At 34.5% G+C, this 71,759-nt stretch overlaps 5 protein-coding genes across 18 annotated transcripts in view; 4 read left to right on the top strand and 1 right to left on the bottom strand.

Moving 5' to 3' along the window:
* The window catches only part of LOC112703495 (receptor-like serine/threonine-protein kinase At1g78530), a 3,027-nt gene extending 689 nt beyond the window's left edge, over positions 1 to 2,338 (bottom strand). Inside the window, exons 1-5 of one of the 3 annotated variants that reach the window (XM_025754961.3) lie at positions 1,763 to 2,286; positions 1,428 to 1,592; positions 1,002 to 1,340; positions 202 to 456; positions 1 to 124 (exon numbers count right to left, since the gene is read on the bottom strand). The exon at positions 1 to 124 is cut by the window's left edge and continues 10 nt beyond it. In XM_025754961.3, the coding sequence (XP_025610746.1) occupies positions 1 to 124; positions 202 to 456; positions 1,002 to 1,340; positions 1,428 to 1,554 (845 nt within the window). In that variant the 5' untranslated portion in view covers positions 1,555 to 1,592; positions 1,763 to 2,286. Of the gene's footprint in view, positions 125 to 201; positions 457 to 1,001; positions 1,341 to 1,427; positions 1,593 to 1,762 lie in introns of all 3 variants that reach the window. The other 2 variants (XM_025754962.3, XM_025754963.3) reach the window with 2 other exon arrangements.
* A 31,018-nt stretch (positions 2,339 to 33,356) lies between these two features.
* Positions 33,357 to 33,878, top strand: LOC112701613 (uncharacterized). Its single transcript, XM_025752353.1, has one exon. The coding sequence runs from the start codon at positions 33,357 to 33,359 to the stop codon at positions 33,876 to 33,878; it is 522 nt and encodes a 173-aa protein (XP_025608138.1).
* Positions 33,879 to 38,235: 4,357 nt separating this feature from the next.
* On the top strand, positions 38,236 to 53,052 carry LOC112703497 (uncharacterized). Of its 8 annotated transcripts, none has more exons than XR_011864157.1 (10): positions 38,299 to 38,730; positions 38,817 to 38,928; positions 39,078 to 39,122; positions 39,270 to 39,315; positions 39,757 to 39,823; positions 40,627 to 40,738; positions 40,850 to 40,931; positions 41,028 to 41,098; positions 46,095 to 46,233; positions 52,386 to 53,052. XR_011864157.1 is itself a non-coding variant. In XM_072199649.1 (9 exons), the coding sequence occupies exons 1-8, from the start codon at positions 38,657 to 38,659 to the stop codon at positions 41,063 to 41,065; spliced, it is 576 nt and encodes a 191-aa protein (XP_072055750.1). In that variant the 5' UTR covers positions 38,299 to 38,656; the 3' UTR covers positions 41,066 to 41,098; positions 52,386 to 53,052. The 8 variants fall into 8 exon arrangements, 5 of the variants coding, with proteins under 5 accessions (XP_072055751.1, XP_072055752.1, XP_025610754.1 ...); XR_011864158.1 differs by lacking the exon at positions 46,095 to 46,233 and having other exon boundaries at positions 52,386 to 52,507; positions 52,601 to 53,052; XR_011864159.1 differs by lacking the exon at positions 39,078 to 39,122 and having other exon boundaries at positions 38,236 to 38,730.
* LOC140174410 (uncharacterized) lies at positions 43,678 to 48,796 on the top strand. Its single transcript, XM_072198861.1, has 4 exons — positions 43,678 to 45,238; positions 46,109 to 46,233; positions 47,357 to 47,478; positions 48,652 to 48,796. Exons 1-4 carry the CDS (start codon positions 43,678 to 43,680, stop codon positions 48,794 to 48,796), a joined length of 1,953 nt encoding a protein of 650 aa, XP_072054962.1.
* Positions 53,053 to 66,325: 13,273 nt separating the features above from the next.
* LOC112703498 (mediator of RNA polymerase II transcription subunit 15a) lies at positions 66,326 to 69,912 on the top strand. 5 transcript variants are annotated; one of them, XM_025754972.3, is made up of 9 exons: positions 66,326 to 66,473; positions 66,646 to 66,742; positions 66,832 to 66,943; positions 67,023 to 67,068; positions 67,730 to 67,796; positions 68,827 to 68,938; positions 69,057 to 69,171; positions 69,444 to 69,538; positions 69,820 to 69,912. In XM_025754972.3, exons 2-8 carry the CDS (start codon positions 66,669 to 66,671, stop codon positions 69,518 to 69,520), a joined length of 603 nt encoding a protein of 200 aa, XP_025610757.1. In that variant the 5' UTR covers positions 66,326 to 66,473; positions 66,646 to 66,668; the 3' UTR covers positions 69,521 to 69,538; positions 69,820 to 69,912. The 5 variants fall into 5 exon arrangements, with proteins under 5 accessions (XP_025610757.1, XP_025610756.1, XP_025610759.1 ...); XM_025754971.3 differs by having other exon boundaries at positions 66,335 to 66,473; positions 69,444 to 69,553; XM_025754974.3 differs by having other exon boundaries at positions 66,335 to 66,473; positions 69,444 to 69,534.
* Positions 69,913 to 71,759: the final 1,847 nt, after the last annotated feature.

The following is a 71,759-nucleotide window of genomic DNA, read 5'->3' on the forward strand; positions in this document are numbered from 1 at the left end:
AGCTTGGTTCCTTCTTCTACAAATGCTTCATCACTGGGTTTCTTCCCAGTTAAGAGCTCTAGTAATACCACTCCAAAGCTGTAAACATCACCTTTAACAGTTGCTCTTCCAGTATCGAAATATTCTGCATAAAAACATTTTGCAATTAGAACTAAAGTGTTGTGGAAGCTAAAATTGTGCTTAGCACATTTATGTCTGTACCAGGTGCCAAGTATCCAAAGGTTCCTGCCACCATTGTCGAAACATGAGTCTTATTCGGCTCCATCAACGTGGCTAATCCGAAGTCAGAAACTCGCGCCCCCATGTTTTGATCCAGCAATATGTTGCTTGATTTGATATCTCTATGGATAATGTGAGGGATGCAATCATGGTGAAGATATGATATTCCTCTAGCAGCACCTACAGCTACTCTATATCTTGTTGGCCAATCCAAATGCTTCTTCTCCTTTGATCTCCCTGCCATTGTATTCAACTTTGTAATTAATTAGAAAAACAAAATTCAGTAATCAATTGACTAGCTAAAAATTCTACAAAACCTTGGATGTAGCTGAAGAACATTCCATTTCTATCATTGGATCACATATTTTGATTGTTTTGTATAAGAAAATATGTTCATTACATCATCCAAATCTTAAAATTTTCACTTGGTCAAAAGAAAAAGCTACAAAAGGCACCCTAGTGCATGAGGCTACAACACTTGCTACCCTTATGACTTATAAGATCTAATATGAAAAACCAACAAATGTTTGCTCATATATAATCATTCATGTGCTTCCTCCTATCAGCTTAAATTTTTGAAAAACTAGTTCTATAACATAATATCAAAACTTCTATGATCGAAAAGTGTAGAGTTTGATCCTCGTTATCCCCCAAAAGAGAAAACAAAAATAGCATAAGGCAAAGAAAAATAGAAAAGGCGGCTTATACAAAAATTCAAACAAATCTAGAAGAAGCTCTTGCTCGAAGGAGCGTGTTAGAAATATAACCATTCATACACTTACCATGCAAAATGGAATCCAAACTTCCATTTGGCATTAGCTCAAATATAAGAAGATTGTAATGTGGTGCAATGTAATATCCATGAAGAGTTACAATATTCCGATGCTTTATGTCCGCCATCGCCTCCAACTCTCTCTCAAAACCATTGTCCCTCTCTTCTGATCCCCGGTTCAGCCTCTTCACGGCGAAGGCTACAGATTCATTTAGTCTTAGTTCATAAACCACTCCATAGCCACCAGATCCAATGATGTCTTTATTGCTCAGTTTTCGTGTCTTCTGTAAGACTGCATCGGATTTAAGAGATTGCAGCAATGAAGATCTAAAGATTACCATCTTTCCTTCTGTATTATCCAATCAATGTATGTTAGAAAGTCTTGTTTTCTCTCTAATTAACAAAGTAGGGGAAAAAGCACATTTTTTTTTCTAACCATTTTCATAAATTATGTGCTTTCTTTTCCATCTTTTGTAGAGAAGAACAGAGATCAAGATCTTGGATATCACGAAAGCGATGAAGCATATTGTTGTAGATAAGGCTATAACCAGGAACTTCCTCATTTTGTTGATACAAAAAATGATGCTGAAAATTGAAGATTCTGGAAACAAAGTTTGGTATTATGGTCTCAAAAAATTTGACAGAAAAATAAGAATTGAGAACATTTTGAAAGATTGCTACATGAAATGTGCAAAGTAGCATTTTTTTTCGCCTTTAGTTTCTTCTTAACTGAAGCAAAATCTCAAACAAGAAAAGAAGAAGAAAACTCACAGTAATTCTCTGTGGATTACTTTTTATAGATGATAACATTGTCCCTCGCTTTCTGCATCTATAAATTCTCTTCACATCTTGATGAATTGGACAAAAGTTCTTAAAACTTGTTCTGATCTCTTTTTCATGTTGGCTCTCTCATGAACTCTGAATTTTAGTTACCCTTTGAAGAATCTGCATCTTTGTCCACAATGGCCAGTGAAGAGAAAAGAGACATGGAAAGTTCATAACCACTTTCTCACTTATGAACCAGAAGAAGAAAGATCACAGAAGCTGATCATGAGGATAAGAATAAGAAAAATGTATAGTGAACGTTTTGAAAACTAAGGTACATTATTATTATTATGAAGAACAGTTTTGAAATGATTGAAGGTTTGAAATTAGAGGCCTAACTTTCTGGTTTTTTTTGTTGCGTATATTACATTGCTTGTTTGTGTAATCAAAACCATTATGGAGGTAAAGCATGTGTCATGCCACCCCAGTTAGCAATGTCCTTTATTGAAAAGAATAGATTGGTGTGTGTTGAATTGATTGAACATGGAACCTACCTGTCAAAAAGAACGTCTGTGTTACTATTCTCAGTGTGAACACACTTGGACTACTTCATCACCAATGCCACCAATGCCAGTGTAGTGATGGAAAAATTTCTCTCTTTTTTACCACCAAATTGGTCTCTTAACAATTTTTAATTGGATAATTTAATTTTCAACTAATTTTAATCACCAAATTAGTCAGTAATCTTCTCTTTTGTTAAATAAATAAATTCTTACAATAATTTTGGTAAAAAAAAATAGATAAATTAATTTCTGTCATTATTTAATAAAACATAAAACAAAACTTAATGAAAATTTTTAGATTAGTCTCTCTGTAAAGACAAACAATATGATGTAAAAATTGATTTGTCTAACAAAATAAAAGTTAAAACATTAATTTAATAATTAAAATTTATTGAGAAACTAAAATTTTTTATTAAAAATTTTTTAAGATCTAATTTGGAGTGTTACTTATAATTTAAATTGAAGACATGGGATAGAAAAATTTTACTAATCTATTAGAAGGGATAATAAAAGTGTTTTCAGTTTTTCGAACAGAATTAGTTAACTTTCTAAAATGTGAGAAAGAAAAAAAAGATTGTATGCTAATTAAAGTTGAATAATAAATAAATATGCTTTTTAAATATTTTGATTTCTACCCATAAGGATGAAAAAAGATTTACTTTAGTCTACTAGGAAAATCAATAACAATTTTAAGTTATATTAGTTTAATTTCTAGTAATCAAATGTGAATACAAGTTCAAAAAAATTGTCACGCATTGTCAAAAAAATTGTCATGCATCTGTCAAAGTTTGAAATTAAAATTTCATTTTCTTCTCCAGTATGAATGGATTTTGTTGTCATACCCGTGCTATGTTTATATGGGAATGTTCCTGACTTCATGGCTATTAAAGTAATAAAAACTCAAGAAAAGAGAGGACAGGGACAAAATAAAGTAGGGGTGGTTGGTCAGCTAGAACCTAGAAAAGTAGAAAACTGGCAAAATTTTTATTTTATTTTATATGTAATGATCTTGTGAATGCCTTTTCTGTCACCATATGTTATTCACCACTTGTCCTCTTTCCAGTTTATTTGGAGGATGGGAATTCATTTAAGCCAACGAGATACAGACTAAGTTAAAAACTTTCTAATTTTATTATTGGAAGAGAGATTGCGTTTTAATAAAACCACATGAATTTTTACATACAAATTCACATTCTTAAAAATTAAAAAGAAAATTAATTATTATAATATATTTTAATCCCTGAAATTCACGCGATTACTTATTTTGGTCTCTAAAATTCAAAATTACCTATAATGAATTCAAGTTTAGGCACCAATGTGGTCTCTCGACTCTTTTCGGTGATGACTAGGCAAACGGAGTGCTCAAATGACACCCTTCCTATCACGTTGGATGATGGGTAAACAACGTCGTTTATCCTTAACATCTAAACAAGCCAGAAATGTTGTCATTTTGTATATGAAGGGAGAAGAAATGATGGAGACCTAAAATGAAGTATTCGTCTTCTTCTCTACTTCTACTATTCTTCATTTCTAACTTGTTTGGACACCAAAGGTAAACGATGTCGTTTACTCATCATCCAGCATGGCAGGGAGAGTACAATCTCAACACTTCGTTTGTCTAGTCATCGTTGGAAAGAATTGAAGGACCATATTGATACCCGGACTTGAATCTGAAGGACCAACATAGGTTAACGGACTGCTGCTGGTGTTTAACGCCAGAAATGGCATTAAACGCCCTGGAGGGAGAGTTCACGTTCCTAGCCTGTGTCCCCTGCTAGCGTGAAACACTGGTTGGGATTTTAAATTTTAAAAAAAATGAGAAAAAATTGGTGAAGGGACTAGTTTGGTGCACGACATTTAATTTTAGGGACTAAAATGAGTCACTTAATATAAAATGGGGGACTAATTTGGTGCATATACAACGATGACATAATGGATGACACGTGGACGAATACTGTTGCGACACATGGCACAAACGGACACGTGGCCAAATAACATTGTGACACGTGGCACAACCATTCACGTCAGCATGCCACGTGTCACTGGTCACCACATCATCATACCATTATACGTGGCCAAATCTTGAAGTGACACGTGTCACTTATAGTCTATGTCATCATGCCATGTCATCACATCGTTAATGGAAAATAGGTCAAAGACTAATAAGATGCATTTTTTTCAATCTCAGAGATATAATTGATGCAATTAGAATCTCGGAAATGATTTTAGTGCATGACACTAATCTTAGGGACCATTTTAAAATTTAAATATGTGTTTAGTTGTTATCTCGTTGTCCAAGAAAAAAAAATTTTATGCCTAATTCTCTTTTAGGAGTCACAATAACATTCGGTGTGTGCTTATCAAACCAAATAGATTTGTCTGAGGTATATGCGCCTAAGTGGAAATCATCAGCATTCACTAAACTGCGGCTTTTATTTTATAGCTGTTGCTTCTAACATTTTATATGTATTTTCCCCTAACAACAAAAATTAAGATACAATTTATTTTATCGATTTTTAGTAAATTGATAGTGGTTTAATATCTAATAGTTTGGAAGCGAAATCTACTCTTCTTTACAGGTATCAATTTTTTAGAAGTGCATCAAAGTATCTTCGATTAGATTGGATTTAAAAATAAAGATAAATTAAACTTTATAAATTAAAGATGAAATAAAGGAAATAAAGTTTTTGAAAGAGAAATGGATTAAATGAAAAAAGGTTTGCGTTAAAATTAAAAGAAAGCAATAAAATGCCTTCGACAAGATCAAAGGACTTTGACTTGGAAATTAACAATGCAGGAATGTGAATTGGACAATGAAGATAAATAATACTTGGAATATAAATTTACTTGAAATGTAAAGTTTACAGAAAGATAACTTGAAAGAATGAAAAGATGGAAAGAACCCTACAGAAAAGTTACTCGATTGCAGATTCAGGAATTTCCTGGGATGTAAGTGTGCTTGAGTATTTTCTAAGTAAAAGTTCCAACCTTTATTCCCTAATACTTCCTAATATTTATAATCCACTTTAGGCAACTGCCAATTAATTACAAGATTACAACTTTGAATGCATTCTGTAAAACCCGGTCTAACCGTAATTAATTAAATAATAAATTAAATAGGAGCGAATATGGTTCAAAAATTTAGCAATCGGAATTTAATAATTTAAATATGATATTTGGATTCAGTGAATTTTTCTGATTCGAAAAACATAGTTTTCTGCGTAAAAACGCGCATTAGAATTTTGACCGGCAGTACCGACTGAAATTTGTCTGGTACTGCAGTTGAGAAATTAGTAAATGAGTTTAAGAAATTAGGAATTTTAATTAGGGAGGGTAGAAATATTTAAAGTGCGATTTAGAGTGCTAATCTTAAGGATTTTGACCCAAAATTGGGTAAACGGACAAAAATAAGTGAACCGGGTCTAAGTAGGCCCAAGACCCAACATATATAAACATTAGTTATGAACATTTCAGCTCATTTGCCCTAAAGAATGGGGTTTGGGGCGCTGAGTTGAGAAGAGAGAAGAGAGAAACCCTAACTCTCTTTGATCTTCAAATCATCATAACTTGAGCTACGGAGCTCCGATTGACGAGTCGTTTGCGGCCACGCATCGCTCTTCTCCTCCTTTACAATTATGTTTAAGTTCTATGATAAATAATCCTCTGTTCTCTTGTAAGACCCAAAACATTTGAAAAGTCTTTTTATAAGTAAGTCTCAAATCATATAGTTATTTATAGCCTTAATTTCAGAAATTATTTTATTAGAGATAATTATGGCAATTTTTGATTTATTGAATTTGAGACGAGTTATGATTATTATCCAATTTTATAATTATTGGGTTATTTTCTATATTTAAATTATAAAGTTGATAGTTATGAAATAATAAGGATTTTTATATGATATGGACTAAATAATCAATATTTTAATATATTGATATTGCTATTTTGGAAAATAGAGAAATTAATTATATTATTTCTAAATTTTGGATTTGGACATTTTATTGAAAATAAAGTGTGAAATTGATGAGCAAATAGTATTTTTATACACTATTATTGTTGAATTAGAATTTATTTCTAATTACTACATTATACCTATTTTTAAGTAAAATTACTAAACTGCCCCTAACCCTAATTTTCAAAATAAGGAAACCCTAACCCAGTAACCTGTTACCATGACCCGGTTCCCTTCCCACTCAACCAAGCAGCAGCACATGATTTTCCTTTCCTTTTTCCCTTTTCATGTGAGAGAGAGAGAGAGAGAGAGAGAGAGAGAGAGAGAGAGAGAGAGAGAGAGAGAGAGAGAGAGAGAGAGAGAGAGAGAGAGAGAGAGAGAGAGAGAGAGAGAGAGAGAGAGAGAGAGAGAGAGAGAGAGAGGGGCTGAGCTGCGACAGAGGAGAGTGAGGACGTCGCCACTCAGCTGGTCACCGCCGTCCATCCTCACTGCTGCCAGCTGCGTGTCCCCACCAAGCCGCCGAACCTGCCACGCATCGCCGCCGCCAATCTCGCGCCGCCACGGTCCCATCGAGCTTCTGCCAATACAGCACGAGACAGAGAGAGACCGATGGAGAAGAGGGCCGCGGAGGGGGAAAGAGCCGCCAATTGCAGTCGCCATTGGGTCCTTGTTCCTCGCCGTTGAAGGAGCTGCTCCCAGCCACGATGGTCGCCGATGTTTGCGCCGCTATTGTCGGAGAACCCGAGGAGGTGGAGGCGACACAACGGGAGAGAGGGAGTCGCCGTGGAGCAACGAGCTGCGTCCAGTCGCCGCCGACGCGCCACTGACCACCGCCGTTCCGCCGCGCCGAGGAATCTTTTCCTGCTAGGTCTGCCGCCGTCAAGAATGAAGGGAGGAGGAAATGGCATCGCGAGTCGGGGTTGATCCTTTTACGGCCGTTGGATCTGACTGGAGAAAGGAGCTGCATCTCTGTGATTCTGGCCGCCGGAGTGGTTGTGGCTGTCGAAACCACACCGGAGCTACTGCCGTTCACCGCTGCTGATGTCCGTCGCCGTTGCTGGTGATGGTTAGTTGAACCGCGGTCAGGAGAGGGTTTAGATCCACCCCTGCCGGAGTTTTGAGGCCACCGGAACCACCGCCGGAGCTTCTGGCTACTTCTGCCGTCGCCGGAAAAGTTGCCGGTAAGGGTTTCATTTGAGGTTTCTGCCTTTTTAGTTTTTGAGATGGTTTTAATGCTGTACGGTTCTTCCAGTTGATCCGCCGGAGCTTCTGGCCGCCGCCGGAGCTGTTGCCGGGCCGGTTCGAAATCGCAGTTGCCTCATTGTGTTGTTTCGGTAAGAAATTATGTTTCGAATGATCTCGTGTTAGTATTCTGTTGTGTTTGGTTAATGAATATGAGTTTTGATAACGTGAAAATCGAGTCCTGATTGTTGTATGTTGCGATTAGTGTTGCTATGGTTATTGCGAAAGTGACTGGGAGCTGAGGTTTTGATTGTCGTCAGTTCGGGTTGAGGCGGAAAGGACTCTGTAAGACGTTTGGATTATGGATTTACGTTTTGAGGTAGGGGCGCTTTCCAAAAACTATATTTTTATGTATTGGAATTATTACATATGGATACTGATGTGAGATATTGTGTATTTGGTGATTGTAATTGCCTTATGTATTATTTGATTGACTCGAATGATTATGGATGTTGGTTTGGCTGAATTGTTGTGCGGCTTTGTGAAATGTAATGTTTTAAAGTTGATTCTTTAAAGATTTGAAATCTGAGTTTAAACCGTTGAGGATTGGTTTGAATTGAGTCAATTATTTCAATGATGTGAAAAGTCAAATGCACTTTTGAATTTAGCATGGTTTATTTTAATTGACTTGGTTCTGGACAAATGATTTATTGCCGAAATGATTCTTTAAAGCTTTGGAAATGAGTTAAATCGATTAATATTGAGTTGATTTTGAAATGGTATCCTTGAGATACGCCACTAAGGCGATTGTTGGATTTAGCCTGCTTTGAATTGATTTCTGGTTTTGTGTTGTTGAAAAGGAATGAGGAACGATTTAGTTGGGATCCGAACCGGGTGGTAAAAGTCCAAGTTTTACGGGAGGTGCTACCGAAATTTTTACAAAATCCTAGTCTTGTTTGAAAAGTTATTTAAAAAGGGTTGGATTTGAGATTTTGTATTATTTGATTTATTAAGAGAATATTGATGTTTTCAAGCTTAATTTATTTAGTGAACTTTATGCCTTGAGTTTGACTTATTTAGAAATGAACTATTTTTACCGTTTGAATCACTGAAGGAAAGAATGATGCTCTAGTATTGATTTCAATATAAAAAGGAGCTTTTAGTGATTTTAAAGGAATCTAGACTTTTGATTGAGTAATTAAGTTTGAGGCATTTTGGAAGAGTTAGAAAAATGGGTTCCAAAAAGAAACCTGAAAGTGGTTTGATTCAAATGAACCGGTTCCGTTTCAAATGAGTTGATTTTTGGACCGGGTTGGAACTTGTGATTTTGTATGGCCGGTTTTATAGTAAATTCAGTTTTATTTACATGAATCGAGAATCTATGATTTTAAGAGTTTCAATGAATTTTAAGGAATTGATATAGGTTGACCTTCCCTAAAGACTTGGGACTCTGCCGAGAAACTTTTGTTATAAAATTCCATTGTTGGATGGATGATTTTGAATACTTTGAAATAAATCCTTAACTTGCCATGGTTTTGGAAGTTTTGGAAAGAGAATGCCGAGAGTGGCTTTGTTTTAAAAAGGGAACTCACTTTGAGTAAATTTGGCTTATGAGCCTGGGATGATTTGAGAAATGAGATCTTTAAAGCCAAGGTTGAAAAGAGTTGAAATTTGATTTCAAAGTGAAATAGCTTGAGAAAAGTGAGTTATGGCTTAAATGCCGGTTTTATGAATTTGATGATGTTGAATGGTGGAATTACTGTTTTGTTATGGGCCGGAATGGCTGTGTATGATTATGAATATTGGCTGGTTCTGGATTGAACCGTGAGCCAGAATGGCTGTGTGTGATATTGATTTATGGCTGATTGCCGAATGAGTTGTGGGCCGTATGGCTAATTATGAATTATGAATTTAAGCCGAAGGGCTGTATTTGTTGATAAATTGGCTAGTTCTGGATTGAATCGTGAGTCGGATGGCTGAGATGGATGGTGATCCATGGTTGAGTACAAATGCATGTATGCAATTGAATGAATTGTGAATTTAAGCCGGATGGCTGAGATGAATGTTGTATGCGAGTATGCTTGTGTTTTCTCTCTGGTTGTAAGGGTGACAGGGCACCGATACCCTCTAATGACGACAGGGCGCATATACCCTCTAATGGCGACAGGGCACAGATACCCTCTAATGGCAACAGGGCGCAGATACCCTCTAATGATAATAATGCGCAACAGAGAGACTGTGCCCGGGTTAGCTACCGGACACGTCGGGTTGGCTTGGTAACCGACAGATGATATCATCAGCCACTAGGGACAGGCATGCATCATATGCATCTATGTGACATTGTTTGGGTGTGCATATTGTACTTGGTTTGCCTTTGTGATTAACTGCTAATTGTTCTACTTGCTGTAACTGTTTGTTTATGCTTGAACTTCCTATCTGTGTTTGCAATTGGGACTCTGTTGGATCGTGGTGATTTGGTTGATGGTTGGATTGTTTGGGCCTAGGGCCATGGTTGAAATGATATGGACCGATGGTTGATTTCGGTTTTGTGTTTCTGATTTGGAAAAGTATGAAAGGCTATTTTGATTCAGCATAGATAAACCATTTTGAAAGGCTTTTGAGCTTTTGAGAATTGAATGGTTCCTCTTTTAGAAAAGGTTTCCGGCTTTACTTTTATTGAAAACCGTTGTTTTTGAAAAGAGGCATAAGATGGTTATTAATCACTGGTACGGTTTATCTTCATGTATCCTATTACAGTAATTCCCAAAAACTCTCTATTGAGAACCCTTTCGAGGATGATGTTCTCACCCCTTACACTTTTCCCCTTTCAGGGTTTGGGCGCAGAAGTTACGAAGAATTTATTTAGTTATTGTTGTGATGCTCTGTATGGCCTTAGTTATTATTTATTGTACCCTCGCCTTTATCTTGATATATTATATAAGGGGGATAGGAATTGTATTGGTTAATGTTTGTAATATTATTTAAATATATGTATGTATATATATGGATGTATCTTTTAAGAGTTTTTGTAAGTTATATGGTATATATGGACGTACATTGTCGAACGAAAGTATTTTGGAGTAGTATTGCGGTTTAAAGTTTTAAACAGGCTCATATTTTAGTATTAAATAGTATAAGTGTCGTCGTAATGTCCGAGCTATCAGAGTTACGCAGCCGGAAGCGTGAGCTTTGGTAGTTAGGGTATTACATCTCTGCCTAGTTTTCGTTCTCCTCTTTAAATTCAAATTTGGTTTGGGTTTTGAGAAAACCTTATGATTTTGGTTGTTTAGGAGTGCTCTGGTATGAGCCATGGGTGGTACTCATCATAAACTTCAGTGGGTTAAGTGTATTTGGTAATTTTGGTGCACAATTAGGAGATTGGTGTTGCTTGAGGAGCTTTGGTAAGGCTTGGAGCTAAGGTTGGTGGAGACTTCCAAAGAAGAGGCTCAATTGGTTTGGCTACAAGAGGTACGGTTTAAATTTTATTTAAGTACCGTGTGGTGTGATGAGAATTTCTAGCATAGATGCCCCTAGGATTAAGTTTGGATTGTGTAAATGGTTGGTACTAATATGCATAGTTGATATGTAATGTGAATTTAATGATTGGATTGAGTATTGTGTTGATTTGTATGATTCGGTGTGTTGAGAATATGATGGATTGGATAATGAATATTGGTTTGTGGAATATGTATTTAAATTGTGAATTTGGGCCGGAGGCCGGAAGGGGGTAAGGAAAGTAAGTTGATGTGTGTATTGTGTGATGACATAAGAGATTGGATGGATTTTAGATATTCAATGTGTGAATAATTGGTTTGATTATTGAATAATAAGGTTTGAGGAATTGAAGTGTAGCATTCGGTAGTTTTGGGTGAAATTGTGTAGATGAGGTAGGTTTGATTTTGGTTGAGTGTAATTATGTGAATATGGTTGGGTTGTAGTCATTTAGATGAGTGAAAATAAATTTGGCTTGTGAACATTGAAAAAATTGGTGATTTCTAGTTTTGAGTAAAAACTAATTTTTGACTAAATTTGGCAGTCGTAACTCGGTCCATGGAGTTTGGAATTCTTTAAAATTAGATCGAATCAAAACCTAATTGAAGAGAAAATTTGAGGCATTGGAATTCTATAATTTGGAGTTGATTTAATCTAATTTCATAAATTAATTATGTTAATAGTCAATTAAGATTCTTAGGTGTATATTGGAGTGTCATTTAACACGTTACATTAGCAAATTTTGACACCATCAACAAATAAAGTGATGTAAGGACTAACATAACTAATTTAAAATCTTTAAAGGACGAATTTAATTAAAAAAATTTTCAAAAACCAATTTATAAAATGAATAATCTTTTTAGGAACTAATTTGATAATTTGACTATTCACTCGTATGTTAACTAAGATAAAATTACAAGCAACAACTTAGCTTAGTTGCAAAGCCACTACTCTCAAAGCTTCGCTATTTTGGAGTTTGAGTCTTCGGCTTTTTTGCTTTCTTCTAAGTTCTACATTGGGCGACTTATGTTGGAAAGCAGTGAGCCTGCAGCACATGCAATATTCTTCCTTCCAGCCCTTTAGTAGATTTGATTGTTATTGACCGGTTTTATTTAATTAAAAATATTATTTATACACTAAAATTAGTCACTAAAATCAGTTATCAATATATTTGTATATAAATATATATATAATTTAATTTATTTTTAATATGTATTTATATTCTAGCATATATTTTATATTAATGATTGATTTTGATATACATATAGCATAACTTTTTATTAATCATATATATTTCTTTTGTCAACACAACATATACTCCCATGATTTACACACATTAGGGCTATATTTATTTACAAGCATAAGCATAAGACACATTGGGACAAGAACTCATGACATACGTATAATTATATATGTTAAATAAAATATAAATATAAATACAATACAGATATTGTATATAAAGACGGCGAATTAGTATATATGTGTTATTTTTGACCAAAAAAATATAAAAATATTAGCAAAAAATATAATTTCTTTTTAATATTTCTAACATTTTTTATAATTATATTCTAAATTATTATATTTTTATTTTTAATTTTTTGTATAAAAAAATAAATTAAACTTTAATAATTTATTTTTTATATGTAATTTAATTATCATCAAATAAAATATAAAAATATTAATTTTATATTTTATTCTTAATATCATGTCATATCTTGCTTAAAATTAAAACTAGTATTTTTTTTAAATAAGAGAGACTTAAACATGTGTGACACTCTAAAAGACAGGTACATTAAATACTTTATTTTGTACCAAGAGGAATTCAAACCTATATGACACCTTTTGGAAGCAAATGTATTTGCTATTAGGACAAGACTCAACCACGCACTGTATGGTGTCCTTGACAATGGTATTTTATTGTGGTGATAATAGTTAATAAGCAGGCTTGTCAAAATGTGTGTTTTTTTTTTTTTTTTGACAGACTTGATTTCTTAATCCAATCTACCATTTCTGGTGGATTAGTCAAGCTGGCCGTATAGACCTGTTTTGTCACATTAATATAAACCAACAAAGAAATTGAAAATACTAAAGCTGTCTTTTTTTTTTATTATTCTATAGGTTAGATGTAATCATTAAAATTCACATTATCTTGAATGTTGCATGAATCAGTATGGATACTAAAGATGTTTCTTATATCAAAGATTGATTAAATTTGAAAATAAATCATACTATCAAAGATAAAACCATTACAATGATATTTGAAAACATGGTTACAATAATATAAGAGCAATGCTAGGGAGCCAGCAATTTTTGTGATTGTTAGCCATCAACTAATCATCAATGATGATTTGATGGTGTGAGATTGGTGTGAGATTTCATCCAATGACTCATCTTCCTCTGCTGGTTATATGCTGGCCAAAATTCAATAAAACTGATGGCCCTAGACTTTTCCATAATTATAATTGAGTACATAACGAAATCACACGAATGAAACTTGAAACTAACTATACCATGAATAAAACTAAACCAAATAATAATAATAATAATACCAGAAAGTGCCACCAAAGTTGATAAATAACCGTAGCAGTAGACAGAACATACACAACAAAGAGAACTACTTCAAGATCAACATTAATCCATTATTTATATAGTAGTAGCAACTAGCTAGTGGTCCATTACCGCATTCGCCACGTTCTGCCTTGACTGAATGGTTTATTATTGGTCAGATTGCTGGTGTGTCCTGCTGCTTGCACTCCACAACTTACTATAAAGAAAGGGTCCCAAAATGGTCAATACAAAGAAGAAGAAGGAGATAAATTTTCCCCATCTAGCACTCACGGCGTCAGGTTGTATGGCAGCCACGTTAAAGCCATATGTAAATGACAAGGCATATAGGGAAGCCAGTATTGCGTAATTCTTGGAGGACTCCAATAATATGTAAATCATGGACAACAAGCTAGAATAAAAGCATATGCTGTTGCCAATTACAAAGATAACAAATGCTCTTGGCTGGTGGGAACCCATTATAGATTCTCCTGCCCGATGCAGAGCACTATCATCCTGCCATACTCCACCTGGTGGGGTGATCACAGCCTGATAGGTTGCTGTTGCTATTAATGCAACTATGGTCATGTACAGACCATTTTTAACTTCATCATTTTTTATCCCCACACTTGTGTGTGAATGTGATTGCTCAAAATGATGATATCTGTTGTTGATGTTGTTAGGGGTGGTGATGTCCATGTTCACTATTACTTGTGTATTAGTGGGTGGTATGTAATGAGGTTTGGCTGAATAATGAACTTGATTCTTCTTGGCGTTAATGAAATTCATTTGTCTAAATATATAGACCAAAAAATCTTGACCAGATCTGCTAGTTCCTAACGCAGTCCATTGACTCCATTTAAGTCTTCTAATAATCCGAGGACGTTCTACGTACCCAACATGCGGACTAGTGCCTTACAGCTTACAGGTAATGGGTAAATAGTATGTCAGGATCCACCATTATTCATCTCCTATAGTTGGTGACGTTGATTTTTTTTATTATTTTTAATAAAAAATTTATTAATAAATGTTATATTAAAATAAAAAATTCTATTAAAAAAATAATAATTTTATATAATATCATCCATAATTAAAAATATTTAAAAAAGACTCATATATCATTCATCTATCATTTATTATTATAAAAACATAACATAAATAATATAGATAATTTATTCTAATACTTTTGATATATACATTTAAAATAAATTAGTACCTAAGATATATAAAATATTTATATTTATAATAATTTATTTAATATGTTATTATTTTAATCATGAAAAATAAATAAATGTTAAAATAATTTATTTTTTATGTATATATTTTTCTATTATATTATTCAATAAGGCTTTGTGATAAAAATTAAAGTATTTATTTTATATGATAATTGAGGTAAGAATTAAGAAATAATTATAAAAATAGAAAGAACAATAAAAAATTCATTGAAAAATGATTTGCCCAAATAAATATATCACACTAATAAAGTTAAAAATACAAAAATAGAATTTGAATCCAGATTTAGAAGAGCAGTTCATAAGATATTAAGAAGTTGAAATCAAAAATAATAAATACATTGTTAATTGTCATAAGCCATAAAAGAAAGTATGAGGAGCCAATAGAATATTTGTACAATGTGTACAATAGAAGTTTATGGAGTATTAGAAATATAAACATTAGTATTACCTTTTCTCATCAGCTGAAGTGATATCATGACATGGTATTAGAGCGCTAGATTAATAATTATATGTCAAAGGAATATTTATTGACAAATATACAATAATTATAATTATTAGAAATTTTTAAATTGAATAAGTTTAATGGTCATAGACACACAAATTTTTTAATAAATTTTATGATAAAAAATAATATACATTAAATGAAATTTGTTTTCAATACTATGATTCTTATCATAATAATAAAAAAATTTTAATAAAATCAATGATTTTATTATATTAATCTTTTAATTAAAAAATATACATATATATATATAATAATAATAATAATAATAATAATAATAATAATAATAATAATAATAATAATAATAAATTATTTGATACATAATTCAATCATAATAATTATTCAATTATTCCAACTTCCAACTGGTGAAATAATCAAAGCCTGAAAGGTTAGCTATTACTGCAACTACGGCCATGTACATGCCATTATTTCGAACATCATCATTTTTTACCCCTAAAATTTGTGTTTGATCGAGTCTTGGGATTCATGTTCATGTTCACTATTACTTGTGTACTAGTGTGTGGTGGGGTAATGAGGTTTCGATGAAGGAATCAAGGAACTTGATCCTTCTCCGGCTCTCAGCGCGTTAGTTGTCGTCCATCGTTTACTAGGGAAATTAAAACGAAATTACTCTCTTTTTTTTACGGCAATAGCTCAGTCTAAAAGATGAAGGATTAATATATGGGGAATCGAAATTCTATCGAAGGATTTGTTGGTGGCTAATGAGTCGCTATATATATAAAATAGAATTCGAACTTTCGATATTTATTTAAATAGACTAGTAAACAAACAATTAAACCAAACGAACTTGGTTAATAAAATTACTGTCTAAATAGAGTAATAGACCAAAAAATATTGACTCTGCTGATAACACAGTCCATTGACTTGAGTCTTGTAAGTTCTAAACTTCTAATAATCCAAGGATGTACTACAACTATCAACGCGTCCATGCTGATTATATAGTTGCATTGGGATGAATTATAGGCGACTTCTCCCTATGCCGATACGAGTCAATACGTTTTCTAAATTTGACGGGGAAGTTACGCGTCTGTAGTATTTTAATGTGAAATCTTAGGTGGGTAAACCATTAAGAATAAACTCAGTTATTAATTTACTGGAAAAATTATAATTTAAATTTATTAATAATAAACATATTTTTAAAATATTTTCAAATATGATAAAAATAATAAAATTAAATATATATTCTCTAAAAATATTTTAAAAATTATATTATGATGAATTTTTTGTAAACATAATAAAAAAAATTATTTTTAATTTTACATCAAACAAATTTTTTGTTGGAATTTTTCGAACAATAATAATCCAAAATGAACCAACTAAAGAGAAAATGAGTTTATGTCAATTGGTGATTTGAGGATGTTAGAATTATTAAAAAAGGACTAGCTAACTTGGCAAATTCAAAAAATAACTTAAAGCATTTAGCAATGATTTTTGATGTTTTTCTAGGTGAACAAAGAATTCATGTGAAAAGAAAAGAGGAATATATTAAAATTTTAACTACTGAAAATATTAGATCTAGGCTATCTCCAAATAATGAAAGAAATGCTCATATTTCTCATAAAAAAGATTACGTTGAAGAATATAAAAATGGCAATTTTGATGTGAAAGAAAATCAAATTATAAAAAATGCTCATGTAAAAAGTGATGTAATTTTATTTGTTGTTATTTATTTTTTGACCAAGTTATAGTTGTCATTTTTTTGTTTTAATTTGTATAACTTGGTAATTTTTTAATTTAGATACTTTAAAGGTTAGAAAGATTTGTGAAAAAATAAAATGGCTAAAAATTTATGCAAGAATTTAAAAAAAAAAAAGAGGAAATAACTTTTGATCAGAGAGCAATAATGAGGCCAACTCCTCAAAGAGTAAAAGATTTAATCAATTTTATTGGAATAATGGAAAAACAATAATTTTATTATCTTAATGTATACTAATTAAAAAGTTGTACCTAAACAAATTAAAAGCGCATATATGGAAGTATATTAATGTAAACTCCATTTATCTTTATGTTAATGTCATATGTTTATAATCTTTTTATTTATATGATATGATGAAATTAATGTGTTTGTAGTTAAAGTTTATTATTTTAAAATCTTTAAAATTATGGGTGATGACTGGTGCTCAAGGAGCATGAAAGCGTTACAAAATAAGAATAAAAAAGAAACACTTTGAATCATACTATGAAAATATTGAGGATATATTAATGAATCGTCCTTTGAAAATTTCAAAAGTACAATTTGAAAACTAATTATATATTAAAGTATTTCAACAGTGAAAATGAGTTAGAGAATTTCAATTATTATTATTTGATATGATCAAGTATAACTCTTTCAATTTTTATATTTTATTTAATTATTATTTATGTTAAACATAGGCCATGTGTTATAAATTCTGAAAATCACAATAAGCAACAATAAAAGTATAAAATGGGGTCAATTAATTTTTAAGAGGGTGTGTTGATTTGGTAAGGTCACGTTTATGTTAAAATTCTTTACTCGTAATCTTTACTTAATTTTAGTATGTTATAACTTTATAATTGACATCTTGTTCTGTAGTGTGAGAAAAAAGAGAATAAAGAAAAACCAAATCATGCTGAAATATTTGTTGCAACTCAGAATGGACTAAAAAAAATACTTGATATAAAGACACAAACTATCATTGTAAGTTAGTTTATAAAACTTTTGTTTTGGTTGCTGTTTTATGGTTGTAATATTTTGGTTGCTGTTTTATGACTATTTTAGTTGCTGGAAGAAAGGTCACACTTGATATATCAATGACTTTTCTTCTTCCTTCTTTATAGAAATAATTAAAAATGAAGGGAAGGTTAAGATGCATAAAAAAATAACAATGCAAGACTATCATTGTAAGTTAGTCTATAATTTTTTTTTAGTTGTTATTTTGTACATATAGTTATAACTCTAATTATTTTAGAAACAAACAATTATTTTGTCTTTATGACTAATTTGGTTGCTATTTTGTATTTATGGCTATAATATTTTGGTTATTTTAATGGTGTTGAATTACTGCTCCTATTAGTTATCAATAGGTTGTTGAATTTCTTCATTGAATTTTTATCACCAAAAATAGGCATATAATATATTTGTGTGTATAAGATAAACTTGATGATCTCTAAGAAGTTAGAAAAACTTCTACTAATGCATTTCAAAATGTGTTTGGTAAAAATAATCCAAGAAGAGTTTGATGTTTTGGAAGAACTGTTACAAAAACTTCTCTTAAAAAAAATAAAGAAATAGATAAAATCAAGAAATAAAATGAAGAGAAGGTAACAACTTTAAAAACTGAACTAGATGACCAAAAGCAAAGGCCGCAAAGATTGGAAGATATTGTGAAACTTATATTGCAACAAATTTATCCTAGTATGAATACTGATAAAGCGCTTTCTCTCTTGCAATCTGGTGCACGAAATTGTGATCATCAACAATGGCGCCAAAAACTTGGTAGCGCTCTCAAACGTGAATCACACTTTGTCACAATCCCGCATAACTAACCAGCAAGTGCACTAGGTCGTCCAAATAATACCTTACGTGAGTAAGGGTCAATCCCACGGAGATTGTTGGTATGAAGCAAGTTATGGTCATCTTGTAAATCTCAGTTAGGCGGATAATAAATGGTTATGGAAATTTTCAAAATTAATAATAGATAAACAGAAAATAAAGATAGAGTTACTTATGTAAATCATTGGTAGGAATTTCAGATAAGTGTATGGAGATGCTGTGTTCCTTTTGAATCTCTGCTTTCCTGCTGCTTTCATCCAATCCTTCTTACTCCTTTCCATGGCAAGATGTATGTAGGGCATCACCGTTGTCAATGGCTACATCCCATATTCTCAGTGAAAATGGTCCAAATGCTCTGTCACAGCACCGCTAATCATCTGTCGGTTCTCGATCATGTCAGAATAGAATCTATTGATTCTTTTGCGTCTGTCACCACGCCCAACAATCGCGAGTTTGAAGCTCGTCACAGTCATTCAATCCCTGAATCCTACTCGGAATACCACAGACAAAGTTTAAACTTTCCGGATTCTCAAGAATGGCCGCCAATAATTCTAGCTTATACCACGAAGATTCTGGTTAAGGAATCCAAGAGATATTCGCTCGTTCTAAGTTAGAACGGAAGTGGTTGTCAGTCACACGCTCATAGGTGAGAATGATTATGAGTGTCACGGATCATCACATTCATCATGTTGAAGTGTAACGAATATCTTAGAATAAGAATAAGCTGAATTGAATAGAAAATAGTAGTAATTGCATTAATACTCGAGGTACAGCAGAGCTCCACACCCTTAATCTATGATGTGTAGAAACTCCGCCGTTGAAAATACATAAGTGATGGTCCAGGCATGACCGAATGGCCAGCCCCCATGAAGGTCTAAAATCGAATGGTAAAAGACTAGACAATCCAAGACCGGACACTAGTACAATAGTAAAAAGTTCTATTTATACTAAACTAGCTACTAGGGTTTACAGAAGTAAGCAATTTGATGCAGAAATCTACTTCCGGGGCCCACTTGATGTGTGCTTAGGCTGAGCTTGAGCTTTACACGTGCAGAGGCTTCTCTTGGAGTTAAACGCCAAGTTGTAACATGTTTTTGGCGTTTAACTCTGGTTTGTGACGTGTTTCTGGCGTTTTACTCCAGAATACAGCATGGGACTGGCGTTGAACGCCAGTTTGTGTCATCTAATCTCGAACAAAGTATGAACTATTATATATTGCTGGAAAGCTCTGGATGTCTATTTTCCAACGCCGTTGAGATCTCGCCATTTGGAGTTCTGCAGCTCCAGAAAATCTATTTCGAGTGCAGGGAGGTCAGAATCCAACAGCATCAGTAGTCCTTTTTCACCCTGAATCAGATTTTTGCTCAGGTCCCTCAATTTCAGCCAGAAAATACCTGAAATCACAGAAAAATACATAAACTCATATTAAAGTCCAGAAATGTGAATTTTTCATAAAAACTAATAAAAACATCCCTAAAAGTAGCTAGATCCTACTAAAAACTACCTAAAAACAATGCAAAAAAGCGTATAAATTATCCGCTCATCACAACACCAAACTTAAATTGTTGCTTGTCCCCAAGCAACTGAAAATCAAATCGGATAAAAAGAAGAGAACATACTATAAATCTCAAAATATCAATGAATATTAGTTCTAATTAGATGAGCGGGACTTGTAGCTTTTTGCTTCTGAACAGTTTTGGCATCTCACTTTATCCTTTGAAGTTTAGAATGATTGACATCCATAGGAACTCAGAGTTCAGATAGTGATATTGATTCTCCTAGTTAAGTATGTTGATTCTTGAACACAGCTACTTTTATGAGTCTTGGCCGTGGCCCTAAGCACTTTGTTTTCTAGTATTACCACCGGATACATAAATGCCACAGACACATGACTGGGTGAACCTTTTCAGATTGTGACTCAGCTTTGCTAAAGTCCCCAGTTAGAGGTGTCCAGAGCTCTTAAGCACACTCTTTTTGCTTTGGATCTCGACTTTAACCACTCAGTCTCAAGCTTTTCACTTGGACCTGCATGCCACAAGCACATGGTTAGGGACAGCTTGATTTAGCCGCTTAGGCCTGGATTTTACTTCCTTGGGCCCTCCTATACATTGATGCTCAAAGCCTTGGATCCTTTTTACCCTTGCCTTTTGGTTTTAAGGGCTATTGGCTTTTTCTGCTTGCTTTTTCTTTTTCTTTCATTTTTTTCACCACTTTTTTTTCGCAAGCTTTGTTCTTCACTGCTTTTTCTTGCTTCAAGAATCAATTTTTTGATTTTTCAGATTATCAATAATATTTCTATTGTTCATCATTCTTTCAAGAGCCAACAATTTTAACATTCATAAAACAACAAGATACAAAATATGCACTGTTCAAGCATTCATTCAGAAAACAAAAAGTATTGTCACCACATCAATATAATTAAACTAATTTCAAAGATGAATTCGAAACTCATGTACTTCTTGTTATTTTGTGTTAGAAACATTTTTTCATTTAAGAGAGGTGAAGGATTCATGGAATTATTCATAGCCTTAAGACATAGACACTAGACACTAATGATCATGTAATAAAGACACAAACATAGATAAACATATAGCATAAAAACTGTAAAACAGAGAAATAAGAATAAGGAATGAGTCCACCTTAGTGATGGTGGCGCCTTCTCCTTGAAGGACCAATGATGTCCTTGAGCTCTTATATGTCTCTTCATTGCCTATGTTGCTCCTCCCTCATTGCTCTTTGATCTTCTCTAATCTCATGGAGAATGATGGAGTGCTCTTGATGTTCCACCCTTAGTTGGTCCATGTTATAACTCAAGTCTTCTAGAGAAGTGTTGAGTTGTTCCCAATAGTTATTTGGTGGAAAATGCATCCCTTGAGGCATCTCAGGGATTCCTTGATGATGAGCTTCATCATGCGTCTCTTGAGATTCATGAGTAGGCTCTCTTGTTTGCTCCATCCTCTTCTTAGTGATGGGCTTGTCCTCTTCAATGAGGATGTCTCCTTCTATGATAACTCTAATTGAGTAGCATAGATGGCAAATGAGATGAGGAAAAGCTAGCCTTGCCAATGTAGAGGGCTTTTCGGCTATTTTGTAGAATTCAAGAGAGATGAATTCATGAACTTCTACTTCCTCTCCAATCATGATACTATGGATCATGATGGCCCGATCCACAGTCACTTCAGATCGGTTGCTAGTGGGGATGATGGAGCGTTGGATGAACTCCAACCATCCTCTAGCCACAAGCTTTAGGTCCAGTCTTCTTAATTGAACCTGCTTACTTTTTGAGTCTCTTTTCTATTGAGCTCCTTCAACACATATGTCCATAAGGACTTGGTCCAACCTTTGATCAAAGTTGACCCTTCTAGTGTAGGGGCGTGCATCTTCTTGCATCATAGGCAAGTTGAATGCCAACCTCATATTTTTCGGACTGAAATCTAAGTATTTCCTTCGAACCATTGTAAGATAATTCTTTGGATTCGGGTTCATACTTTGATCATGGTTCCTAGTGATCCATGCATTGGCATAGAACTCTTGAACCATTAGGATTTCGACTTGTTGAATGGGGTTGGTCAGAACTTCCCAACCTCTTCTTTGGATCTCATATCGGATCTCCGGATACTCATTTTTCTTGAGCTTGAAAGGGACCTCAGGGATCACCTTCTTCTTGGCCATAACTTCATAGAAGTGGTCTTGATGGACCTTTGAGATGAATCTCTCCATCTCCCATGACTCAGAGGTAGAAGCTTTTGTCTTCCCTTTCCCTTTTCTAGAGATTTCTCCAGCCTTAGGTGCCATAAGTGGTTATGAAAAAATAAAAAAGCTATGTTTTTACCATACCAAACTTAGAATGTTGCTCGCCCTCGAGCAAGAGAAAAAAGAATAGAAGAAGAAGAAGAAGATATGAAGGAGAGGGAGAGATGTATGAGTTTCGGCCAAGGGGGGAAGAGAGGGTTGTGTTATATGAAAATGAAGAAGGATAGAGGGGTTTATATAGTGGAGGGAGAGGGGTTAAGGTTCGGCCATTTAGGGTGGGTTTGGGTGGGAAAGTGATTTTGAATTTTGAAGGTAGATGGGGTTTATGAGGAAGAGTGGATGGATGTGAGTGGTGAAGGGGTAATTGGGAAGAGAGATTGAGGTGATTGGTGAAGGGTGTTTGGGTAAGAGTGTTATTGGATTGTGTGAAGAAGAGAGAAGGTAAGTTGAGGTAGGTGGGGATCCTGTGGCGTCCACAAATCCTGAGGTGATCTTGTGGGGTCTACAGATCCTGAGGTGTCAAGGATTTATCATTCCTGCACCAATTAGGCGTGTAAAATGCCCTCTGCATGCAATTCTGGCGTTTAATGCCATATTGATGCTTGTTTCTGGCGTTAAACACCAGCTCTATGCTTGTTTTAGGCGTTCAACGCCAGTCTGCAGCATGTTTCTGGCGTTGAACACCAGTTCCATGCTTGCTTCTGGCGTTTAACGCCAGCTTTCCTCAGGGTGCAATCCTGGTGTTTGAATGCCAGAAAGATGCTCTGTTCTGGCGTTGAACGCCAGAAAGATGCTCCTTACTGGCGTTTAAACGCCAGTAAGCTCTTCCTCCAAGGTGTGCTTTTTCTTCTACTATTTTTGATTCTGTTTTTAATTTTAGTATTTGTTTTGTGACTCCACATGATCATGAACCTAATAAAACATAAAAGAACAATAAAATAAAAATAAATTAGATGAATAAAAATTGGGTTGCCTCCCAATAAGTGCTTCTTTAATGTCAATAGCTTGAAGGTGGGCTCTCATTGAGCCTCACTGGTGATCAGGTCAATGTTGTGGACTCCCAACACCAAACTTAGAGTTTGAATGTGGGGATTCAACACCAAACTTAGAGTTTGATTGTGGGGACTTTGTTTGACTCTGTATTGAGAGAAGCTTTTCATGCTTCCTCTTCATGGTTGCAGAAGAAGATCTTTGAGCTTTAAACACAAGGTAGTTCCCATTTAATTGAAGGACTAGCTCTCCTCTGTCAACATCAATCACAGCTCCTGTTGTGGCTAGGAAGGGTCTTCCAAGGATGATGCATTTATCCTCCTCCTTCCTAATGTCTAAGATTATGAAATCAGCAGGGATGTAAAGGCCTTTTACCTTTACTAACACGTCCTCTACCAATCCATAAGCTTGTCTTACCGACTTGTCTGCCATCTGTAATGAGAATGTGGCAGCCTGTACTTCAAAGATCCCCATTTTTTCCATTACAGAGAGTGACATAAGATTTATACTTGACCCCGGGTCGTATAGAGCCTTCTCAAAGGCCATGGTGTCCATGGTACAGGATATTAAGAATTTACCAGGATCTTATTTCTTTTGAGGTAGAGTTTTCTGAACCCATGTATCTAGTTCACTAGTGAGCAAGGGAGATGCATCTTCCCAAGTCTCATTACCAAACAACTTGGCATTCAGCTTCATGATAGCTCCTAGATATTGAGCAACTTGCTCTCCAGTTACATCTTCATCCTCTTCAGAGGAAGAATAGTTTTCAGAGCTCATGAATGGCAGAAGGAGGTTTAATGAAATCTCTATGGTCTCTATATGAGCCTCAGATTCCTTTAGGTCCTCAATAAAGAACTCCTTCTTGTCTGGAAGATGTCCCATGAGATCTTCCTCCTTGGGATTCATGTTCTCCCCTTCCTCCTTGGATTCGGCCATATTGACAATATTAATGGCCTTGCAATCTCTTTTTGGATTCTCTTCAGTATTGCTTGGGAGAGTACTAGGAGGAGTTTCAGTGACTTTCTTACTCAGCTGGCCCACTTGTGCCTCTAAATTTCTAATGGAGGACCTTGTTTCACTCATGAAACTTAAAGTGGTTTTAGACATATCAGAGACTATGTTTGCTAAGCTAGAGGTACTCTGCTCAGAATTCTCTGTCTGTTACTCAGAAGATGATGAAAAAGTCTTGCTATTGCTGAGCCTGTTTCTTCCAACATTATTAAAGCCTTGTTGGGGCTTTTGTTGATCCTTCCATGAGAAATTTGGATGATTTCTCCATGAGGAATTATAGGTGTTTTCATAAGGTTCACCCATGTAATTTACCTCTGCTATTGCAGGGTTCTCAGGATCATAAGCTTCTTCTTCAGAAGATGTCTCTTTAGTACTGTTGGATGCATTTTGCCATCCATTCAGACTTTGAGAAACCATGTTGACTTGCTGAGTCAACATTTTGTTCTGAGCCAATATGGCATTCAGAGCATCAATTTCAAGAACTCCCTTCCTCTGAGGCATCCCATTATTCACAGAATTCCTCTCAGAAGTATACATGAATTGGTTATTTGCAACCATGTCAATAAGTTCTTGAGCTTCTGCATGTGTTTTCCTTAGGTGAATGGATCCACCTGTAGAATGGTCCATTGACATCTTGGAAAACTCATATAGACCATAATAGAATATATCTAGAATGGTCCACTCTGAAAGCATGTCAAAAGGACACCTTTTGGTCATCTGCTTGTATCTTTCTCAAGCTTCATAGAGGAATTCACCATCTTTTTGTCCCAGGAGTCCAGGCTATCTTTAGGTTGTGAGTCCAACCATGTTCTAGCTCTGTCTCTTACAGCAAAAGGGAAAAGCATGAGCCTGTAGACTTCAGGATCTACTCCATTAGTGTTAATAGTCTCACAGATCTACAAGATCTCAGTTAAAAATTGATAGAAATCTTCTGATGGAAGTCCATGGAACTTGCAGTTCTGTTGCATTAGAGCAACTAGTTGAGGTTTCAGCTCAAAATTGTTTGCTCCAATGGCAGGGATTGAGATGCTTCTTCCATCAAACTTGGAAGTAGGTGTAGTATAGTCACCAAGCATCCTTCTTGCATTATTGTTGTTGGGTTCGGCTGCCATATCCTTTTCTTATTTGAAAATTTCAGTAAGGTTGTCTCTGGATTGTTGTATTTTAGCTTCTCTTAGTTTCCTCTTCAGAGTTCTTTCAGGTTCAGGGTCAGCTTCAACAAGAATGCCTTTTTCTTTGTTCCTGCTCATATGAAAAAGAAGAGAACAGAAAAGGAAGAGGAATCCTCTATGTCAGAGTATAGAGATTCCTTTATGTTAGTAGAAGAAAGAAGGAATAGAAGAAGGAAAAGGTAAGAATCCAAACACAAGGGGGAGGATAGGTTCGAATTCTTGAGTAGAGGAGAAGTGTTAGTAGATAAATAAATAAATAGAAGAAGACGAGAGGGAGAGAATTTCGAAAATTAATTTTGAAAAAGGGTTAGTGATTTTCAAAAATTTTTAGAGAAGAATTAAAATTAAAATCAAAATTTGAAACAATTAATTAATTAAAAGAATTTTGAAAAAAAATGTGAAGAATTTTCGAAAATTTGAAAGAGAAAAGTAGTTAGGTGGTTTTTGAAAAAGATAAGAAATAAAGAAAAAGTCAATTAGTTGGTTGAAAAAGATTTGAAAATTAGTTTTAAAAAGATAAGAAGTTAGAAAATATATTTTGAAATCAATTTTTTTTAAAAAGATATAATTTTAAAAGATATGATAAAAAGATATGATTTTTTTAGAAAAAGATATTTTGAAAAAGATTTGATTTTTAGAATTAAAATTAATTACTTGACTAACAAGAAACTTAAAAGATAAGATTCTAGAATTTAAAGATTGAACCTTTCTTAACAAGAAAGTAACAAACTTCAAATTTTTTAATCAATCACATTAATTGTTAGTAAAGTTTTGAAAATTTGAAATGAAATTAAGAAAAATATTTTGAAAAATATTTTTAAATTTTCGAAAACCATAAAAGAAAAATGAAAAATATTTGATTTTTGAAAAAGTTTTGAAAAGATAGGATTTTTAAAATTAAAAATTTGACTTGACTTATAAGAAATAGCTAAGTTTTTTTTTAATTTTTGACTAAGTCAACTCAAATTTTCGAAAATTATGAGCAAAATAAGGAAAAGATATTTTTTATTTTTAAATTTTTAATGAGGAGAGAGAAAAACACAAAAATGACTCAAAACATAAAAATGCAAGATCAAAATACATAATGCATGCAAGAACACTATAAATGTCAAGATGAACACCCAGAACACTTTGAAGATCAAGATGAACATCAAGACTTATTTTTGAAAAATTTTCAAGAAAAGAAAAAACATGCAAGACACCAAACTTAGAAATTTTTCATATTTAGACACTAAGAATTAAAAAATGCATATGAGAAACAACAAAAAACACAAAACAAGAAAATATCAAGATCAAACAAGAAGACTTACCAAGAACAACTTGAAGATCATGAAGAACACATGCATGAATTTTCGAAAAATGCATAGATTTTAAAAACATGCAATTGACACCAAACTTAAAAATTGATACTAGACTCAAACAAGAAACACAAAATATTTTTTATTTTTATGATTTTATTAATTTTTTTGTATTTTTTTCAAAAATTAATTTTTAGAAAAACGAAAACAAGAAAAAAATTTTGAAAATTTTTTTGAAAACTTTTTGAAAAGAAAATTACCTAATATGAGCAACAAGATGAACCGTCAGTTGTCCAAACTCAAACAATCTCCGGCAACGGCGCCAAAAACTTGGTACACGAAATTGTGATCATCAACAATGGCGCCAAAAACTTGGTAGCGCTCTCAAATGTGAATCACACTTTGTCACAATTCCACACAACTAACCAGCAAGTGCACTGTGTCGTCCAAGTAATACCTTACGTGAGTAAAGGTCGATCCCACGGAGATTGTTGGTATGAAGCAAGCTATGGTCATCTTGTAAATCTCAGTTAGGCGGATAATAAATGGTTATGGAGATTTTCAAAATTAATAATAAATAAACAAAAAATAAAGATAGAGTTACTTATGTAAATCGTTGGTAGGAATTTCAGATAAGTGTATGGAGATATTGTGTTCCTTTTGAATCTCTGCTTTCCTGCTGCTTTCATCCAATCCTTCTTACTCCTTTCCATGGCAAGCTGTATGTAGGGCATCACTATTGTCAATGGCTACATCCCATACTCTCAGTGAAAATGGTCCAAATGCTCTGTTACAGTACGGCTAATCATCTGTCGATTCTCGATCATGTCGAAATAGAATCCATTGATTCTTTTGCGTCTGTCACCACGCCCAACAATCGCGAGTTTGAAACTCGTCACAGTCATTCAATCCCTGAATCCTACTCGGAATACCACAGACAAGGTTTAGACTTTCCGGATTCTCAAGAATGGCCGCCAATAATTCTAGCTTATACCACGAAGATTCTGGTTAAGGAATCCAAGAGATATTCGCTCGTTCTAAGTTAGAACGGAAGTGGTTGTCAGTCACACGCTCATAGGTGAGAATGATGATGAGTGTCACGGATCATCACATTCATCATGTTGAAGTGCAATGAATATCTTAGAATAAGAATAAGCTGAATTGAATAGAAAATAGTAGTAATTCCATTAATACTCGAGGTACAGCAGAGCTCCATACCCTTAATCTATGGTGTGTAGAAACTCCACCGTTGAAAATACATAAGTGATGGTCCAAGCATGGCCGAATGGCCAGCCCCATGAAGGTCTAAAATCGAATGGTAAAAGACTAGACAATCCAAGACCTGACACTAGTACAATAGTAAAAAGTTCTATTTATACTAAACTAGCTACTAGGGTTTACAGAAGTAAGTAATTTGATGCAGAAATCTACTTCCAGGGCCCACTTGATGTGTGCTTGGGCTGCGCTTGAGCTTTACACGTGCAGAGACTTCTCTTGGAGTTAAACGCCAAGTTGTAACGTGTTTTTGGCGTTTAACTCTGGTTTGTGACGTGTTTCTGGCGTTTTACTCCAGAATGCAGCATGGGACTGGCGTTGAACGCCAGTTTGCATCGTCTAATCTCGAACAAAGTATGAACTATTATATATTGCTGGAAAGCTCTAGATGTCTATTTTCCAACGCCATTGAGAGCGCACCATTTGAAGTTCTGTAGCTCCAGAAAATCCATTTCGAGTGTAGGGAGGTCAGAATCCAACAACATCAGTAGTCCTTTTTCACCCTGAATCAGATTTTTACTCAGGTCCCTCAATTTCAGCCAGAAAATACCTAAAATTATAGAAAAACACACAAACTCATAGTAAAGTCTAGAAATATGAATTTTGCATAAAAACTAATAAAAACATCTTTAAAAGTAGCTAGATCCTACTAAAAACTACCTAAAAATAATGCCAAAAAGCGTATAAATTATCCACTCATCACGATCTAAGCAATCGTCTGCAATAATGCATAAGATCCAAATAACAGAGCCATAGTGAAGAGAAAAAATGGGACAGTAACAATGATTAAGGTTGACATGCATCCTTATTTAGTTGTTTCTTTCTTTTTTTTGTTTTGCTTCAAGAATTTGAGCCATTAATCAATTATTTGGTTCTATGTTTTGTTCTTGACTTTTGATTTATAGCATAAATTCACAGTCTTTATTTTCTCCAACATACCCTCAAATGGTGCATGTAGGAAGAAGACATCTTCAATAAGTTACAATGGAAATACAAAGATAAAAATATTGTTTTGATTTTCTTTTGATTCAACTTTGATTTGATTTTTTACTTTGTGCCTTAATCTTTGACTTTTTTTCTTCTTTTATTTTTGTTACTTGATTTTATAATCACCTTTTTTTATTTGAATTTTAATCTGAACTTTCTTTTTTGCTTACTTTTGGAATTAATTATGTGGGTTGAGAAGAGAGAAGGAGAGTTCAGCTGTTTGGTAATAGACCAGAAGAGAGTGTTGTATCTTTTTATCTTGGTTAGTGATCAACAACAATTGTTATGAGTTACAAAAGAATATATTGTTCGTTGTTGGTTTGTTTGTTGCAATATTATTTTATTTTGGCCTGCACACTAGCAAAATAAATTGAAAAAGTATAGGTAGACAATGAGAATATTAAATAATGTGAATAATGGATATATCGAATGTTCAATTCAATATGTATACAAATGATTATGTTCATTATTTTTAATTGGATAATTATTTTTTTATTCGATTTACTCATGCACAGTTAATCATGGCTGAATATTTAATTCACTAGATGTGCAAATTGTTATCCTAATGTTAAGGTTTATGAAGTAATTTGGGGTGGAGTATTTTTTTACTTACGGGTTATACTAGGTAACCAATGACTTTCTTAAACAACATAAATAATATGCCCTAAAATTGGTCCAATTCAAATAAAACACACTACATCTCCAAATTACTCACTTAAATCTTAATATTAGAATAAGCATCTACATACCTAATAAATTGAACATATGATATATTCATTGTTCACATTGTTTAATATTTTTCTTTTATTGGGTCATTTCTAGAACTCATTATTCATATTGTTTACAAAAGTCATTGTCTATCTAGCAAAACTCAAACAAATTATACACACAATTTGACTTTTGGTCCAAAATTATAATGTTCAATCATCATTAAATTATTGTTTTTATTTTCTCAAACTCAACATCGTTACTGTTTTAATGTTTACTGTTTTGGTAGTTTGTTACATCCATTTATTTTGCTCCTTGTGCTTTTTTACTTATCTTTAATTCTGAGGAGGATTTATTATCCTCCATTCCCTTTGTATTTTTCTTCTCTTTGCCTAAAAATATGTTCTCTTCTAGCAAAAACTGTGTAGCAATAACAAAATAGAATTCCCTTTTGATACATCATAATTCATAATATAATGTACAATCAACTCTTCATCTCTTTAGAGTTCCGACATAATAATATTCTATATTTAGTAACCCATACTGACTGTGGACAGTAACTATGTTATCAATTTATTCATCATTATCATCATCATCATCATCTCTGTATGAGTTTTAGCAAGCTAGTGCTGCTCCTAGTCTATAGTGGACGAGCATGTTTCATTGATATTTTAGTAATCATGTTCTCTGATCTCCTTTGTGATCTTAAAATATCAGTCACTTTAATCTAATTATTTACTCTGTTTTTTTTCCTTTCCTTTTCAGAACGGAAACATTAAGAAAACATGGTCCTGTTTGTGGTCCAGATAGATAACAAGAACTTTGGAGGATTGCCCAATGGTTTGAACTAAATGGCCTGTGATAGAATTCTGATATTTGATCAAAGTTTGTTTAAGTATTCAGAAGCTTGCTTAAATCACCTTATGTTGGTCTTTTAGTAAGTAACTAAGTATCTTGCCGATTACTTCATTTATTTTGTTCACAATATGCAAAATGCATTTCTTGCATGGTTTTCCAGATATAAAGTGCATGCAAGTAACAATTGCGAATTCTGCATGAATCTGTGTACCAGGGCCAACAGATTCAACAACTACACTTGACGCAAAATCTCCAGATGCAATCTAAGGAGACAGAGCAGCAGTGACAGCAACAACAAAAGTCGATCCTTCTACAAGCAAGTCACTTGCAATTTTATCAGTCAAATTCAACCAAGATTTAACGTTTCCAGATGCTTGGGCCTACGAATAATTTTGCTAAAATGCAGCACCACAAAGATTACTTGCACAGAAGAATAATCTTGCAAACCTGCAACAGCCACCTTGTATGATAATTTTATTTCCTCAATCGAAACAATTGCCTTGTAATTTTCTATTTCTGCAAGGTTTATATCCTTCGTAAGTGTTTTTTTCCTTGTTTAAAATGCTTAGGGTGGTCTTAAGGTCTATCCTTCATAAGTGCACGCAATGGCATTCGCAATGCGAGAGAAAATGAGAAGTTAGAACGTGAAAAGTTTAAAAAAGCAAGAGTATAGAATAAGAAAGGAGAGTGCAAACTTCATGAATCCCAATATGTTACCTCTCAAACTATAGTAAGACCAAGATTCATGCTTCATCATCATTCACATTGGATAGAGGAGCTCCCAAAGTGACACGGCACATACACACAATATTTCTACAATTTTTTTAAATATCTTTTATTATATATATTTATATATCTATGAAAATATAATTTTATTAACTTTCAGATTCGAAATCAAGATCTCTTAATTAAAGCATGACACACTTACGATGTTAATTAATCTTATATTTATTATTATTATATATTAACTAAATATAGGAGTAAATTAATTAATAATGATATTTTGCCTTTTAATACACAAATAGTAAATAATTTTCTGAATATTCTTATTTTAAATTAAAATTTTGGCTAATTTTTTTTCATATGAAAATTTTTTTTGTGTAATGCAATAAAATGAACAAATGAAAATTTTTTTACTGTAAGCATAAAACGAAACCTGCATTTTATCAATTTTTTTTTATGAAATTAGACAAACGCAACCTGCGTTTGATGTTTTTAAGGGTTTTTAATTTTTTTTTATTTCTCTTTGGCCCAAAACGTAGCCTGTGTTTATTGATTTGAATTTAAAAAAAAAACAAAACGCAGTTTGTGTTTTTTGTTGTCAGATTTTTTTGAAGGCCACAAAATGCAGATTACACTTTTAAAGTGTCAGATTTTTTTTTGAAAGCATAAATCGTAGGTTGTATTTTGTGAAGGAAAAAATATTTTAAGTAAGAGTGTTGCCTATAAATACAAAGTGGGATTCATTCAAAGTTCTTTATTTTACTTCTACTCCTGCTAATCCTCTTTCTTGCATATATGTCATAGTAGTGAATTTTTTTGGCAGTTAGTTGTGTCAAAAAAGTCAAATTATGTGAGGTTGAAGTTATGGAAGGTATTGCAAATTTGATGGTGTATTATAATGGTAAAATTATACCAAACACACATGATGGAGTGACTTTTGTTTGTGAATGTCCTTTTCATTTGCTATTCCATGCACCATGAGTTTTGTAGAGTTACAAGATGGTCTTTGTGATAACATACAAAGTCACATTTCGAAAAGGGTGAGCAAAATTTTATACAGGAATCCTATATAAGTATTTGGTGGCCTGATAAAGTTTCAAATAATGCCCATCAATGACGATGCAAGTATGCGGCAGATGTTCTATATTCATCAACAATTCCAATTTCACGTCCCGATGATAGAGCTATACGTTGAGTTTGAATAGCATTCGGGGTTGGACGCAGTCGGTGAGGAGGTCAATGTTGATGAGCTTGGGGATATAGATTGGGAAGAAGATAACAATGACAGTGAAGAAGAATTTGAAGCCAATTATGAATTTGATGATGAAAACGATGAAAGAGACTTGGCAAGCAATCCAGTGGTACAAAATGAGGGGCAAACGATTGTAAGTCAGCACCCCTTTGGCGTTTCGTCTTTTATGCAAATTCTAGATCTCAAAGTCATGCATGCCTCGGAATTTACTGAGTATCCGAATGTGGGTATGTTATGATTATTAATTCAAGTTACCACTAGTGTGTATTTTATTTGCCTTCTCTGACTGATGGTGGAGCGCATGTCGTAGGTGAAGGCAACGTTGCGGCGGAAGATGGTGAGTTTAGTGTCGGAATGGAATTGGTTCTAGAGAGTCGGTGATATCTACAATCAAAAGCTACACTATCTCTAGAGGAGTTGATTATACTGTGTATGAGTCTGAGCTGCAGACATTCTATGCGAAATGCAAGGGTTATGGTGTAGGTTGTAATTGGCTTATCCGAGCTAGCTTGATTCGAAAGAAAGCTTGTTATGAGATCAGGAGATACAATGGCAATAGACGTGCACAATGGATACTATTTCACAAGATCATGCCAAGTTGGACTCAGATACAATTGCAGATGCTATTAGGCCGTTGGTCGAAGCAGACCCGTCGATCAAGGTGAAGTCTATTATTGCAGAATCTCAATCCAGGTTCAATTACAATGTTAGTTACCACAAGACTTGGTTGACAAAGCAGAAATTTGTCGCAAAATTTTTTTATGATTGGGAAGTTTCTTATCAGATTCTGCCAGTATGGTTGAAGGCAATGACTGCGAAGATGCCAAAGTCTCGTGTTCAAATCAAAACGCTCTTCGTTTACCATGAGAGTGAGGAGGTTCAAGATGTAAGAGTTCTCCATCATGTTTTTTGGAGCTTCTATCCATGTATTGTAGCATTCAGACACTGCAAGCTATTGGTGCAGGTTGATAGCACACACTTGTACGGAAAATATAAAAGTGCACTTCTAGTGGCAGTAGCACAAGATGAAAATAAAAACATTGTGCCTATTGCTTTTGCGATAGTCGAGGGTGAGACAGGAGACACGTGAGAGTTTTTCCTAACCAATTTGAGTAGATATGTTGTTACCATTGATAGCGTTGGCATCATTTCTGACCGCTATAACTCCATCGACGTAGCAATAGCTTGCAGTAACGGTGCATGGTCTCACCAAGAGCATGACACATATTATGCATCAGGCACATCGGGTCTAACATTATTATTCTAAATAAGCACCCTAACATAAATGGTTAAAACTTACATCGTTAACTCCCATGTCATCGAGTCCTCGCTTAAACTGTGCCGCAGACCTCCGTGTATATCTTGCATGCCAGCGCCAATGACTCCACCTAATCACGAGTAGGATGATTACAACAAAAACAACAACAACAACAACAATAACAACAACAACAACAATAATAATAATAAACAATACCATCGTGTAAGTGGAACACCATCATCGAAGAGCTCATTGCGCGAAATAAGAGCTATGAACGGCATACGCTCCCACGCCCAAACAAAAAATAGAATGAGTGGCACATTCATCTCTTTACAGTTGTACCGTGATGCACGACACAACGATCTGTATAGATGTGCTAGACTAGCTGCCCCCAACAGACGTGGTAGACTTATCTGAAAACACCATTGTACCAAGCACGCAGAAAATGTGAGCCCTAACGTACCGCTCAATAGACTCCTGCGTGTCACACGGTTTAGTGTCTCTGCAACGCCGGGCCATGCAAGTTTTACCTTACCTAAGACGTGATCGTCCGGACTCGGCTGCTGACCAAAACAAGCGATGCAATTCTCCACAAAAAACTGATGACTGCTATCCGATCTACCCGTGACGAGATCTTCATTAACCTGGAGGCCAAGTATATGTATCACGTCTTCCAGCGTCACCGTCATTTCGCTCACTGAAAGGTGAAACGTGTAGGTTTTTTGCCTCCATCGTTCCACCAAGACACTTAATAGTGTAGAATGGCCTCTCATTTCGCCCGAAACGTGTTGAAACCCAATTAATACTAGTATCGCCACAGCTCTCTCGTTTAAGGTATCCGACTATCCAGCGGATCAAGTTTTCTAGGCAATAAATTTTTGATCACCTACAAAAAAATATTTATTGATATTACTTCTTAACTGTTAACAACAACTAACACAATAATAATAATAATAATAATAATAACTATTACTACTACTACTACTACTACTAATAATAATAATAATAATAATAATAATAATAATAATAATAATAATAATAATAATAATAATAATAATAATAATAATACGGTTAATAATAATAATAATAATAATAATAATAATAATAATAATAATATTTCTACTAAGCTACTACTACTACTACTACTAATAATAATAATAATAATAATAATAATAATAATAATAATAATAATAATAATAATCTCATCCGTATTTTTTAAAAAAAAATACTTTGTTAATAAAATATTAATAAATAATTATAACAGTTATTAACATGTTTTATTAATAAGAACAAGATAAAAAATTTCTTAAACCATATTATTATCATGAAAAATAATAATAAATTATTAAAAGATAATAATAAATTATTATATATAAATAATAAATTATTATCATTATCATAAACAGTATTATAAAATAATAATAATAATAATAATAATAATAATAATAATCTCATCCGTATTTTTTTAAAAAAATACTTTTTTTAATAAAATATTAATAAATAATTATGACAGTTATTAACATGTTTTATTAATAAGAACATGATATAGAATTTCTTAAACCATATTATTATCAAGAAAAATAATAATAAATTATTAAAAGATAATAATAAATTATTATATATAAATAATAAATTATTATCATTATCATAAACAGTATTATAAAATAATAATAATAATAATAATACAATAATAATAATAATAATAATAATAATAATAATAATGAAAATAAAAATAAAATTACTAGTTCAAACAAAAATAAATAAAATACAAATAAATATATTCATTCATCATAAAATTAAAAAAAAATTTACCAATTAAAAATATCCAAATATTCAATAATATATTTTTCAGGTAACGTAAAATTACGAACCATTTTTTTTTTTGAACTATTTTAAATCCTAAATCTTCTATTCTTCTTCTTCTTCCTCCCACTCTTTCTCCAACTCCTCTTGGCACCACCCTCACATTTTTTTGGGCCCTTTTTGTTGTCTCCCCTCTTGTATTTTTCATTATAAAGGCATATAAACATCCTCCCTCGACACATGTCACGCATGCAGCATCACATCTGACAATCGCAACCTGCGATTTAAGTCTGCCGACTAATAAAGCAACCTGTGTTTGTTGAGTTCCAAACGGTCAACACAACAAGTGTCTGTCTTTATAAAGGGACACGTTTCGAGGCTTGAATCTCTCTCCTTGACAAACGCAATCTTTGTTTTTTCTTTGTTGCAGCTTTTGATTTTTTCTATCTCAACCAAAACGTAACCTGCATTTTTTAGGTTACTGACTATGACTGATCCACATATATGGATTACACGCCATGCACCCACTAAACTACATATCACTATTTTTCCATTCATTAAAAAATTAATTTCTATAAAATTTTAAGATACAAAAGAATTCATATTAATTAAAAATAATTATCATTTTTAATTTCTTTTTGATTTATTTTTATTTAATTTACACTAGTCAAATTGCCATAGGGATATTCTTAATTTTTTATTATTATCGTAAAAACAAAACAAACATAAATAAAAAAAAACGGTGAATTTTTGGTGTAGAAAGGGTTACTTTTTATGGAAATAGATCTTTTTTTCTTCTAACACTTGAAAAAATAAAGTGTAATTTCTCACCTTTAATTTTATAAGTGGGATCAAAATTAAATAAGAGAGAGAACAATAAAGAGTGAAACTCCACTGGACATTATCTAATTTTTTTCACCCCTTTTTTACATGTGTAGAAATTCGGTGTACGCTATAACTAAGCCACAAGTGTTCTACTAAAAAGACAAAATCTGTCTTGGCTCGGTCTATCTGCAAGGATACTATAATACAACTCACGTGATGAGGTTGATAAACAAATATATTATTAGTAGTAATATGTTAGTATAATTGTGGGTTTATGGGCTTATAAGTTGGTTTTTTTAGGACAAAAGAGTGGCTTTACAGTAAAAGTTGCTAATGTTTTTTTGAAAAATTTACTTCTTCGATATTTATTTATGGCATTTTAAGTCCCTCTAAAATACTTTTTTTTGTCTTTTTAAAAAATATTTTGTTGGTTTTATCAGTTTGATATAGTAAAATATTTAAAGTTGTATTTTTTAGAGTAATTATTAACAGTCGTAATTAATCCTCAAATTTAAATATATATATTATTTTTTAAAAATATAAAAAATAAAACATTTAAAAAAATTTATTTATAAATTGAAAAATAATTAAAAAGATAAGTTAAGACTTTTAAGTTTTAACTATTTTTTTATTTGAAAATATTTCGTAAGTATCTAACCTACTATTGCAGAATATTTTGATTGTTAGAAATTAAAATAGGTTATTTTTAAATTTTATTAGATTAAAACTAAATTATAAAAAACATAAATATAAAAAATACATTATACGAGAGTATTTGATAACTCGGTGAAATTTTTATTTTAAAAATTTAGTCAATAAATTATTCGTGAGTTAAAGTTAAGACTTAAGAGAACATATTATAATTTACACTACAATTTTTGTAATTGTCATTGAGAAGAAGAAAACATTTCATGTAATTTCATTTTAAAATGAAAAAAAAATCACGAAAATGAATTAGAAATTCTTATTTTTTTTTTTTACTTTTTGAGAAATTTATTTTTTTTTTGTTTGAAAAGGTAGATAAAGAATCTATAACATATATATATAAATATATATATATATATATATACCAAAATTAAAATTACTTTGGCGTAATAATTTTGCTCCTAAAATATTTTTTGTTATATATATCTATCACAAATTTTGTTTACAATTTATTAAGTTAAAAAAATTTATTATCTTAAATAATTATTTTTATTATTTAGATAATATTTAAATAAATAAAAAATAAATATATATGTTAATTAATAGACTAAATTAACTATGAAGAGAGAAATTTTGTTTTTTGGATTTTATTGTCCTATATATATTATATAGAGAGAATTAAGAGAAAAAAAGGAAGAAAATAATAAATAATCTGTGAGAGTTAGCAATTTAGCATGTTTAAGCTTTTATTGTGTCTACGGGTATCTTTATTTTAAATTCATTCTTTTGTCCAAAAAATTAAAAAGGCTCAACTTACAAGCCCATAATTATACTAATATAATTACTACTAATACCTCACATTATTATAATTGTTTATGAGTTTCATCACGTGAAATTACATTATAGTAAGTTTGTAGACAGACTATGATAAATTTTGTCTTTTTTTTTTTAAATAAGACACTTATCACATAATTATATCATACACATCCTCTACTGCATAGTAGAATTCACCTAAAAATAAATAATAAAGAAAGAAAAGAGAAAAGGTATACCATATGCGTTAGCGTGTGCCGCAGAAATCAATCATGCTTTGGTTTCGGGTTTACACAATTCTATTCTTGTGGCAGCAGCTCAGCTCGCAGAATCCATCGCCATCTCATCAAAAGTTACCATTTGATTTTGGGGTTTGATTCATTCTATTTCCTTTTTAGTTACTGCTACCCCCTTTTCCTTTTGATGATCAAAGCTTTGGAGGTGTTGGTAGCTTTGAAATTCTTTCATCAGAAGTCTCTTCTGATTAATTTTGGTTTGAAGAGCGAACCCTTCATTCATCAGTGATGGACACAACAACAACGAGTAACTGGAGGGATCAACTGCACCCTGAAACCCGCCAACTCCTCCTCAACAATATGTAAGTCTAACGGTTTGTTTTCTTTTTCATGTTGCAATGGTTTGTGTCTTCTCTTCAATTCATGCCACTATCCTTTCATTTCACAGAATGAACAAGTTAAAAATCGGTCATCCTCTTGGTGATTATGATGAAGACCTTGAATTTCAAAAAATTGCTCATAGTATTGAGCAGAAAAGTTATGGTGGTGCTACAAACCAGGTAGCTTCATAATTTATTACAAGTCTCACATCTCTCAAAAATATAGTTTCTAGATAATTTATAAGTGCAGGATATTCCTAGCCCTGAGCTAGCTTTAGGGTTAAGTCAGGCCTATTCAATTTCAATTTTAATATAGTGTATCGATTCAGCTGCAGATGTTAATGCTCCATACCATCATTCCTGAGTGTAAAAGGGTACATTATAAGTCCCGCATCTCTCACTCCCTAAGCTAGCTTTTGGGGTTGAGTTAGGTCTATTCCATTTTAATTCTAATATAATTTGGTTTCCCTTTTTATTGACTCTTTCCCTTTACTAATTTCTATTGTGCTGCTTAATTTCAGGCTGATTATTTTGACGAAATAGCTTCTAAGCTTCTTTTGTTGGAGAGTAAGTTTCAGATTGTTGCTGTCAACTTCTGTATAGAATTCAATTACTAGGCCCTGGCACTAGCCCATTTCAGTTTTTTCAAGGATTCTTCACCTTCAAATTTTCTTGTTCTATGCTATTTCATAATCTATGTTGTAAATGCGGTGTAACCGTCTTGACCATCAACTTGCACATAGATTTGATTGTTTACCAAATTTTGTTCATTTGTGCATAGATTGATTTAGAAAATAGTGAATCTTTACTTTCATGTCCATGGCAAATGCATGACTCTATTGATTATCTAGATACTGTTTTGTTCTCATGATTCTAGTGCTTTAATTTATCATTTATTTCCTCCTTACAGTTTGGAATGATTTAATGTCTTATCATTTGTACCTCAGATAATGTAAATTTACTTATACCATTAACTGGAGCCTATTCATGTTGGCCATCCCTTTACAGAAGCAAGAGAAAGGGAATGGAGATCTCAGCTTCGCCCTGATTCCCGGCAAAGAATTGTCAACAAAATGTAAATTTCATCTTATGTTGTATTCGGTGATCCGAATAGCTTTCATTTTGCCTGCATTTGCACTTTGAAAGAAAAGTAGCCATAAATCATATTTCCTTGAGGTTTGTCATACGGAAATAATTTGATCACAAAGCGTGCATTTTAGTTGAGGAACTGAAGAAGATACAAATCAAAATATACAATATTTCCTTAACTTTGGATTGTTTGGTTGGAGGTTTGCTTCTGCAATCCTGTATATGTCACATCAAATAAGCAGCTACTTTAGGATAATATTATGCTTTTGGCTTCTATTTATTCTAAAGCACTTGGTCTTTTAAAAGAGATGTCCATTACTGCATTAATACTTATGGTTTGAGTAGCTTTGTTACATCAAGTTATTTCTGTTCCGTATATGCACTTTCCTTTCTTTAATTTTTAGGAGGATTTATAATCCTCTGTTCGCTTAATATTTTTCTCCCCCTTTGACTGAATAGATGTCTTCTAGTGAAAGCTGTAGCACTAATAAACTATATAAATTTCTAGTTTGATAGATCACAAGGTATTGTTAGCTCTTCATTCTCGTTTGAGTTTTGATATACCATTTTTCTATATTTTGTAACCTATACTTACCGTTGAAGGTAACAATTTCATCAATTCATTCATAATCTCTATATGAGCTTTAGCAAGCTAGTGCTGCTCCTAGTCTATATAGTGGACGACGAGCATGTTTCATTGATATTTTGACAATTGTGTTCTCTCCTTTGTGGATCTTAAAATATCAGTCACTTTGATCTAACTATGAAGCTACTCTGGTTTTCTTTCAGAATGGAAAAGATAGGAAGACATCTTCCTGTTAGTCGTCCAGAGGGATCACAAGAACTTTGGAAGATTGCCCGAAGGTTGGAGGAGAAGATTTTTGCAGCTGCATCCAGCCAGGTATATACTTACGAGTAACTGGCCTCATTGTCGTTTTCATTTATCATTATCTATGCGAACACATATATGGATGATGGAAGATTGATTGGATGTGGTTTCACCTTATTTCAGACTGATTACCTTAGAAAAATATCTTTAAAGATGCTTACAATGGAGACCATATACCAGGGACGCCATGAACATGCCAATCCAGGTAACTGATCTCTTTGGAAGGCAATAGTTCTTATTGCATGTAAAGTCGTTAATATTTCATGTTTTCCCTACACTACATGGTACAAATCCGAGGCAGAACCGGAGCAGGAGCCCAAGAATGCCGGCATGGACTGATGACTATCACATGGGCTAGCATTTGAAGCAACTGTAAGTTATAAGTTTTAACGGTTCAAATAGCTTTATGTTGCGTCTGGTTCAAATGGAATTGCATAACTGTTTTGCTCACCTTCTGTTTGGTATTTTGGTCATACTAAGTTTTTGTCAAGGGTCATTGAGGGTCAGTGTTTTATGTATTTAGAATTTTGTGAACATATTTACCTCTTGTTTTCTGTTCTTTTTATAAAATTTTGAAAATAGAAATCACTGAAAATAAAAATAAAAAATGAAAATGCAAATCAAACTCACCCTAAGTGCTGCGTTTACAATTTCAGCTTTAGACACCAATGATAATACTATCCTTGCTCTCTTATCTTTCAATTAAAATAAATTCGTCTTCTTGATCGAATATTATTTGACTTGATTTTTATGCAAACTATTGTCTAAATAGTTATTCCTTTTACTAAGTGTTTCCGATTTTCGATCGTGAATAGGGTTTGGGATGCAGCAGTTTCTCGCATTCACGAACAACTCCAATGCGATTGACAGTTCGTAATGGAGCATGTGCTTGTTTGAATTTTCAAACTTTGATGTACATGTATCAATACTCGTTTTTTTTATTTTTTGCTCTCTTTTAGTCTTTACAATTACATACACAAAAAATTTGTACACAAATTTTTTTTGTAAAAAAATTATGTTTTTTTTGCTAATTTTAAGACTTTGGTCTCAAAATTTCTTAGTTAGAATATGAAATACTTACCATATCAACTAATTTCGTATTTATTATTATTATATAATAAAAGAATAAATTAATAATAATTTTTTTTCTATTAATACACTAATTGTAAATAATTTTCAAAGCATCCTCACTTTCGATTAAAATTTTAAAATACAAACAAAAATTCATAATAATTAAAAAATTATCTCTTTTTTGTTTCTTTCTAATTTCTTTTTTATTTAAATTAATGTAGGAAATATTTTTATATTTATGGTTGTCTAAAAAAGCAAATATCAAATAAAAAGTAAAATATGTTGTTTGTTTTTAAAATTTTTTAAAAATTTTAAAATATTTTTAAAATTTAATTTGATTTTAGCATTTAAATATTCTTATATATTTTAAAAAATTTAATTTTAATGCATTGACTGTGTAAAATATTTTATATAGGTGTATAGTTACATTCGTTTTTTGAATACCAATTCACGCTGTCAATAAAATTAGTGACGGAGCCATGTTAATCGGAAGGAGACAATGCCCCCAAATTAATAATTTGTACATACCAAGTTTTTAATTTTTTTGTTTTATCCCTTTTTAATTTTCAATTTTTCTCTCCTCTTAACTTATATTCCTCTTAACTTATATTTTTCATGTTGGTTTCTCCCAAAAAGAAAAAATTTAGCTCCGTTCCTGAATGAAATTAATAATTATTTTTGATGTATTACATAATTAAATTTTATTTTAAATCCAAATTTATATTTCACTTTTGTCATCATCTTCTTTCTTTTTCGTTTCTTTTGTCTCTAATTCTTCTGTTATTACCACCTTTTTTCTTCTCACAACACAAATTACCACATAGCATGAACCTAATAATACAAATTCCAGACACACATATATCTTGTTAGAGAATTATTAGAATTAATTAGTATCGTATTAGTATCGTATTAGTATCGTTTATATTTATAGCATATCTGTATATTAATTGTAAGATTCTATGTCTTTATTACGTTGATTCATCTAACACCTATAAATACCCCTTGTATAGTGTACATTTCATCAAGCTGAATAATACACTTTTCAGATTCCTCTCCTTAGTCTCTTGTTTCTAACATGGTATCCAGAGCTTAGGCATTTTTTTTTTCAATGAATTTTCGTTCATAGACTTATTGATTTTCCCTTTCCGGCTGTCATCTTTGGCCTCCTTTTTGGTTGCCTTTTTGACGCTTTGGTTCGTCACTCCCATACCCATCTTGTTCGTCTTGTCGCCGTTCTTCCATAGCAACCAAAAACGCCGCCATCCGCCTCCAGACGCGCCTCCACGCGCCGCCTCAAGACGCTGCCACGACTAGGTTGCTCTCCCTTCCAGCTTCCACCCGTGCCCCTTTGCCCTCATTTTTCTCTGTGATTCCGACACTTTGGTTCGTCACCTCCGGCATCATTGTAATCTTCTCTTCGCCGGCTTTCCAACGCCGACAACATCGCCACCAGACTCCACCGGACGCGCCGTCACGCGCCGCCGGAAGTAAGCTGGCCACCTGTGTAATTTGGTCTTCCAGAGTCTCAGCAGCCGTTGATCTCGCACGCCAATCCAACGTTCCTGGTTGTGCCACGTGTCGCGACCACGCTTTCCCTGCAGACCCGCATCACCCGACCCGAACCGTGCCGCTCGACCCGTGTCTCCACCTCACTGCCAGCGTGGCCCTCCCTCCTATCAGGTGCTGACACGTGTCCTCATTTGCTGACGTGTCTGCTGACGTGGCGCTGACGTGTCTGCTGTCGTGGCACTGATGTGCCGGACAAGTGGGACCCTCCCTAAGATTTTTGGGTGAGCTCTTTCCGATTCCGCGCTCCGTTTTCTCATTTTCTGCCCCGAATTTGCAGTTTTCTTCTTTCCTTTGCTATTTCTTCTATTACTATGGATAAACCGGATGTCTTTCAGCCTATCCCTGTTATCCTTAATGGCTCCAACTATGCACATTGGGTTGAAGCTATGCGGGGATTTCTTAAAGGGCGCAAATTATGGCGATATGTGACTGGTGATATCGCTTGTCCTGTTAAGCCAACTGTGTCCGACAACTCTAAAGATGGTGCCTCCAAATCTAAGGAGGATGCTGAGAAGGAAAAGGACTATGTAGAGAAATTGGAAGATTGGGATAGTAAAAATCATCAGATTATCACTTGGTTCCGCAACACTTCTACTCCTGGCATTCATTTACAGTTTGGGTGTTTTGAAACTGCTAAAGAGGTATGGGATCATTTGGCAAAATGTTACACTATTTCTGATCTCTCTCATCAGTACCAACTGCTTAAGGAACTTCATAGCCTTAAGCAAGAACGTGGCCAAGCAGTTTTTGATTTTCTTGCTCAGATGGAGATTATTTGGGATCAGTTGACCTCTTGTGAGCCTCTTCTTAAAGATCCCGCTGATGCTAAGGCATATGAGGATTATCGAAACCGGACACGTCTCATCCAATTTCTGATGGCACTTACTGATGACTATGAGCCGGTCAGGGCTTCTCTTCTTCATCAGAATCCCTTGCCTAATCTTGAAGATGCTCTTCCTCGTCTCAAGTCTGAAGAAACGCGCTTGGGATTGCTTCGTTCTAAAAGTGAAACTGTCTTTGCTGCCACCGACAGAAAGGGCAAAATCTGTCGCAACTGTAACCGACCTGGGCATTCCTTCTCTGACTGTCCTTCTATTGAATGTCGTAAGTGCAAACAAAAAGGTCACATTGGCTCCAACTGCCCGAAACTATTCTGCCATTATTGTAAGCTCTCGGGTCACTTGATTGCTACCTGTCCTACTCGACCACCACGTTCAGATCAGAACAAGTATCAACCTCGTCCCAACAACTCTACTGCTGCTGCTGCTACTGAGTCCACCTCTTCCACATCTCACAACACACCTTCTGTCTCTCCATCAGATATTGAAACCCTTTTTAAGCAACTTTTCTTTTTTTCTGGTAATAGCCCCGCTACTCTTTCAACACCTCCAGGTAATTCTAAATGGTATTTTGACTCTGGTTGTTTCAATCATATGTCTCCTCTGCATCATCTTTTTTCGTCGTTGTCTCCCACTACAAATGCACCTTCTGTCAACACTGCTAATGGTTCCCTCTTGCATGCAACACATCACGGGATTATTTCACAGTCCAATATTCATCTTCCTGATGCTTATTTTATTCCAAAATTAAATTTTAATCTTATCTCTGTCGGTCAACTTGTTGAACTCGGTTTTGATGTCATTTTTTCTATTTCTGGTTGTCGTGTACATGATCGTCGGACGGGAAAGATCATCGGGACTGGCTGTAAGGTCGGACGCTTATTTGAGCTCGAGAACCTTTATGTTCCCTCTACAAATCTCTATGCTGTTTCCTCTCCATCTACTCTTCACCTGTGGCACCGTCGCCTTGCCCATAGCTCCTTAGGAAAATTGCGTCCTCTTATCTCTACGGGTGTTTTAGGTCAAGTTCAAAGTGAGTCTTTAGATTGCATTTCTTGTCGCACAGCAAAACAACCTGCGTTATCCTTTAATAATAATTCCTCTATTGCATGCTCTCCTTTTGATCTTATTCATTCTGATGTTTGGGGCCCCGCTCCTACCGCTTCTATGGGAGGGGCTCGATATTTTGTCGTCTTTATTGATGATTATTCACGTTTTACTTGGGTTTATTTGATGACTAATCGTTGTGAATTGCCTCAGATTTACATTAACTTTGCCACTATGGTTCGAACTCAGTTTTCAAAAGTCATTAAAATTTTCAGACGTGATAATGCTATGGAATATCGTGACTCCAAACTTTTAAATTTTCTCGCTGAACAGGGTACTTTGTCCGAGTTTTCTTGTCCTGGTACCTCTCAACAAAATGGCAGAGCTGAGCGTAAACACCATCATATTCTTGACTCTGTCCGTGCGATGCTTGTTTCCTCTTCCTGTCCTGAGCGTGTTTGGGGTGAAGCCGTTCTCACTGCTGTTCATGCTATCAATAGACTCCCTTCTTCTGTTCTTGGTAACACTACTCCCTTTGAGCGTCTTTATCGTACTTCTCCCGATTACAGTTCCCTCCATGTTTTTGGTTGTGTCTGCTTTGTCCTTCTTCAGCCTCATGAACACAATAAGCTTGAACCTAGGGCTCGCATGTGTTGTTTTCTTGGTTATGCTTCTGAACATAAGGGTTATCGTTGTTGGGATCCTATTTTTCGCCGTATTCGTATATCTCGTCATGTTGTCTTCTGGGAGCATAACATGTTCTCTAGTTTTTCCTCTTTTGAGTCCATTCCTTCTACTCCGTCACCATTTTTTACTAACCCAAATGTTGATCTTTTCCCTAGTGATGATACTACAGGGTCTATCCCAACTCCACCCCTCGAGGCTCCTGCTCCACCGTCTTCTCCATCTCCTGATGACTCCAGACCGGATGGCGATCCCACTCATACCGTCATGCCTCCTCCTCCCACTCGTTCTTCTCGGGTAAGAAATCCACCTCCTCATCTTTCTTGATTATCATTGCTTTTCTACTATTCTTCATCAACATGAACCTAAGTCATTCAAAGAAGCCTCCACAAATCCAAATTGGCAAAAAGCAATGCAGGAAGAAATACAGGCTCTTGAACAAGCACATACTTGGGATTTGGTTGATCCTCCTTCTGATCAGGAAGTTGTGGGCAATAGATGGGTCTACAAGATCAAGACTCGCTCTGATGGTTCTATTGACCGTTATAAGGCTCGCTTGGTTGCTTAAGGTTGCACGCAAGAGTATGGTATTGATTATGAAGAGACTTTTGCTCCTGTTGCTCGCCTTACATCTGTTAGAGCTCTCCTTGCCATTGCTGCAGTTAAAAAATGGTCTCTCAGTCAGATGGATGTGAAGAATGCATTTCTTAATGGGGACTTGAAACAGAAAGTCTATATGAAACCACCTCCGGGATATCCTTGTCCTTCTCGTAAGGTTTGTCTCCTTCGCAAGGCGCTCTATGGACTTAAGCAAGCCCCTCGTGAATGGTTTGACAAGTTTAGCTCTACCATATGCGATCTTGGTTTCACTTCTAGTCCTCATGAGAATGCTATCTTCATTCGTAAAAGTGAACGAGGAGTTGTCCTTCTACTTTTATATGTTGATGACATGATCATTACTGGAGATGATGTTGACGGTATCTCTGAACTGAAGACCTCACTTCACCATACCTTTGAGATGAAAGATCTTGGTTCTCTCAGCTATTTTCTTGGTCTCGAGGTCATCTCCACAGATGATGGCATCTATCTCTCTCAGGCTAAGTATGCTTCAAATCTTCTTGCTCGCGCTGGGATTACAGATAGTCGCACTGAGTCTACTCCTATTGAGCCTAATGTTCGATTTACTCCTATGGATGGCACTGCTTTGGATAATCCGACTCTCTATCGACAGTTAGTTGGTGGTCTCGTCTACTTGACTGTCACCCGACCAGACATTGCCTATCCAGTTCATGTTCTCAGCCAGTTCTTGTCAGCTCCTCGTACTACTCACTATGCAGTAGTTCTGCGCATTCTTCGCTACGTCAAAGGCACTCTATTTCATGGCCTTTATTTTTCTGCTCATTCCTCTTTGACACTACAGGCATACTCCGATGCTGATTGGGCTGGCGATCCCACTGATCGTCGTTCCACTACTGGTTACTGTTTATTCCATGGCGACGCTCTCATTTCTTGGCGTGCTAAGAAGCAGACCTTCACCGCTCGGTCAAGCACAGAAGCTGAATACCGTGCCCTCGCTGACACCACTGCTGAGGTTCTCTCGGTTCGTTGGCTTCTCGAAGATCTGGGTGCTCCTCAGTCCTCTCCTACTGATGTTTTTTGTGATAACCGCAGTGCTATTCAGATTGCCCATAATGATGTGTTTCATGAACGCACCAAACACATTGAGATTGATTGTCATTTTGTTCGGCAACGAATTCTCATTAATGCTATTCGTCTCATTGCTGTTGGAACACTGGATCAGACTGCTGATATCTTCACGAAAGCTCATCATCCGACTCATTTCCGGACTTTGTTATCCAAACTCAAGCTGGTATCCTTAGCACCCACTTGAGTTTGAGGGGGGATGTTAGAGAATCATTAGAATTAATTAGTATCGTATTAGTATCGTATTAGTATCGTTTATATTTATAGCATATCTGTATATTAATTGTAAGATTCTATGTCTTTATTACGTTGATTCATCTAACACCTATAAATACCCCTTGTATATTGTACATTTCATCAAGCTGAATAATACACTTTTCAGATTCCTCTCCTCAGTCTCTTGTTTCTAACATATCTTATAAATTGACCTAAGTTTCACTATACTATAATCGGCTTGCATCAACATGGAGGAGTGTCAATATGTGAGTTGATGATGCAATAAAACTTAGTAGTGGTTTATGTGGTAGTTGGAGAAGAAGGTAGTATGTTAAAAATTGGAGAATAGAGAAAGAAAACGAAGGACCAAGAAGAAAAAAATAAGGATAAAATTGAAATGAAAAAGTTGTTGGAATTAATATTTGAATAAATGACTATTTGTACCCATGAAAGATGAAAATGCTGACATATGTATCCATATTAGATTGAAACTGAACTTGTACCCACGCAAGATGCTTTTCGTGTGACAAGTACCCTGTCTTGGATATGCACTTGCTTCGTGATTATCCGACCCTATATGGCACTTCAACCATCCAAAGCGTTATCTATGTAGAAATAACCATTGGTATATGATCGTTTGATAAGGTTTTACTCCTCAAATCGAAACCCTAGCAACTTATCTTCCCCAATTTGAACCATACCTCAAAAATCGAATCTTGTTAAATTTCATATAGTGTCAAGTGCACCCACAGTTAGAAAGAATTATCTCGTAAGCCCCGAAATGTCTGTGCGCAGATTAAAATCTGCTGCAAATGATGGAAGTCGCAGTAGTTCTTCAAGTTCGAAGAAGATGAAGGAGAACAAGTTCGACGACAGATGCTTCTGTGGGAGGGAGGTTGCGTTGATGGAGTCTGGCACGATGACAAACCCTAATAGATGATTCATCAGATGTCCTCTATGGGCGGTAATGGCCATGCACTGTTATTGTTGAGGTGAGAAATTTATTTTTGAATTTCAGTTGACATTTGGGTGTGTTTCTTTTTTTTTTCATATAAGAGACTGCAAATACTTTGTGTGGGTGGATGAAATCGAAGAAGGATGGGGCCTAGCAAGATCTTTAGCTAAAAGAAATTTGGAGCATTCTTATGCAAGGCATGAAAATTGATTGACTATCACTGCAGTTGGAAAAAATCAGCAAGCATCCTTAATGACAGCTAGGAAAATAGACAAATTTAGGGGTGAAATTAGGGGAATTAAAGTGTTGCTTTCAACCATTGTGTTGGGGGTAGTATTTTGTTTATTTTTTGAGTTGTATATTTGGTGATGAAAATATAAGATTTGTATAATTTGGGATTTTTGTTAACCATGAGATAGTGGATTTTTTTTATCTTGGCATGACATGATGTCTAAGTCATCCTTACATGGTTTTATTTTTTTTATTTCTGATACATTGACATAGACGCCCATGCTTTTAACTTGTTGTTGCCATCTAAATTGATTTTGATAAATTTTATCTTTAGATAATGCCATTTTAAATGCACATCAATCTCTCTTTTCTTCTTAAACTGAATCTGTAACATAGGAACCTGATGGTTTTGGTTTTCAAACCCATGTTTCTTCCAAAATTAGATCAAGGTGATGTTAGAAGAGTGATAAAATTAACAATATGTTGGAAAAAACTTATATATAGATACTGCAAGTTCCATTGATTGTCAAAAATAATAGTCATCACATAAACCAAAGAAGGCAAGTATTGACAACTTACAGCACATCCTCAAAACCAGCATAACTAACTCTACCCTTAAACAGACCATGAAAATGCATAACAAAATATAAGAGTCTTGTATCTCTCTTTAGTATACCAAAACAACAAAAGGCAAGCATAAGTAGTCTACGAGCAATGTTGGGTATATGAAAATACGAAAACATAATAGTCTAAGAGGAACAAATTCCTCTCTTGTGAACGTCCAAAAACACATTAGAACACATAGTCTATGAAATTCGGGTTGAGTTACTGCTGCCGCTTGAGACACACTTTTTTGCTCCGTTTAATGCACATATCCTGCCTTAACCTCTGCCTTGACCTCTACCTCTAATAGATGTGCCTCAGCCTCTAGCACTTGGATTCACACCAGGTGTGAGCATGAACTGCATGAACTGTGTGGTTGTCCCTGCACTAGCACCTTACAGTGAGGTGTAGTTTGAGAGTTGTGTGTGGAAGGGGTTGTAGATGGATGGTTAGAAGACGGTGTAGGTGTTTGCAGTGTTTGTGCAGTCGGAGGAGGTCGCCTAACACTTCTCCTTTTAACTTGTTTTTTGGTTGTTGCATTGTTTGTTGGAGGTTGTGGTTGTGAGCTTGTTGGCAGCGACATCAGTTGAGGTTACTAAATTCTAAAAAACAAACAAATCAGATGTGTGACAAGTTAAACAAGAAAACTTAACTAATTGAGTAAGGCATTGCACTTACTTGTGCAGCGTGTGGTGTTGCAGAACCATTTCTCTCTTTAGTTGCTGCTGCTTCAGCATCTGCAGCATCTAAGGTCTCCTCCCAGTATATTTCAGCCATCATATTCTCATCCTCATCACCTGCAGGCACTTGCAATGCAGCACTCCCTTCACCCATTGCTTTTTTTTTTCTTCTTATAACTTCTCTTATTGTGACTAGCCTACGAAAAAAAGTACTCATTATAAGTTCAACATGAATTTCAGGTGGAACTCGAGTTCCACAGTATGATCACAGGATTCAATAACTCTAGAATTTGAATAATTTTAGGATTCAATAATTCAATAATTTTAGGATTCTAGAATTGAACTCACATATCTGGAGGCAGTATTTGTAGACAATAATTTTGATCCTCCTCTTTGTTCTATGAGAGTCACTCTTATTAGTAGGGCCATCATTTCTCTTATCTCTCTTGGTTGTTGGTCTTCCAATTGGCTTTCTATACTGTGGTGGCAAAATGGGTAGGGTGTCAAGGTGCTCCCAGAACTCCTGGCTTGGAAGCATTGAAAACTGATACGCTATATTGTATGCACCCATGGTGAGCCAGTTATGTGCATACTCTTTGGGTCTTCTATTTTGGTAAGCTAAAGCAGCATAGGCATGTCTACATGGTAGTCCAGTTAGTTGCCAAAGTCTACAACTGCATGTACCTTTGCCCAAATCCATACTCATCTTCATGAGCAGACATTGCACTTCATACACATTTTCTACGTCATCTTCGATAAGAAGAGGCCTCCATTTGTTGCTCTCTCTCTCTCTCTTTTCTCTTTCTAATCTACTCTGTCAGGTTAGGACTAACCTTCCGCTATACCCAAGCAAAGCTTTTTTATTCCTTGCCATAATCCTCATTACATAGCATCTCACTTCCTCCAACATGGTAATTATTGGTTTTTCCCTCCTCCAACATGGTGATTATCAGTTTTCCCCTCATCTTTTTCACCTTGGCATTAAATACCTCGCATTTTTCGTTTGTGTAATTGTCCATCTTAGGGTATTCACTAAAATGAGATCTGCTCTATTATTTTGGACCAGTCTTGTCCAAGTATTCTCAAGCCCCAGCATTAATCTTCTTTAGCCTATCCATGGTAGCATTGAAGTCTTGTGTTGTGGTTGCCTTATTGCATAACCACATACATATTTTCAACTGTAAGTCACTCTATTTTTTGCAAAAATTTTGCCATATATGCATAGCACATAATTTGTGGTTGGCATTTGGGTATATTTCTTGCACGGCAAGTATTAACCCCAGTAAGTATACAGTAAAATAAACAGCTCAAGAAGAATTCAATAAATTCAACATGTACATTCAAAGGGAATTCAATAAGAATTCAATAAGTAACTATTTGGGTTCACTAATCAGATTTCAATAATTATCTAACAATTTTGTATCTAAACTAGATTTCAATAATCATGTTTCATTGAGTATCTAGATCAGAGTTTAATAAGTCCATAAACCAAACTATTTTTGAAAGACTTAAATCAGATCTCAATAGTCGTATTTCATTGAGTATCTAAATCAGAGTTCAACAAGTCCATAAACCAAGCTTCAAGAAAGACCTAAATCAGAAGCTAATAATCATATTTCATTGAGTATCTGTAGCAGAGTTCAACAAGTGCATAAACCAAACTTCAAGAAAGACCTAAATTAGAATGCAATAATTATCTAAACAAGGCTCAACGATAACCTAAATCATAACCAAATTAAGTCCCAATAACATACATCAATAATTATCTAAATCAGAATTCAATAAGTTCCCTAAGCTAGATTTCAATAATACCCTATATCAGATTTCAATTAGTACATGAATCTGATATAATGAAACATCTGCATATCTAACATGAAGTTAAACCTGTTTGCCTGAAAATCTTTCACATTGATGAGCGGATATTTTATACGCTTTTTTATGTTATTTTCTTAGTGTTTTCGGTATGTTCCATTAAGTTTTATGATATTTTAGTAGGTTTTAATGCAAAATTCACTTTTTGGATACTACTTTGAGCTTTTGTGTTTTTATCATGACTTTAGGTGATTTTTGGGTGATTCTAGCAAGTTTTGAAAAAGTCTGATTCAGAGGCAAAGAAAAGACAATAGATGCTATCAGATCCTGACCTCCATGTATTCAAACGTGTATTTCTGGAGCTACAGAGGTTTAATTGATGCATTCTTAACGGCATTGAAAAGCTAACTTTTAGAGCTTTCTATCAATATATAATAGTCTATACTTTGCTTTGAAAATGAAGGCCCAAAATAGGTGTTGAATGCCCAAATTACCCTTTTTTTAGCGTTCAACGCTCCAAGATGATCAAGGCTGGCGTCGAACGCCCATACCCAGTGTTCAATGCCACAAGGGGAGCAAGGAAGCAGTATATTCACTTGTTAGTGGGCGTCCAATTCCCACTCCTTCAAGTCAGAAGCCAAGCTCAACCCAAACACTCACCAAAGTGGGTCTGGAAGTGGATTTTTGCACCTTTAGCTTAGCTTATTTCATTATTGTAATTTCTAATTATTAAGTTTTCTCTTTAAGTCTACTCATTAGTATTTATAAGGGGAGATCACTAACATTTGGGATCCCCACCACATTCGACTTTTACTCAGTTTATTCTCTGTACAATATGAGCAACTAAACCTCCTAGGTTAAGGTTATGAGCTCTGCTAATTCCTATAAATTAATACAATTACTTTTCTATTTCAATGAATGTGTGATTTTATTCTATGATGCTGTTGAGTTAAGAAATTAACTAACATAATTGATGATGACAAACATTATTTTTATTGGGTTAACTACCCAATTAGTGCTGATTATTTTTTATTAAGTGATGCAGGCCACATTTATCAAATATAGCAGAAGCCCAATTTGGAATAAACTGAAACAGCAAGTGGACTATTTAAACAAAGTAAGCCCAAAGAAAACAAAGCAAAGAAATCAGATGGGCTAAGTGGACATAGCTAACCCGAAGTCCGAATTGATCTCTCAAGCTAATCCCTCTAAAGTGCTTCCACCAAAGCAACATTCACCTTTTTCTTTCGGTCAGACACAGTGAAAAGAGAGAGAACTTTGTTCCTCTTGCTAGTTTCATCAAAGAAGAAAGAAAGAGAGAGCTTAATTAGAAAGGCAAAAGTCTAATCACCCAAATCTAACCATCTTAGGCTAAGTTAGAAGTTAAAGGTGATTTGTTTCCTCTTGCATGCATTTTACTTTCCTCTCTTCTTCTCCAATTCTCTGTCAATCTAATTTGGGATACATGGAAAAAGTGATTTCTGATAATCACTGCTGTAAATCAATGGCCAAATTTGTTTTTTGGGGACAACATTGCAGCTCAAGGGTTCAGATCTGGGTTTACCATTGAAAATATTTTTCTTTGCTATCCTGAAGCTTTCAGTCAAGAAAGAAGGTCAGAACCAAAGTTCCTAATTTGAGAATAAAAGTAAGTTAGTAGCACACAGCTCGAGGAGTTGACTTGGTAGAGAGCAACTCAGCAACATGCAAGGACATACAAAAGACAATTTTTTCATTGTTCTGAAGCAAGGAGAGAGAACCTGTGTTTGGATGTTTATATTCTGAGAAGAGTTCTCTGAAGAAGTTTACCAACTTGGACAGTACTTCCTAGTAAAAGGAGAATTCCACCAGAATGAGGAACCAAATCAGAGGCAAGCTAATCTAGTTCATCACATAACAAAGAGGCTGTTGAAGCATTAATCTCCTTGATATTTTACAGATTGTAATTTTCTTTTCAATGTTTATCTTTCTGTAATTTCTTGAGGTAAAAGGCTGAATGAGAGAGTTCTTGAAAGAGCCTAAAAGTGGAAAGAGGCAGAGAGAAATACTTGAGTAAAAAGCCTAGAGTGATTTCATATTTCTTTAGGTTGATTCTATGTCTTACATCTTGTACTAGTGAGGTATCCCTTTCTTAGTTGGGTTAGCACTAAGAGTGAAGAGTTAGGTATTAGCATAGTGATGACTCCATATTTGATGATGATTTTTTTTAGAATTGAATGAATTTTCATCACATAAACTTGCACTTATTCCCTTGAATAGCATGCTTTTGAACTTTCCTCCCAAATTGTGCTTGATTATGAAAATATGCTCTTTTGTATCTAATTTGATCTATTTTATTCCATTTGCCTTCCATTCGATGCCTTGATGTTGTTTGTGAGTGATTTCAGGTGTATAAGGTAGGAATGGGTTGGAGAAAATGGAAGAAGAGCATGCAAAGTGGAGGAAACATGAAGAATTAAAGGAGACGAGTTCAGAGACGTGTGCGTACGTACAGCTACTTGAGCGTATGCACAGCTACCCAATCAGAGCGCGTGGATCATTTTGAGTGCATCGCGCGTCCAACCAGGCATCGCCTAGTGTGCGTGCGCACAGCTACTTGTGCATACGCATAAGACGGGATTTTCGCAAAGTGTGTGGACACACACGTCTGTGCATCCGCACAAGTGTCCGCGCATGAATTCATTTAAAAGGCACGTGACTCGCGATTTGGGGGCTTTGGAGGCCCATTTCTGAAGTCTTTTAGCTTATATTGGACGGGAAATGAAGGACATAACATAGCATATCATTAGTATAGTTTAGGAGTAGTGGTAGGAAGCTTTTAGTTTAGTTTTTCTCTAAGTTTTACATCATCTCTATTAGGGTTTATAGTAGGGTTCTACATTCAAGTGCCATTTCTATTTTTGATCTTGGATTTTGCTAGCTTCCATTGTAAGTATTCTCTTGTTATTACTCTTTATAGTTAGGTTGTCATTACTCTTTCTTCTAATTCAAGTTATAGTTCAATTTTATTTCTCTCTTGCAAATTCAATTTCTTGTTGATGAATTTGATGTTTGAAGTTTGTTTCATGCTTTCTTGTGTTATTCTTGTTGATTGAGATCAATTGTTGCTTTTAGTTTCAAGCTTTTTCTCATTTTTTTCATGTTTAAGGTTTTTGCCCACCAAGTTTTTGACAAAATGTCAAACATGGTTTTAGGCTAAATTTTTGGCTCTTGGCTTGGGAAAGTGAGCAATTGGGTTCCTAGAGTTGGAATGTCCAACATTTAGTTTCAATTCTTGGATTGTTAATTGTTCTTGTTCCCACTAACGCTAATTTGTTGCTAAGGCAATTAGCAAGTAATTTAGGATTTATAGGTTGAGAACACTTATGCTCATTTAACTTACTTTCCGATGTGAGGGTTGATCAAGTGAGACTAATCCATCATAATTGTCATAGTTGTGGTTCCAACAAGAAAAGGACCCTTAGCTCACTCCAAGCAAGCAAGACTCTTTTTATGCTTCCAATCTTTCATACACTTCTATGTTAATCTCTTTTATACTTTACTTGTTTATATTACATAATCGGTTCTTTAATTTCTTCATTAGTTCAATCATTACAATTTTGCATGTTCTTTTATTACTTTATATATTTATTTCTTCATTTACAATTCCTTGATCACTACAACCAGAATTGCACACTCATTGTTCTAAAGTACTCCTTAGGAGACGACTCGGGAGCTAAATACTCTCAGTTTTGAATTTATTTTTATTGTGACTATCTTTTGGGATTGAAATTTGATTATTGGCCAATTGTTGGGTTTGGAACTATACTTACAACGCCAATCTTATTTTGAGATAAATTTCGAACCTGCTTTAGGCCTTCTGTCACATAGCCAAGTCAAGTTAGGTTAGAACTTGATAAGAAAAGGATTGTGTCAATTCTGTGAAATTGCTGTATGTAATACTTTAACTATAGTGGAAATTCTACCACTGTTATGGTGGAGACTGGATGTAGGTTGCATTGCACAAGGCAACTGAACCAGGATCCATGATGGTGTTAGCTTCTCTCTTCCCTATTCTATTATATTTTCTGATATTCATGAGACAGAACGAAATTGTCTCATAAATTTTCTGCTGCTGAGTTCAAACAGATTCATATTGAAAGTTTATAAGTTAAGCCTTATATCGTTAAAGCAAAAAAAGGTCATAGATTCAACCCCCCATTCTCTAAGCCTTCTACAACCTTCAGATGCATTGTCATTCTTCATCCTTATGAATCTCAATTCTACATGAGTTCTTTACGAGTCCTGACCCGGATAGTATTGAGCTGCATCTTGAGGATGCATCATGGGTTCCAATAAAATTATTTGGATTAATGGGGTATGTGACATATAACCTCGTTAGTCAGGTGCAATTGAGGTTTCTGTGGCTCTAAGGGCTAGAACCATAAGAGTAGCAATCTCTGATTCGGAAGATGCGGCCTTGTCTATGGCATTTAGAGTAGGATCAATAAAGGGATTGACTTGCGCGTACTTCACCCTCTCCCAGATTGATCTAGTCCGTTCGGATGTTTGGTCTGGACCTGAGAAAATTAATGACCACGACCCATGGCTTTATCACTTACAGCCTTACCATTGAAGGAATTATTCATCGTTGAAATAGAGAGTATGACGTATCAATTCAGAAGAAGAAGCATCTCCGAAGCCTTAACCAACTACTAATTACCGTCTTTATCCTATCCATTTATCGCTTCTGTTATTGTTTGTTTATGTGCCTACAACAATCAAAACTACCTTTCTATCCGCCTGACTAAGATCTGTAGGATAACCATAACTTGCTCAATCTAGCGATCCTCGTGGGATTCGACCCTCACTCACCTGAGAGATTACTTGGACGACTCGGTGCACTTGTCAGTCAAGCTGTGCGAAGTTCTAAATTTCGCGCACCACACATCCTCCTCAAGTATCTCTAAAAATCACCTCCAACTTTTTTTATTTTCTGATTCTACAATTGCATAGGCAATAGGGTAGATATGATTATTTACAACATATAAGACCCCAAATTTATAAAAAATTAAATAATAAATTTATTTATGATTTATTATATTTAATTAAGATTATTATTTTTTAAGAGATTTTAGATATAAATTAAGTAATTTGTTATCTATGATTTAAAACTTTAGTAATTGAATAATAATAAGAATTTTATATGCTTTAAGTTGAATAATTAGATTTTTAACTTTATTTTATAATTTTAAAAGAAATTGATTTCTATTATCGTTAATTACTGAATTGGAGTATTTATTTGAAAATAAATTTTAAATTGATAACTAAATAGTATTTTTATAGATATTATTCTTGGATTAAATTTGATTTTTAATTAATACTCAACTTAAACCTAAAATTCCTAATTACATATACAAAATCCTAATTTCCAAATTAAACCCTAACCGCCTTCCAACCTAACCCTAGCCGCCTATGTTTCCCTTTCTTTTACCAAACACACGGCGGCAGCAGCAGTAGAAGAATAGATAAAAAAGAGAAGCGAGGGGGGAAACAGAAAAGAATAGAGAGGGAGAAGGAATGAGAAATGGACAAAAGGAAGAGAGCAAGGGATCCAAGGAAGAAGAGAGAAGGAGATGGGAGCTGAGTTGCTGAGAATGGAGCCGTTCACAAAATGTCGCCGCCGCTAGAGAAAGGCCGGCGTCGCGTCCTGCCACTGTCGTCATCACTGAGCCACCGATCTGTCAGACTCGTCGTCAATGAAGCTTCGATCGCCGTAACTGCGCTCCACGCCATCTCTGAGCTGCTTCTACCACTGTTGTTACCATCTTACTGCCACTGCATGTCATTGCCGCCGCTTCCAACCGTCGTCGTTCAAGTACAGTCGCTGTTACGATCCTTCACTATTGCAAAACGAGAGGGAGCCGTGAGGAGCGTTGCTGTCACCAACGAGCAGAACGCGAACAGTGAGGAGGGAAACTCGTCGGAAGAGGAGAAGGCTGCACCATCGTGCCTGGCTACTGGAGAACGGCGCCGTGGTCACCAGGAAGCATGCCGGAGGTGTTGCTGTCCCTGTCCTTCCTTCCTAGTGGTCCAATAAGCCTCTTTTGCTCAGGAAATCACTCTTTGTCGCTGTTCTGTTATAAATTATTGAGTTTTGCACGACAATTATATGTCAGAATTGATGCACTATTGTTAGCCGGTGCCCTTGTGGTTGTTACCGCTGCGGAACATAGTCGGAGATGACGCCGTTGTTTTCGGGCCAAAGGGAAAAGGGTTTCTTTAACGTGTTGGTTCGACTTTTCGAGGTAGGGATTTTTATTAAAATCTATTTTAAATTACAGAATTGATATAGATAGATATGGATGTGAAAAATGTATTTCTATGATTATGTTTGTCTTATGGATGTGATTGTTCGCTGAATTGAATTACTAACTGCTTGAGTGGTGTGCGGTTGTGGATGAGAAATTGATAGTGAAACTAGATCGGCATTGAAAATGATTTGATTTTGGAAGCAGTTTGATTTTGAATCGGTTTGATTTTAATGATTTAAAATTGGAGCTGGTTGATTTTGAGAAAAACTTATTATTGGAATAGGTTGGATTTCGGAAAATGATTGAGATTTGGAAATTAGTTTAATTTATTGGAAATAAATTGAACTAGAGAAATAAATTGATTTTGAAATGGTTTGACATCAAACCTGATCTGATATCAAAACTGGTTTAAAAATTAGAAAGAATTTGATATTTGATAATTGTTTGATATTGAATTTGGTTGAGAACGGGTTGGAAAATATGGTTTTGATGGGACCCGTAAGGGTGGCTTAGACCAAATTTTAGAGGAGATGCTACCCAAATTTTTATTAAAATTGGGGATTTCTTTTAAAGTGGTTATTTAGAAAGATTAAGATATAAGGATTTTATGACTTGTTTTGGAGTTATTAAGAGAAAGATTATGTTTTGAGTTTGAATTCTTAATGAACAGAATGGGAGGAATGATGAGGATTGAATTTGAAAGAAGAATGATGAGATTTGATCTTAAAAGTATGATTTTTGAACGAATTTAATGATATTGAGAAATGGATTTGAAAATAAAATTGAATTTGATTAAGAGTTGAGACCCCGAGTAAGAGACAATGGCGTTGTCCACTTGTTCCGGAAAAGAGATGAGGAATAAGAACGAAGAAGATTGTGTTTGATTATGAAATTAAATGAATATGATAAATGAGACATGGTTCAGGATGATTGATGACAAATGTATCTGTATTTTCTCTCTGGTTGTAATGGTGAAAGGGCACCTATTCCCTCTAATGGTGACATGACATATATTCCCTCTAATGGTGACAGGACACATAATCCATTTAATGGTGACATGACACGTATTTCCTCTAATGATATTAATATGCAACAAAGAGAAAGTGTCCGGGTTAGCTATCAGACTTGTCGGATTCGGCTATATAACCGACAAATGAGCTCATTAGCCATAGGACATGCATTCATCATGTGCGTTTGTATGCGTTGCTTGAGTTTGAATTTTTCAGGTTTGTCTAATTGCTTAATTGTTATTAACTGCTATCTGAGCTATTTGCTATAACTGCTATCTCTACCTGTGTTTTCCTTGTTTGTATTGTATGTGTGTGCTACTGAGAGATTCCTCATGCTGGTGGAGGTGAAGCTGAGGGTTGTTTTCCTGATATGATGATTTGATTGCTGATTTGGTTGAGTTGGGGCTGTGATAGGTTTCTGATTGAGGTATTAGTAAAGTATAAAAAATCAAGCTGGTTCAGCATAGACTTAATGAATCTATGCTTGGAACAGGTTGGTTATTCATACAGTCTAGGAAACTCATTAAGATTTTCTTATAAGAAAAGAAAGGTTTTGGATGGTCAACCGCTGGTTTTAAAAGATTCATAAGACAATGATAATCACTTAGCTTGAAAAATGGATTTCTCTTTAAATATCTTCTTATAAAAATTCTGAAACTCCGTGGTAAGACCTTGTGGCTAGGTACTTGACAAACCCCAATTTGACGGTTTGTCTTGTATTGAATTTAGAGCATCTTGATAACCTTTTCTCACATTTAGCCTATGAATTAGCATGGTTTTGTTATCTCTCCCATATTTGTGCTTAAGTGTAAAAACATGCTTTTTAAGCCTTATTTTGATGAATTCTAGTTCCTCTTTGATTCCATAAGATGCCTTGATGTGTTTGCTAGTGATTCCAGGATTGAAATAGGCTAGGCATGGATCAAAGGAAGCAAGGAAGGAAGCATGCAAGTGGAGAGAAGCACAAAAAGCCAAAGAGTTGATCTCGGCCAAGCACGCGTACGCGCACAAGGCGCTCGCGCGCACATCGCAGAATTAGCCAGGGACGCGCACGCGTACCGTGCGCGCACGCGTCGTGGTCCGCACGTGATTCTTTTATTGCAACACGTGCCTGGCGATTTTGGAAGGTTTCAGCAACCAACTTTGGCGCCAAAATGCATATAAGAGCCAAGGATTGAAGGGGATTGACATACATTCTCATCCATAGACTAATTTTAGATATTTAGGTAGATATTTTTAGTTAGTTACATTTGTAGAGAGAGAAACTCCAGCTTCTCTCTAGGATTCATCTTCATTTTCTCAATTCTCAACCATTCCTTGGTGAGATCCATTGCAACTCTCAATTTACTTTGTTCATGTTGTAGATCCTCTTCTCTAATCTCAATTAGTGTTTGTAATTGTTCAATTCTTATAGATCTTAGATTTAGCTTTGTTGTTTTGGATTCTATTGATTCATTGAAGATCTCATTTTCATTGTTGTTCATTGTTGATTGTTGTTAATTTCTTGTGTTGAATTGCTTTGATTCTAATTCTCTTCTCTCCATTTTACTATGTCTTTCATTCTTGCTCTCCAAGTGTTTGAGAAAATGCCAACTTTAGATATGGAGTAGTATCTCCTCACTTGGCCTAGGGGTTGAGTCATTGGAGACACTTGAATAATGGATGTCAATTGTTGATTAAGAATTGAGGATTGCTAATTGACTTGGAGTGCACTAAAGCTAGACTTCCCTAGGGTAAGACTAGGACTTGTGACTCAAGTTAGTTACTTTTACTTGACTTTCCTCTATAATTAGGGGTTGACTAAGTGAAGCAACACTCCTTTGTTATCACAATTGAAGGAAACTATAGTGATGGAACTTCCAATGTTCAACTTTGGCCAAGGTTTTTAATATTGATTGATTGTTGTTTTCTTTTATTAGCACTTTTATGCCACACTCTTCAAGCCACAAAAGACCACTTAACCAATAACATGCATCCTTGTAGCATTCCTAGGGAAGAACGACTCGGGACTAATACTCTCGGTTATAGATTGTAGATTTGTTTGATGATGGATTTTGCGTCGGTTTAGACTATACTACGATTGATTACTTGATAATTTCTATACCGGCAAAAATTCATTCGTCAGTACTTCCTCCTACAGCTTTATCTTTTCAGGAAACGGATGAAGAAGTTTCGGAAGAATTTTATTGCATTCTTCTTATGTTATGTTTTAGTTTAGATATTATCTTTTTTTCCCTCCCTTTTAATATTATAATCCTGTAATAGGGATAGGAATTGTATCTTGTGTATGTATATTATATTTATAAGTTACTTATGTAAGAAGTCTTGTATATAAATATATGTTTGTTTATTTTCAAGATAAAGTAGTTTTCCGATTTTTAAAAAAATCAGCGATACTGTTTCGAGTCAAAGGATCCTATTTTATTATTAATGTATGTAGTAGTCGTAATACTTCTTCCAATTAGAGTGGCGTAGCCGGAAGCGTGACATTCTGATAGTGAGGGTGTTACACAGCATGTCCTATTGCTGTTAGTAGTGACCCCGTAATACCCTCTAAGAAAAGTCTCATCTAACCCTATCAATGATCTACAACTACCTACAGATCCCTTCTTGCATGCATCAAAACATACATAGATCCTCAGAAAAAGAGGATTTGAATCAGGTATAGGATTCGTGTGTATCCTTATTGTCAAGCCAAGGTTAGTCTTCAGTATCTCGTTAGCATAATCACAAAGTTTTGCATACTGTGGAATCTCGAAACTCTCAATCCTCTATTTTGCCTTCTTCATAGATCTGTAAATTTTTCTCTCGTTGATCAGCACATCATACTTAGATATGAAGTATTGGTCAGCCTCTCTCGCTGTCAAGTTTGGTTGACCCTTTATCCTTTCCTCTAGCTTATCTGTAACCCATTTTTCATCTGCTGACTTACAATGATTGTCTTTGATACAAGTGTGTTCATTTACAAAATTCTTTACCTATTAACTTGCTGGAAATGTTCTCTTAGCACAATATATTTGCTAAGGACAGTCCTCATCGTAGCATATAGCCTTAGATCTTGTGGAATCACAACGAGCAAAGAATATACTTCTTCCAATGTTGATATTAAACTTCTGGAATGCCTTCCTAAAATGGTTGAGTTTCAAACTCCATCCCCAACTCCTATCGTACCTGGTTAACAGGGGCATCGGCATTGCTCTGAGGAAAAACTAGAGTCTAGTCAGTATCTTCATCACATGCTATGCTATACAAGTCCTCTGACTCAGAGCAATGATATCCAGCATTTTCATCAGAAAAATTATCCTCATCAATTGGGACATAGAAGGTTGGAGGCTTGTCCGGACCAGGGTTCGGGATGAAGGGTTCTGTAGGGAGATGCCTCTTTGTTGATCTTCTCTTGTTCACCTTTGGCCGTTCCTCAACCTCATCTGAAGGATTGATTTGATTATTTTGGGGAGTTCTATTGGAGTCAGATGGTGGGAATGACTCAAGGATTGATTGTGAAAGTGAATTTCTATATGGCTATGGGATGTATTAGGTTAATTGTTCAGGTGCAAGATATTCAGAGACATTTTCAGAAGGTGGGACTAGGTCTGAATCATCAGTATGTATTGGTTGCTGGTCATGCTCAATAGGTAGCTAGGAAGGTTGGGACTGAATTGATGGTGGCTCATCTGGTAGGACAGGTGTTGGGGGAGGTTGAGAAATCTATCTTGCTTCATGGGATGATGAAGGTGCTAGATTTTCTCTCTATTGGAGCATATTGACACTGTCCTCATTTTGGGCCTCAACTTCAGTTTGGTTATTTTTTATGGGCCTCTTCCCTGGTTTGGGCCTCACTCCTTTTTTTGGCCTTCCTTCACAATTTGGATATGACCTACTATTTCAGCATCATCATCATCTTCCAATACTATCAATCTTCTTTTTGGACTCTTTTTTGGAGTTGGAACCCTTTTATCACAACTCTTTATTCTCATCTTTGATGGAGTCATATTCTTCTTAACTATCATAGGATGATCCACCGGATGTTCTATATAGACATTAATTTTGTTACTGTTCTTCATGATTGCCTCATACATTTTAACTATGTCCATATCAATCCTTAGTAACCTCAACCCATTATCAAGCTCCTTCCCAGGTTCTAGCTAGTAAAAATCAGCAATAGACGTATATCCATTGTCCTTCAGCAAATTATATATGAAAAAATCATTGAGGGTATCAATGTTAACCCTCTCAATCTTTGTTATTTCTCCACCAATGTAACTAACCTTCTCACATGGTCCTCTCTCAATCCATCATCTATGATTAATAGACAGAGTTATATGGATGGTGACCATTCTTAGAAATAAATTTAAACAATACAATCTAAGAAAATATTGTCTGTAACTGCAGCTAACGCAAATCCTCAACCAACTATTCTAACAATTCTCAAATATATAAAGTTAATCACAGGGTTTAATAGGATAACAGAATTGGTCTAACTAGTGGCAATGACATCAATCAAAAGTGGAAATGACATACCTCTCTATTCTTCGTTGATCAAAGGGAGTGACATCTTCGCTGTCGACAACGAAACACCTGGTATGAGGCTCTGCTCGCTAATCTATGCACGATTCTCTATTAGTCTTCGTTATGACCGATTGGGAGTGTTCTAGTCGTCTTTTTCGAATTGGGAATGGAGCGATGGCGAAGATGAACCTCTGCTAGGGCACAGCAGATCTCTCCTGCGAAATGTACTTCTTCTTCCAAACCCTTAGTGAAAAAATTTGTTCACTTCCACGTAGATAGGATTTTGGAGGGTTAGAGTGTCACGTAGGGTTGGATAACCACAAAACAAGTGCATATCCAAGACATGGTACTTTTGTCACACGGAAGACATCTTGCGTGAGTACAAGTTCAGTTCGATCTAATATGGGTACATATGTCAACATTTTCATCTTTTACGGGTATAAATGGTTATTTATTCTTAAGATTTTTTTTAAACAAATCAACTAATACTTGAATATTAAAATAATTTAAAATTTAAAATAACAAAAACATACAAAAGTAAAAAGAATATTTAGAATATGAAGTTTAAAATTTAAGAATTTAAAATTTAAGGTTTGAAATTTAAGCTTAGAATTTAAGGTAATCGATGAGAACGACAATAGTGGTTGGAGGTAAGCGTGGTGGCTGCTGCTAGGGCTGAAAGTGAGTCAAGTCACCTCATGAGTTAGCTTGAGCTCGACTCGTTAATAGCTCGATAAGCTGAACTCGTGAGTTGGTGAGCCGAGTTTAAGCTTGGAATTGAGCTCATAAATTAAATGAGTCGAGTTTGAGTTTGAATAAGCTTAGCTCATAAGTTGGATCGATAATATATATAATATTAAAAGTATAGATTAAATACATATAAAATATGCGTATTAATAATTTAATATATATATATATATATAATAGTAATATATAATTTTACATATATTAATATTTTAAATTATCTTAAATTTTATAGTCATTTTTTATATATAATTTTGATGTAGGGCATAAAAAAAATTATAATTGATAGAGTATAAAATTTATAATTTTATAATATTTTTTAATATATATATATAAGTTATAATTTATTGATATAGAATTATAGATTATGTTCCTATTATTTGAGCTAGTTCGTAAGCCGAGTTTGAGCTTACGAAATAGGCTCGATTGTTAATAAGTTGAGTCGTGAGCCAATCTTGATTTTCGTGAGTCGAGTTTGAGTTTGCTCTAATTCGGCTTACTTTCAGCTCTAGCTGCTGCTAAGTGGATGAAATTGTGTTATTTGACCATTAGAAAAAAAAAGAAGTGGGGAGAAATAAAGAGAAATTAATAAAAATTGAGATTTTTATTTTCAATTTTTTGTTTTATTAGATTTATTTTACTTGGATAATATTTATTCTCTGTAATGTTGGAAATTTTTTTAATAGATTGGTGTTATCCTCTAAAATGATCTATTATATGTGTTGTATTAAACTCTAAGAATGACATCATTTTAATTTTTTAAATTCAATAAAATAACAAAATCGCAATGCCATTTAGTTCTTTAATAATTTTTAAAATTCGAAAAAATATTTTTTAATAAAAACATCAATGACGTTATTTAAATTAATTAAAAAATTTTAGACAAAATCTTTGAAAAAGTAAAAACAAAAGTTTCATAACAAAGTAAAAATTACTTAAAACCAAATAATTTAGTGTAACACACATTTTTTTATCAATATTTAAAAAAAATAAATAAGCCTCTAACTTTTTAATTCGAAAATAATTTTTGACTAACTGAAATTACAAAAACATCATTGACATTTTAAATTACGAGACATTTAAGTTTTTTCGTCTAAAATATATAAGAATAATTCGGTCTTTAAAAAAAATTTAGATGTCTTACATTTTAAAAAGTGAGGAATATTTTTTTATTTTTAATTGGTCGAAAACTTATTTATCTTCGAAATAAAAAGTCAAGGACTTATTTATCATTTAGAGAAAGTCTATAAAACTAGCAGTTTTATTAAAATCTGGCCAGTACTTAACCAAGGAAAATAAATAATTCTATACTATTAGATATAATCTTACACTATTAAAAATACTAATAAGACTAATTAATAATCACAAATTATTAATTTAAAAAAAGCTGACCCTAAAACTCTTCTATTATTTATTTTAAAAAAAATTACTCCAATGTTGGATGTGGGTTTATTAGGTCTCTAGCATGGTCGAATCAGAATATAAATTTGGATTTGGATTACATAGTTAAAATTGAAATTCATTTTAAGTGTTAAAAGATAAAATTAAATTAAATGTCAATAGTATTTTTAAAATATTTAAAATATTTTAGAAAAAAAAATAGTTTACCCAAAATAAAAAAAAAATAAAAGAGAAAAAGGTGCATACCAAATGCCCGAGCGTGTGCGCCGTAGAAATCAAGCTTGATTTTGGGTTTATAAAATTCTATTCTCGTGGCAGCTCATCTCGCACTCGCACCATCCATAATCATTTTCATTATCATCATCAGCTACTATTTCAGGTTTGATTCATCATTCATTCTATTTCCCTTTTAGTTACCGCTACCCATTAGTTTACTTTCCAGCATAGATCATCCCCCTTTTCCGTTTGATGATCAAAGCTTTGGAGGTGTTTGTCGCTATGAAATTCTTTCATTAGAAGTCTCTTTTGATTTGCATGCTTTAATTTTGAAGAGCGAACCCTTCATTCATCAGTCATGGACACAACAACAACGACTAACTGGAGGGATCAACTGCAGCCTGAAACCCGCCAAATCATTCTCAACAATATGTAAGCTTTAGGGTTTGTTTTCTTTTCTATGTTGCAATGCTTTTTTGTGTCTTCTCTTCAATTCATGCTGCTATCCTTCAATTTCACAGAATGGGCAAGTTAAAGTTCTGTCATCTTCCTGGGGATGTTGATGAAGACCTTGAACTTCAAAAAATTGCTCATAGTATTGAGCAGAAAAGTTATGGTGGTGCTACAACCCCGGTAGGCTCATAATTTGATTGCCCCCTTTTATTCACCCTTTTGCTTTTATTCTAATTTCTTTTGTTCTGCTTAACTTCAGGCTGATTATTTTGAGAAAATAGCTTCCAAGATTCTTTTGTTGGAGAGTAAGTTTCAGAACATTGCTTTCTACTTCTATTCGAGTTCAATTACGGGTAATACTATGGAGAATAGTGAAGTTGGGTGAAGAGCGAAGACTGTTCTTTTTATTATAGGAAAAAATATTGAAAAATATAAGATATTATGTGCATGTAGTCAGTCATGCACATTTCCAAAAAACTTTATAAGTATAATCTTAGCCCTTCATCCTATTTCAGTCTTCACGAAAGAAATTCTCTTCAGTTACTAGGCACTAGCACTAGCCCATTTCAGTTTTTGGGAGGATTCTTCATCTTCAATTTTTCTTGTTTTATTCTATTTTATAACGTATCGTGTAAATGCTGCATACCCGTTTTTACCATCAACATCTTTTGCACAAAGATTTGACTGGTATGCTAAATTTTGTTCGTTTTTGCATAGATTAATTTACAAAATAGTGAGTCTTTACTTTCATGTCCATGGCAAATACATGAGTCTGTTGATTATCTGGATACTGTTTCGTCCACATGGTTCTAGTGGTTTAAATTGTTATCCTCCCCTCCCCCCCCCCCTTTTTCCCCTCCTCCCTTACAGTTTGGAATGAGTTACATGTATATTTTGTACCTCAGATATTGTAAATTTACTTATACCATTAACTGGAATCTATTCATGTTGGTCATCCCTTTACAGAAGCAAGAGAAAGAGAATGGAGATATCAGCTTCGCCCTGATTGCCGACAAAGAATTGTCAACAAAATGTAAATTTCATCTTATGTTGTATCCAGTAATCCAATAGCTTTTGTTTTGCCTGCATTTGCACATCAAAAGAAAAAGTAGTCATAAATCATATTTCCATGAGGTTTGTCATGTGGAACTACTTGATCACAAAGCATGCACTTTAGTTGAGGAAGTGAAGAAGTTATAAAGCACTATAGATTATAATCAACCAGCTGATAAACAATAAGGAAGACAAATATTTGCTAAAATATACAATATTTCCTTAACTTTGGATTGTTTTGCTGAAGGTTTGCTTCTGCAATCCTGTAGATATTGCATGAAATAAGCAGCTACTTTAGGATAAGATTATGCATTCGGCTTCTATTTGGTCTAAAGCACTTGATCTTTTAAAAGAGATGTCCATTATTCCTTTAAGAGAAATGCTAGGGGGCCATAAAAATTTATTGTTTTTGGCCATCACTTAGTCATCAACTCAATTCCTTTAGTTTAGTAATCTAACAACATATTTTATCCCATACTTTAAACATTGATGGCTAAGTGATGGCCAAAAATAACAAATTTTGATGGTCCTCTAGCATTCCTCTTTCTTTAATGGTTATGGTTTGGGTGGCTTTGTTACATCAATTTATTCTGTTCCTTATATGCGTTTACTTTTCTTTAACTTTTAGGAGGATTTATTATCCTCTGTTTCCTTTGTATTTTTCTTCCCTTTCCCTGAATAGATGTCTTCTAGTGAAAACTGTAACACTAATAAACTATATAAAATTCTAGTTTGATAGATCACAAAGTATTGTTAAATCTTCATTCTCGTTTGAGTTTTGACATACCAATATTCTATATTTTGTAACCTATACTGACCGTTGAGGGTAACAATCTTACCAATTCATTCATAATCTCTATATGAGCTTTAGCAAGCTAGCGCTGCTCCTAGTCTATAGTGGATGACGAGCATGTTTCATTGATTTTTTGACAATCATGTACTCTCCTTTGTGGATCTTAAAGTATAAGTCACTTTGATCTAACTATGAAGCTACTCTGGTTTTCTTTCAGAACGGAAACGTTAAGAAGACATCTTCCTGTTAGTGGCCCGGAGGGATCACAAGAACTTTGGAAGATTGCCCGAAGGTTTGAGGAGAAGATTTTTATAGCTGCAACCAGCCAGGTATATACTTACAAGTATCAGTGGCCTCATAAGTTGCCTGTTTTTGTTTATCGTTACCTATGCAAACACAGATATTGATAATGGAAGATTGATTGGCTGTGGTATTGCCTTATTTCAGAGTGATTACCTTAGAAAAATATCTTTAAAGATGCTTACAATGGAGACTACATCCCAGGGACGCCATGGACAACTATCAAATCAGATTGGCCTTAACAATGAACCTGCCAATCCAGGTAATTGATCTCTTCGGAGGACAATAACTCTTGTTGCATGTAAACTCATTGAGTAATGCTAGGAAACCAACTTGTTTTGGCCAACATCAGCCAACTTTTTAAAATTTTTTTTTTTTGTTTATCTTAAATTCTAGATCCTATATCATAAACTCTTAACCCTAAATACTAAATTATAAATCTAAATACTAAAGTTAACTAATTTTGGCTAACTAAAAGTTGGTTCCCTATATTTTCTCAAATTGGGTTAATATTTCATGTTTTTCCTTCACTAGTTGATACAAACCCGAGGCAGCATGGGAGCAGAAACAGGAGAATGCCAGCATGGACCGATGACTATCACATGGGCTAGCAGTTGAAGTGATTGTCAGTTATAACGGTTAAAGTAGTTTTTCTTGTGACTGGTTCAACTGTTTTGCACACCTGTTAGATTGGTATTTTTGGTCATACTATGTTTTTGTCAAGGGCCACCAAGTGTTTTGTGTTTAGAAATCCAGCTCTAGACACCAATGCTAATACTATCCTTGCTCTCGTATCTTCCAATTAAAATTCATCCTCTTGATTGAATATTATTTGACTTGATTCTTATGCAAACTATTGTCTAAATAGTTGTTCCTTTACTAAGTGTTTCTGATTTTCGATTGTGAATAGGGTTTGGGATGAGCAGTGACTCGTCTTCACAAACAGCTCCAATGCGATGGAATGTTCGTAATGGACCATGTGCCTGTTTCGGACTTTGATGTACATATATCAGTAGTTCAGTACTCTTTTAGCATGTTATGTGGGTTTCATTTTCTTTTTTCTCCCTATGATTGTTAAATAATCTTTTTCATTATTACAGATTTGATAAATAAGACGAACTTAAAGAAAAAACCCTAGATTTGGTCATAAGAAATACTATAAGGATTGTGAAATTTAAAACAGTTAAAGTGTAGCTGTTATTAATATTTGTGAAATATTTTAAAATTATTCTTAATATTTAATTTAACCTAATTTTATCTATAATATTTAAAATTAGTTTTACTTTTATTTCTAACGTAATCATTAATAGAATATGCTTTGTTAAAATTTTAGCTGCAATTTCACCCAATGAGTCTGCTTTTTTAATCGTGTAGAATTAAGATTGAGGGTCTAATTTAACCTCAAAAGCCCGTTCATAAGGTAAAGGGTATTACACACTTGTAAACTATGTAGAGATTTTACTTTTGAGACATGAAAATTTTTTTCAAAGCGAGAGATTAAAACAATACGTGGAGTGTGTTACATGAAACAATCACAAACAAAACACAACAAAAGCAAAACTCAAAAAAAAAAAAAATCAGAATAAAAGTTGAAAAATGAATTCACGGTGTATCACACAATACATGTTCATTGTGTGTCCTATCCAGCAACAAACTTGAGCTAACCAATCAATAATCCAACTTTCGTATGCAGATCATACACCACACATAGAGCTAATGGAATCTATTTTCACTTGCGTTCCTTTGTATCAAATAATCTTCCTAAATACATTCTCTTCCATATGAGAATCACTTCTCCCTGTGCTGATCCTACAAAGAGCCCAACCAACACTACCATTTTCCTATAACCTCACCACATCAAACTTCGTGATCATTTCCTTCTACGCCCAATATTTCAACTTGAGGAGTGTTAGGGGGCTAGCAACTTCTTTTATTTGTAGCCATCAAGTAGTCATCAATGATGTTTTTAATAGTGTGAGATTTCATCCAATGATGTAGAATTACTCATTTTTGTTTTGCTGGTTATATGTTGGCCAGAATTTAATAAAGTTGTTGCCCTATAGACTTTTCCTTTCAACTTTATTATTAACTTTAAGCTCTTTATCATGCTTTTCTTCCCACTCCCCTGAACCTCCTTACATTCCATGTCAAGAATCATTACCCCACCTTATTGTATCTCTGTCATGTTCCTTTCGATCTGCTCCTAGTGCCGTCTTCTTTTGTTTCGCTTGTCCTCTTCTCAATACTTGAGCCTCATTCTGCTCTTGTAAAATTGACATAATATCTTCCTCATCATCATAAGCCGCGGCCCCACACTCAACAGCAAGATCCCAAAGTACTTTATTTTCAGCGGTCTCCTTTTCCTTATATCATAAAAACTCAGTGGTATCATCCCCTTCCTCCACAAGCTCACTGACCTCATCCCTGTCATTTGCAGCGTCATTACCTAACCTCTCAACATTCCCGTTCCGTCTCCCTGCACTCGTGAGTCCCACTCCCTGCCACCAACCTTCTAGTCACCGGATCTACAGAATCGCAATTCTCGGCAGTCTCCGAAACTATTTCCGCGTCTAAATCCGCCTTTCTGACGACCCTGGCAACAAAAGATGCGTCAAACTTCTCCGCTTCTGCACTCGCAGGATCAGTGTACGCTGCTACTCCTCCACCACCTCCACAACCAAATGTCATCCACTCAACCTCTGTTGTTGTGTATTCAAAAGACTCTCACTTTCTACGTCTTATCAGTTTCATGTTCTTCAATTCTTGCTTTCTTATTTCCCTCATCTCCCAAGCTGTGTACATGATTTTATCATGTACATGGCCCAAACCTAAGTGGATAGGAGCAAGAAT

This window comes from Arachis hypogaea, chromosome 7 (assembly GCF_003086295.3).
Source record: "Arachis hypogaea cultivar Tifrunner chromosome 7, arahy.Tifrunner.gnm2.J5K5, whole genome shotgun sequence".
Classification (NCBI taxonomy): Eukaryota; Viridiplantae; Streptophyta; class Magnoliopsida; order Fabales; family Fabaceae; genus Arachis; species Arachis hypogaea.

What these genes read in the sequence shown, in the direction of transcription:
- LOC112701613 (XM_025752353.1), top strand. Translation starts at nt 33,357, where the DNA reads ATGGATACTATTTCACAAGATCATGCCAAGTTGGACTCAGATACAATT.
- LOC112703497 (XM_072199649.1), top strand. Translation starts at nt 38,657, where the DNA reads ATGGACACAACAACAACGAGTAACTGGAGGGATCAACTGCACCCTGAA. An exon ending in ATGGTGGTGCTACAAACCAG is followed by an intron (nt 38,929 to 39,077) that starts GTAGCTTCATAA and finishes GTATCGATTCAG; the next exon opens with CTGCAGATGTTAATGCTCCA. An exon ending in CAAAGAATTGTCAACAAAAT is followed by an intron (nt 39,824 to 40,626) that starts GTAAATTTCATC and finishes GTTTTCTTTCAG; the next exon opens with AATGGAAAAGATAGGAAGAC.
- LOC140174410 (XM_072198861.1), top strand. Translation starts at nt 43,678, where the DNA reads ATGGATAAACCGGATGTCTTTCAGCCTATCCCTGTTATCCTTAATGGC. An exon ending in TGTTTTAGGTCAAGTTCAAA is followed by an intron (nt 45,239 to 46,108) that starts GTGAGTCTTTAG and finishes ATGATACTACAG; the next exon opens with GGTCTATCCCAACTCCACCC. An exon ending in AAGCAGACCTTCACCGCTCG is followed by an intron (nt 47,479 to 48,651) that starts GTCAAGCACAGA and finishes GTCTGTGCGCAG; the next exon opens with ATTAAAATCTGCTGCAAATG.
- LOC112703498 (XM_025754970.3), top strand. Translation starts at nt 66,669, where the DNA reads ATGGACACAACAACAACGACTAACTGGAGGGATCAACTGCAGCCTGAA. An exon ending in CAAGATTCTTTTGTTGGAGA is followed by an intron (nt 67,069 to 67,729) that starts GTAAGTTTCAGA and finishes ATCCCTTTACAG; the next exon opens with AAGCAAGAGAAAGAGAATGG. An exon ending in CAAAGAATTGTCAACAAAAT is followed by an intron (nt 67,797 to 68,826) that starts GTAAATTTCATC and finishes GTTTTCTTTCAG; the next exon opens with AACGGAAACGTTAAGAAGAC.